The 72,089-nt window shown below is 35.2% G+C and overlaps 1 long non-coding RNA gene across 1 annotated transcript; it reads right to left on the bottom strand.

The window, feature by feature from the left end:
- Positions 1-26,151: 26,151 nt before the first annotated feature.
- LOC105370601 (uncharacterized) lies at positions 26,152-53,217 on the bottom strand. The gene is made up of 5 exons (XR_944092.3): positions 53,028-53,217; positions 48,178-48,283; positions 45,518-45,557; positions 31,209-31,284; positions 26,152-28,364 (listed from the first exon to the last, which is right to left on the bottom strand). It is a non-coding gene; the product is annotated as an uncharacterized LOC105370601 (long non-coding RNA).
- Between the last annotated feature and the right edge of the window lie 18,872 nt (positions 53,218-72,089).

Raw genomic sequence — 72,089 nt, 5'->3', positions numbered from 1 at the left:
TGGCCAATCTAATTTAAATTCATTCCTCTCTTAAAAGAAAACCGATTGTTGTGATCTACACTTAAATGGTAACAATCCTTTATTTAGAAATAGTATATCACAGATGATGTGAACTGTGCAATTATATTCTACATTCATCTTTTGAGATCAGAGGCTGTTATTTCCATTTTAAATATCGGAAAATAAATGAATGACTTGAGATGTTCATTTGGTTAACTAGCAGAAATAAATTCAAACTTAATTCTCTTGACACAAGAGAAAAATTATCTACAATGTTTTGCTACATTCCCTTCCAGAGAAAATAATGGGGGACACTAAGCCATTCACTTTCATGCTTATTGTTCTTTATTTAGCGAATGGTTAGAAAATAAAATCTGGAATTACAGAATGGAATTGTTTTATCTGTCTTGATGGCTAACTAGACAGCAAAGTGACAAAGTGCCCTATGCATCTTGATATAATATAGCCAACAACTCTTAATGAATGAACAGATGATGTTTGTCCTTCAAGAGTTATTTTGTAATTTTTTTGTACCATGCCAATTTATAATTTGGCTCTGCTGTTTGAATTGAGGAAGGAAAAAAAGGAGTAGAAAGAAAAATAATATATAGAATAATTTGAAAACAAACATTATTTCTCGTTTGATGAAAAGTAAGTTCTTTAAGGGAAAAATTGACAATTACATTAGTTAATTATGATTAGTCAATTTTATTATCATGATGCAATAAAAGCGGGTAATATTACAAGCCCATATATTAGCATGATTTAAGAAAAATGGCAATAAGCTTTAAATAATGTCTTTAATTAAAACTATTTAAAATGGCAGTAATACACCCTCTCAAATTTTGTTTTCAAAATAAAGGTGTTAAATTGCTTTAACAACATTTAATATAATTCAAAAACTTCTGTGAACATACTAAATAGCTGTAAAAAGACCATTATTATTTTAACAGAGGTTTTTTAAAAGGAAGAATTGGAAAGAAAAAAAATACAGTAGCTGTAGACAAATACAAGATCCTTCTTTTCTCTTCCCATGCATTTATTACCAAGGGCAAAATGGGGATCCAGAATGATGATTACTTTCATTTTAAATTTTCATTAGGAAGAATAATTTACTCTTCCCACTCTCATTAACAAGCAGAATATATTCCAAGTACCAAGACAGTGAAGAATGTGATCACAGAAAATGGGAAAGCTTAATTCTTTGTGTCTCCAATCCCACCTCTTTTTGGATTATTTAGTAACCTCATACTCTGTTTTCCATCTCAATTGTGCCCTGATTCACTGCTTCTATTTACTTTCCCAGACATATTTTCTTTCTCACAAGTGGAAGCTGATTAGTTTTTGTTACGATTATATGACTTGATCTCTGTGGAGACTTTGGGGGAAGTAGAGAAGTGCATAATAAAATGATATGTTGCTTCTACTGAGATTACAAAATTAAATGTAATGCAAAACTTATGCAAAAACAATGCAATCACTTGAGTGATTTGAAGAAAGATGAGAAATAGCAGCATTGTGGATGGCTATGAAGTTAATCTAAATTAAAATATATACAAAAATTAATTTTGTCCTCTTAGATATCAGAACACTTTTTGCTATTTCCCCTGCTTGTTTTTTCTTAGAATTCTGAATAATGCCCTCACTTTCAAATGCATGTGTTACCAACCAAAACAATCTCCGGGAGAAAATCTGTTAAGCAAATAACTTTTCTCAAATTGTCATAGCTTCCCATTGGGGTGAATGAGTCAGTAAATTTCAGAGGATTGACCACTTTTTATGGATATTAAAATGAATGTTTGATAAGAATATTAGAGTACATTCAATCTTTACTCCCATAGGCATAATCTAATTTGATTGAGTTAAGCCTAAAAGAAATGTAGTCCAAATGAAATTAATACACAAGCTATGAAAATTTGCATCAAAATATTTATAATTAGTTTTAATATAGCACTATTTTAAATACTGAAGACAAAAACTCCATTCAAAGCTTGCCCTTTTTTGGATGCCTTTCTTAGCAAAGTTAACCTGGAAGACAATTTGTTTCATTTTAATCCTTACAATAATTACTGTTATTATATCCAACTTGAAAAGATATACCTTTTCTACTATTTATTCCATGTTGTTTTAAATATTAATTTCTTTTTCTCATGTCTCTAGTTATATTGTAATTTCTTAGAAGGCTGAGAGTTATCCTTACTTTTGTAAACTTCATATCTATCAAACTTTCTTGTTGTGCATACCAGATGTTTAATATATATTTTGTATAAAATCAGTTGAACTGATGAACTCTCCAAATTAAAGTTAACTTCAATGTGCCTAAAAATAATCTGTACAATTTATCAAAATTTTCACTGGTCAGGGACCACCTTAACCTGAAATTCTATTTCAGTAGGTCTGGGTTCAAATTTACAATTCTACAGTTTTGATATGTGTGTGTGGTCAAGGCAACACACATGAAGGAACACTGTATAAAGGGACTAATTTAATCCTCACAACAAACATAGGAGATAGATGTTATCATCTCATTCATAATACTTATGTTAATTACCAATAATAAGGCAGATATTTGAACTTGGTAACAAGTGTAAAAATGGATAACGCAGGAGAATGGCGTGAACCTGGGAGGCAGAGTTTGCAGTGAGCTGAGATCGCACCACTGCACTCCAGCCTGGGCAACAGAGCGAGACTCATCTCAAAAAAAAAAAGAAATAATTTTATCTTCCTGGTTAAATATTTAATCATTTTGAGCTCTCCATTATTGCATTAAAAGGTACATTTTTAATATGAAGCTAATAATATTTTAACCTTTTATTAGGTTTACATGTTATATATCTTTAACTTCTTTATTTTCAGTCTTTTTCTATCCTTCTATATTATATATGCTTTTGGAAAAGACCCATGATTCATTTTTTTCACTAGGCTAACCATATTATCCTTAATTGCATTATTTAATTTTTATATTAATAAAATTACTATTATGTAAATGTGAGTCTTACTATTTGCTCTCATATTCCTCCTGTTTCTTTTCTTTCTTTGTGCCTTTTAAATGATTTATTTTTTACTTTAAAACATTATCTTCTCCTCTCATAATTTGACAGTATTACTTTACTGTATTTTAGGGCTTCCTCTTGAGATTGCTAGCCAAATTCTTGACTTAACAAGTGTAATGTAATTTCAAAAATTCTCCTCTTTCTAGACAACACACAAGTATAGAACATTTAAAATCCATGTGCCTCCTTTTGATATTTGCTGTAGAGAAAAAAGTGACTCATCCTGGATGCTCATCTGTCATTTTGACTTCTGATTAGCTCCAATCCTGTGAATACCTCCTGATTTCTGTTTTATTTAATGTTCTTAGCGTAAGAAAAAAGCAACCTTGATTCTATTGCGCACATTGTAGGCTGTGACACACACAGCATTCTTGCCTGTCTGGAGGGTTGCCTTTAGCTGTCTTGCTAGGGCCCATATACCCTTTCCCTGTGGTATATAAGCCTTGAGTCAGGAGAGTAACAGTGTGGAGACCTACCTGTATTGTGGCCACTCAAGATCACACCTCTATCTTTAAGTTCCCCCAATAAATCAACCATTACAAACAAAGTGGATTTGTCTGCCTTCTTCTTTGGTTTCTCTGCGTCCTCTGCATTTGGGGGTTCCTTTGCATGTGCAACCTTTTCACAGAACATGTGCTGTTGGAATTGTTGTTACATATTTATTAATACTACCGGGACTTGCCAGGATACCTTGTCCAATATAGCAAGCCCTGCTTGTTTAGATATTTTCCCTGAAAATGTTCATTGCCTTGATAGTTTGTCATTGATTTTCTCTGCATCAGGAGCTCTTACTCATAGAAATTCCACAGATGGGCTTTAGAAATTGTATGGACTGGGTATAAAATGAAGATTTAACAAGCTTTATCTTCAGTGCTTAGACTCTTTGTGGGAAACTGGGTTTACCACAAGCATATAAGGAATCCCACCTAATTTTTTGTTTTATTTTTATTGATAAAAATATTTTCATGAGATGTAACAGGTGTGGTGATTTCTGAGTTGCAAGTTTCTTGACAATGGAAGCATGAGGTTTACAGAGGTGAAGAAACAAATTCCCTCATTCAGTCATGACACGGCCATACATGTCAGCTTCGCCTGGTAAAGAAGTGCATGAAGCTGGAAACCATCATTCTCAGCAAATTGACACAAGAACAGAAAACCAAACACTGCATGTTCTCACTCATAAGTGGGAGTTGAACAAAGAGAATACCTGGACACAAGGAGGGGAACATCACACCCTGGGGCCTGTTGTGGGGTGGGGGGTATAGGGGAGGGATAGCATTAGGAGAAATACCTAATGTAGGTGACGGGTTGATGGGTGCAGCAAACCACCATGGCATGTGTATACCTATGAAACAAACCTGCAAGTTCTGCACACGTACCCTAGAACTTAAAGTATAATAAAAAAATTTCTTTTTTTTTTTTTGAGACTGAGTCTCCCTCTGTCGCCCAGGCTGGAGTGCAGTGGTGCGATATCCGCTCACTGCAAGCTCCGCCTTCTCAGTTCACGCCATTCTCCTGCCTCAGCCTCCTGAGTAGCTGGGACTACAGGCACCCGCCACCACGCCCTGCTAATTTTTGTATTTTTAGTAGAGACGGGGTTTCACCGTGTTAGCCAGGATGGTCTCGATCTCCCGACCTCATGATCCACCCGCCTCGGCCTCCCAAAGTGCTGGGATTGCAGGCGTGAGCCACTGTGCCCAGCCCAAAAAAAATTCTTAAAAAGACTGCTTTGTCCTTACTAAAAGAGTCAGCCATACGTAAGACCACTGCTGTGGGCTGAACAAGGTAGACATTATAATTTCAAATTTAAGTCACTCATGTTAAATGACATTTGCATTTTGATTCTTGTATATCATAATGTGTTAGAAAGTATTAATGTATGAATGAGACAAAAAGGTAGCTGCTCATGAAATAAAAGACCTAGAAGTATACATCTTTTCTGGTTGTGAAAGCCACAAGCAGAACTATGCTCTGCACGGCACCAAAGGAGAGAGAGTATCCCTTCCTACATAACAAGAGTTTTAAGTAATTGAAGCATTTAATATGATACATTTTACAACTAAATTTTTTTTTCAGTAGGCACAACATACTACTCTCTTAATATAAAGCATAGTTTAGGGAAAATAATTATCTAGAAAACCCGTACAAGTATACTGGAGAAAACAAATGCAAGGAAGAAGCTAATTTTATATGCCAGTCTTGGTTCCTCTAAGGGTAACCTACAGATCACAGAATTTAAGATTCTGCTTGTTAACATTCTCCCAGAGAGAACAAAAAATGTAATATTACATAGTCAGAATATTGTTCCTTATCCTGTATTCTATCCTCTTGGAATGAAACCTGTTTCTCTCTCCCAGTAATATATAGAATAAATGACACTATCTTCTCATCAAAGAAGATACTCTACTGTTATGCATACACGGTATATTAGTTTTCTTTCAGGCATCACAGTCATAGTCTGTCAAACTGTTACTGAAACAACAGAGGTTCTGTCTAGGTCCTGCTGCTTGACACACAGAGAGCTGATCACTGAGATGCATATTGCCAAGGAAGAAGGCTTTAATCCGGTGGCAGAGAAGGAGATAGGAGCTCAGGGTCAAATCCATCTCCCTGATCACTAAAACTAGGGGTTTATATAGCGGGGGAAGATGTAGCAACATGTGAGAAAACAGGAGCTAGGGAGGGAAAAGGAAGCAATCACAATGCATGAGGTGTCCCCCATCTCATTGTCTGAATGGGATAATCTGGTGAGTTTCAGTTCTTTGATACTTTTTTTGAGAGGTCTGTGGGATCCTTTCCAGAGGAAGAAACTCAGATAAAACAAATATAAGACTAGAAGGATCAACTATGTTTATTCAAAAAACTATGGGACTTTTGGGTTGGTTTCAAAACCCTGCTCATATTCAGATATCCCTCAGAATATTTTCACATTGGCAAAAAAGCAGCTGCCCAGGTTGTATCCCCTATTCTTCAAGGAGTGGATTTTAAGAGCTGAAGGATTTATTTTACAGCCACAGAACTTCACCTAAATTTTCTTTCCTTAGAAAAGTTCAAGTGCCAATGGCTGCTAAAATTAAGGGTAATTTAGTGACTGTAGAATGGGGCTGAATGATTAAAGTTTGATTCATAGAACATTAGTTTAATCATAGCAGGATCAATAGCAAATATAATTTAAATAAAATCCTTCATGATCTCCTAACCTCCATACCAGAAAAATGTACTATAATTGAGGTGATGAACATATGATATATCAAATTACAAAACATAGGAAGAGATAGAATAGAAGGAAGCAGAGAAAGATGTAAATAAGGAAGAATAATGACAAGAAAAACAGTATTTACTTCAGCTTTCCTTTCTGCAAAGCACTTTTCTAAGTCCTTTTTATGCATAATCACATTCAAAATTTATAGCTTCATTCATATACACTTGGAGTTACTGTGAATGATTGTGAGAGCTAATATTATCACCATTTTCCAGATGAGAAGTCTGTGGTTTAGACAGGATATGTGACTTGTTTAGTGTTGTACTTAGAAGAGGATTCAAAACCAGATCTGCCTGCAGAGTGCACAGGATTAACTACTATTTTATACTCTCCCTCCTTTTAAAAATGCTAAGCCAAAAGGCTTGCCTAATTCAGGTTCCAATGAAAATCTACACTTATTTTATAAAATGCATTTTGTACTGGTTATAATAAGAACATTAATTCTAATCCCTTCAGGTCAGAAATCAGGATGAGCAAATTATAAGAGGAACCAAGAATACATTCATTTAAAAAACAAGCCACTTATTTCTCCCATGCAGAAACCTTGTAGGTAAGCTCTTTTCTTGTAACTGTGGTCTGCAGAGCAAACCAGGGCAAACGAGGAAGCAGATTAACTGGGAACACATTTAAAATAATCAATGTCTTCCAGATATATTGCAGTCACTTTAAGGAGTGACTTCAGTTAAAAAAAAAAAAAGAGAGAGAGAGAGAGAATGAGAACTGAATATATATGGCACGATCACCAGTTTTAAACAAAAACAAACCTCAAAACCCATGAAGCAGCCTGCTTTCTTTATTTGGAAAGAAGACTGGAGCTAGCATTATCCCCATAGACAATCATGGCCCACAAAACACAACCAGAAAGAGGAAATTTCTGCTTTTTATATTTTTGTTTCTTAAGCCAGGCTTGTATGTATTATTACATTATGGCTTCTCCACTCCTCTGTCATAACTTCAAGATTTGGGAATCAGTCAACACAATAATTGTAGGTAAAGAATAGGAGATTAGAACACACATTTTCTCCTTTAGAATAAATAAATCTTTACCTGTCACATAAGAAATAAACTTCTTTAACCAGCAAAGAGTGAGTAATGCTTCAAATCTCCCCAAAACCTGTCTTTCTTTTTTTTTTTTTCTTTCTCTTTAGGAACGATATTCTTTCCATTCATACTCCATCCTACTTCTGCCAGACTCTGCCTTTCCCAAGAGCCTCTTTTGTCTGAATTTTTCTCTCTCAGGACACCTTACGATTTTTTCTTTATTTCATAAAGAGTTTTCAGAATAGAGAAGCTTTAATTACAACCCTTTAGAGGGTCACCTGGATTACTTAGAGTTGTTGCCTGGATCCCCTAATTTCTATCCAACCCTGCCTTTGGGGCTAGTGAACTCAAGTGGAAAAAGCAGGTGCTTTTAAATGAATCTATCTTTATAAAAATTCCTCCTATGCCATTAAAAGCTGGTGGTTGTGGGTGAGTTAAACCACCTATCCCCATTTTGAAAATGAAGGGAACGATTTCTGTGAGGTAGAACTACCGGGAGATAACACAGTGGAAGCAGCTGGTATGATCTAGGCACATATTGGAAAAAATTGGGGGAACCCTTGGGAAGAAAGAAAGTTGAAAGCTTCGACACGGGTTTGGGAGCTGTGGAAAAGGTGGCAAAGAAGAGAGATTAGGATTTATTGTTTTTCACAAGAAGAAAATGCAATAACCAGTTGTGAGGGTGAGATCAATTTAGGGATTAGAATATGTTGATTACTGAAGAAAATGTTTTTAGGGCTCTCTCCTCCCAAATAAATATTCTTTGTATCTAATTCCTCAAACTGTAAATTGGCCTTCCTGCCTTAATCAGTCTGGGCTGCTATAACAAATTACTATAGACCGGGGGGCTTATAAATAACTAAAATTTACCTCTCACAGTTCTGGAGCCTGGACGTCTGAGATGAAGGTGCTAGCGGGTTCCAGTGAGGGCCATCTTCTGGGTGGCAGGTGGCTGCTTTCTCTTTGTATCCTGACATGATAGGAAGATGGTAAGAGAACTCTCTGGGGTCCCTTTTATAAGGTCATTAATCCCATTCATGAGGGCTTCACTCTCATGACCTAGTTACTTCCTGAAGGCCTCCTAATACATTAGCTATAAATTAGGTTAAAATTTCAGCATCCGAATCTTAAAACACAAGCCTTAAGTGCATACCATTTTCATAATGCTTTTGTTACCTGCCTCAGCCTCTCAGGAAACTCCTGGGTTAAAGGACAAGCATGAGGACAGGCCAAGTATCACCTCTACTTCCGTTCCCAGGATGCTCTGCTTTTTCCCCAGGAACCTCAAGCAAAGTCACGTCCCATTTTTATAATATTCATAATTTTGTCCCCAGTGAGGGGATATCTAGTGTATGTTTTATGCACCTTATGTAGAAATGAAAGATAAAGTTAGGGGTGCTGGATGTCCCAATATCACCTAACCATCTGGTGACATAGATTCTAGTCAGTGTCAATGCTAGGTTGGTCTCCTTGGATAAGTGACCTGGATTTCTTAGCTTAACACCCTTTGTGAAAGGAGGGATTCATCATTATATTGTCTTCCATTTGTATTTTTTGAGAGAAGTATACGCCCAAGACATATGACAAATTAAAGACAATGGAAGTGGTACTGGTAAAAATAACAATAATAATAATAATTTTAACAAAGACATAAATTATCACTAAGAAACTACTAGCTAACATCTCTGTGACAATTACTTTAAATGCATTGTTTCTTGTAATTCTAATAAAATGTTTGTAAGTTTCAATATTCTTATTTTGCTAATGAGGTGACTAAGGCTTGTATCAGTTAAGTGACAGTCTCAGGCTCACGCAACTACTTGAGCTACTTAAGGTCACTGCTGAGATTCCAGGAAAGGAGTAATTTTTCCAACACGATTCCAGCAAATTGGGCAGAGACACGATTTCTAGAACTAACACCCTAAAAACAGCAGAACGACAAAGGGGTGGAGACTATTCTGACCCTTTTCTCAATGGATTTAGGAATTTTCTTTGGGGGGAGTGGTGTGTGTGTGTTTGTGTATTTGTGTGTATTTGCTATATTTTGGACACTATGTGATCTCATACTTAAATGACTTACAGCAATTCTGTAATACACACATTATCAGTTCCAAATTTGCTGATGTGCCATAAGAAGCTCAAAGAAATTAAACAATTTCTCCAAGATGACTCCCATAATAAGCATAAGAAATGGAATTCAAATTAAGTCCAGATTCCCTGTGCTTTTTCCATGGTTCATGTCTTCTACGGTTGATGGTAATTTTACTCTGTAAAAGTTGAGCTCTAATTAACTATGTTTTATGTTACCTGGGAATTTGTATATATCCATTTTTTTCTTTGAGTATTTTATTTTATTTAATAATTAGTAATAGCCAACCGAAGTTGTGAATGTGAAGGAATTTTGTATTTATTAGATGAACACAGCATTATGCTGACAAAGTTATTATTGTCACTTTGGTGGAAATTTGAGAGGCTTCTGCAGTTCAACCTTTGAACACAGGTTAGTAGTATGCTGATAAATACTTAACAGTTAGATCTCTGGAAGAGCAGGAGCCTTCATTTGCAGCATGTGCCAGTTTTCCTGGTATATATAGCTTCATCATGACCAATTCCAAGCTACCAACATAATGTCACTTAACGTGAAGTCAAGAAGAAATATATACAATGCACTCTGGAGCTGTGGCAAGCCATCTCAGCATACCACTGACAGTCAGGCCAAGAAAGCCACACTTTAATGAATACAAAACAGGTAGGTAATGGAGTTATGAAGTGTTGCTACCTGATTTTACTCAATAGCAAGCTAATATTATTTCAAAAGGAAAAAGCCAAATTTTATCCTGTAAGTCTCTTGGCATTGAACAGCATTGGCATTACGTTGCATTCAGTGTAGTTCTGATTTTGCATCATTCAACCTCAGTTTGTTCTCTCCGTGGCCACATTTCTAAGACATTTTACAATTTCCTTCTCTATAAAATTCAAGAATTGGTACCAGTGCTAAATTGAACTTCTTACAGAAAGGTGAGTCACATTCATCAAAAATGACGGGCTATATTGAGCAGGCAAACTTATTCCTTTCTTTCATTGCTCCAATAAATCATTCATTTATGGAAAAGGACTTTAAGGACACCCTAATAATTTCACTTCCACAACTCCACTAATATCAAATCCTCAACATTAAAGGGCTAGGGGCAACTTTGTGATAAATAACATCTGCAAAGCAAGACATGGTTTCCAAACCACCCATGAAAACACTTGATCGGATCAAGTATCACTGGACAGATTGTTCTGGCTCCACTGAGAAGCCTAATAATTCTGGACTGTCAACCAACCCTAGGAGAACAGTTTAATTGGGTTGGAAATGAGTTTCAGTGATATCATTTTGAGATTATGTCCCACATGTCTTTATTAGGTTCAGGTTTGTGTAAGGCCCTATAGATCATGTGAAATAAAATCACAGTTACATTAGCTTGACAAAATTTACACAAAAACATAATAACAGAACATACCTATCAGAGGGTGACCACAGGTTATTCCAGGAGAAACATTTCTTAAGACCGAGAAGAGTACACAGAAATGACAAGATTTTGTGAACTCCTATAATCTAAGGAGAATTTATGAAGATGACAGCTCCAACTCTGGATTTGAAATTGTACCTAGGCATAGAGAATGAGAAGCATCCCCAAACAAGGTGCTGAGGGGAGACAGATCTGATGATTACATCAAGGGAATACATTGGAACTAGTCTAAGAATCGACTCAGCCATCACTGATGAAAGGAAAGAACTTTTGGGGAAAAAGGGTATGGGATAGAGGTCTCTAACTGAGATGTCTACATGTTGTAGGTTATGCAAAACAACAAAGTAGGCTCAGCATAAGGGGGAAAAAGATCTGAATTGTGCAGAAGTGCCATTTATTTAGTCCCAAATTTCATTGTACATTTAGTTCTTTTTTTAACTGAAAAGTTATCATTCACTTTATCATTTATTCCTGTGTGGTTTATCTTTTTCTGAAAAATATTTTCATAGCTATGATATGCTATGAAAACTTTATAAAGGATGTAATCAGGAAAAGCTACCTACTCATATAGATAATCAATGCCAAAGTACATGCTATAGAGGATATCCTCAGGAATTTTATAATAATTGGTTTTATAATATCATCTTAACTTACTCATTTACACAAAAAATTCTCACAAAGAAATATACCCTCTCCTCATTTCCAGACAATTATGGCCCTCATGTTCTATTTTTGGATCTTTCAAAGTTGATAGATACCTAGGTAAAGAGTAATATGAGAAATATGTAAATATGAGAACTATAGAAGATTTATTTGTGAACTTTATTGAGCTTGCTGACTGTAAAAATGCCAACTTTTATTGAGTGTATTTAATAAATCAGTCATGTGCCAATAAGTTCCTTCTCTCTGGAATGAGTAAAACAGACACCTAAAGGTTTTTTTAAAAAATTAAAAGTTCATATGAGCTTAGTGATAAATATAGGGCAGAAAAGTAACTGAAAAAAAATAAATATTGCCTGGTACTTGAGGATAGTATTTCTGGATATGTGTTTTGATGCTCTAAGAACTCTTTCACAATTAAACATGGTAAAATTGTAACAAATATTGGTTGCGCTCATTGACAGATGATGAATTTGCCATAGATCTTTCCAGTTGTGATCTAGACATGATACACTATGAAAACTCTGCAGAGGATATAATCAGGAAAAGCTACCTACTCACGTAATCAGTGCCCAAGAACATGCTTCACGTCCTCCAAACAGAAGAGCATTTTTACTCTTTGTATTTATAGCTGCTCTAGTGGTATGCCATTTTAGTCTTGATTTTGTAATTTTTTGTCAGTCATATGTACTTTGACATCCCACTCTACTGCTGCTCTTTTCATTTCTCATTTCATTTCTCTTAAAATTGTATTGTGTATTTATTAATATAATCTCTTACAGTCAAAATATTTGTCAATTTTTTTTATAATCAGAGACTTTGTGTCCAGTTTTATTAATCTTTATATACCCCATGTGGTGAAAACGTCCTCTATATTATCCTCTCTTAGGATTTACTATTTTTAACTTTCACATAAAAATCTAAAAACCACCTGAAATTAAGATGCTTATACTATGAATAGAAACAGTTATCTCTCTGTCTTTCTCTCTATGAATAGAAGCAATTATATATTATACTATGAATAAAAACAATTTCTCTCTCTTTCTCTCTCTCTCAGATATACAATTGATGAAGTACAATTTATGGAAATAACTGTCTTTTTGTCACCCTCCTGTTATGCCACCTATATCACTGATCAATATAAGCCTGGGTCTGCTTTTCAGCTCTCTATTTTGTTTTCTTGGATGGTTTGTCTATTCTTGCACAATTAATCACTGTCTTCATTACTGCAATCCTCAAATAAGTCTTGATTCTCCAAAATTTCAGTTTATCTTCAATATTGCATTAGCTATCATTAGATCTTTGAATATTTACAATTTATTATTGGCTTATCAATTTCAACAAAAAAGCTTCTACTTGACTTTTTATTGAGATTGCAGTAAATTTACAGATGAATTGAAGATAATTTGCTTCTTTACATACTGTCTTTCCCTCCATAAATAGTTTTCTATTAATTTAGGTTCATATTGATTCTCCCTCAAGAATGTTTTATAATGTACTCTCTATAGATTTGTCTCTTCCTTTGTTACAGTTTTTCTTAGATATTTGATTCATTTGGATTATTGGACCAGTTCAGATGTATTTAGGACTTAAATGTTAAAGACATTTAACAGTTTTGAAGAAAATTTAGATGAATATCTTTATGACTAATGATCTAGAATGAGTTCTTATACATGACAAATACCATAAAATATCAGTTTAAAATAGAATACTTGAAACATTAAAATAAATTTAATTTATAAAATGATACCAGAAATTCAGTGAAAAATTGATCTACAGTGAGACGTTATTGACAATATTCATAACTCACAAATGTAAATAATTCATGTATCAATCTAAAAGAAAGAAATATCTCAATTTTAAAACGGGCCAAAGTCATATGCAGACATTTAACAGACAATGAAAAACAAATGACTTATACACATATGGCAATGCTAAACCTCATTAATAATAAGTAAAATGCAAATTACAACCAAATCAGATATAATTATGCAGTATTTGATTATCAAACAATAAATGTCTGACAAAACCAAGTGGTGGTGGAGACATATGGCAAGGGGAATATTCATACACCGCTTGTGAAAAGCAAATGATAAATAACTGACAAATCACTTTATAAAACCATTCACATTGTATGTTAAGGAAGAATGTAATTCTGCAATTACACTCTCAAATATATACTTAACATAGCAATTTTTTTTATTTGTTTGTTGTTTAAATTGAAGGTTACTACAGATTATTTTGTGAAATCATTTTGGTGAGTCATACTCAGAATTATTGAAAATGAAATAGGACAGCAAATAAAAGATCCATATTCACCTAACATTTTAAAGGAAAGGGCTTCAGTCATAAACATATTTTTAGGAAGAGGCAATCCACTTTGGGCCCTGGTGTTCCTGAGCATACTTGCTGGAAGTGCCAGGAATTTAGAACTCTCACCACTCTTCTGGGCCATTATTCAAGGTTGTGTTTGCAGGGAACAGTCTTGAGTGATGAGGGAATGTCTCCCCCGAGACAAAGTGCAAGCTTACTACAGAAGCAGAGATCACCTGAGCTCAGTGTTACTCTCTTCTAACACAGCCCACTGTGTATTCAGACATCCATCATGGACTCTTTTGTGTCATGCTTCTGGGATTTGAGGGTATGAGAAATTGACACCAGCAAATGTGAAGCTCTGATTCCTGCTTTTGCCATGAGTAATGAAATCCTTTGTCTCTGACGTGGAAGTTTTGTGTCTTCTACCGGGATCTATGAAATAATAACAGGCTGGGTAATTAGCTTGCAAATAGGACAATATGCTACACCTGCACAGTTCTTCACATTATTTTTCTGGTCACAGTATGAAGTTTTTCTAGTTGTGGGTCACTATCAAAAAGCTTCAAAGACATTTCCCTAGACAACTCTCTTGCACATAAGAACTATGAGACATGTAAAATACAATGTACAATACTGTTGTTTGTAATAACTAAAATAAAACAAAACAAAATCTGAAAACAACACAGATGGTAATCATCAGGAGGATCCATAAATAAATTGTATACCCACCCAGTGCAACACTATACAGCAGTGAAAATAACAAACTATCACCACATGCAACAAACATTTGGATCATGAAACAGTATTGGGCAAAATCAAACCAACAACTGAAGGCTACCAACAGTATGATACCACTTTAAGAACTTTAAAAATGTGGGCAATTAAGCATATTTTGCTTAAGACTGCATGTACGTGAGTTAAAATTGTAATGTAGAAAATAGCAAGAAAATTATAAACATATATTCAGGATAGTGGTTAGTGCTAGAAAACAGTCAGGGTCATGTGATTGGAGTAGGTATTAATATTTAGGTAGCTTAAATGAAGATTGTGTATATAGTTCATTAATTGTTCACAATGTAAAAATACAAAATACATACTTTCATATGTCAAACATTATTTCACTAATCAAATATTATTTGCTAAATTAAACAAAATATGTCCCAAATCCTGAAATACTATGATCCAGAGCTGGAAAAAAAGAATGAAGAAATTATGAACACTAGCAATAACAAAAATTATTATTTCAATCTTTATTATAATTGCCACCAGTGGTGAGTAAAATAATTTAATTTCAAACTGCATTAGTTTTTTCTACATGAAGCACTGATGATGGGGTGTTAAAAAGTATTTTTAAGTAATTGGTTTTATGTTAAATTTCATTTTCTTTTGTGTAAGTGGAAAATTGAAAATAACGCCAGTAAATTCAGATTCTAAAACTGATATTTGTTCATAATTTGGGACTTAATATGAAACACCTCACCATCACTTTTTTCATTGAAAAGAAGCTCAGGCAGTATTATATTTAAGCCTCTACTCATAATTTAAGAAACCAGCCACAAGAATATAGACAAAATGTTTGAGAAGTTGAAAGTTAAATAAATCAGTCTATATATGCATCATGCTGAATGAAATATAAAATAAAATTAAATTCACAGAGAAAGCCCCAGTTTCCAAATGTTGCTAGTTGTCTTCAGCTTCCATACCACAAAGAGAGATTCAAAATTACATTGAGGTATGAAAGCATTCACTTTCTTGACGATGAAGCAAAATTTCTAACTATGGTATCATATGACCAATGAACTGTCTAAAAGGAGAAAGAAAATTTTAAAATCATTATTCAAGCATTACCCTTATTTTACTGCATGCATTTGTTCATAAGAGTTAAAGTAAATGCACAGAACACTATTCATTGTCCATTTATAAAAATAAACAGATAAAGAATAGTAATAAAAGATAAATGATCGTTCTACTTTCTCCATACCATTGTATGCGATTTATTCCTAATTCTGTTTGTACATGTGGTGAGAATCGAGTCTTATTAAATCTATGGCTTCTAGTCTCATGATTACTTCTTCACAATGTATCCCATATGCCATGTGGCATTTGTAATTTTTACTCCATTAAAACTCTTTATTTTTCTGGCTTTTCAATGGTTCCATCACTTTCCAGGGAAGCCAAGTCTACTTTGTTTGCAGAAATGTCACCTCAGCTGAAAACCTCTCTGAACAAAGGTATTTGTGTGGCCAAAACTGCATGGTCATGGCTGGATTCCTGCATCTTTAGGGTCGGCAGCAAACAACCTGCTCACTATCCAGGCTCTTTCCTGGACCTCCGCACTGCAAATTTGGCCAGTCTTTCTTGCTGTGGAGAAAGAAGCAAGCCACAGTTACTTTACAACCAGCAATTACCCTCGGGGTTTCAGAAATGAATTTCCCCTTCTTTTTCGAAGCAAGATTGCCTTACTCTCAATAAGATATGGGGAAATTGTTAAAAAGGGGAGAATGTGAAGCCAGTGGGAATGTGCTGTAGCCCTAAATTAATGCTGGAATTGGCTCCAACCTGCTGAAGGAATTTAAGCATTCTCAAGGCCTGGGCACAATGTAGCAGAAATAGAGCAAAAGCCAAAATAGTAGGATTCCAGATGGTAATGTTGAAATAGCTCCGAATAGAAAAGTCCACCATCTCCGCGCTTGCTCGATTCCTCTTACTAATAAGAGCATTGTACAAATGATTAACCATGTTATTTCTAGAGAAGGAAGAAGCATATAGCATTAAGTAGTGATATAGTACATGCAGACACATTTTCCTAGCTATCACGTGTTAATATTTACAGCCCAGGATGCCCTCCTTTCAAGTAGCAGGTTTGGTAATAATATATACAGTAAGTTAAGCACAGCCTGCATTCTGCCTGTACTCTTTTCTATGGAGAGTATTACTTGGATTTTTCTACCCAACTCTTTTGTCATTTTAATTCCTCCAGGAGGGTACATTCTTAGGGAGATCACAGTAAATACTGTCCTAAATCCCCATGATATTCTGTGTGGCCATAGCTTTCTATCTTCTGACCACCTCTATCACCACTTTTCCAAAACAGAATGACTGTCAGGCTCAGATATCTTACTTTCCTACATTGCCACTGCTCCTCAATGTTGATTTTCCTCTCTATTCTCTTCATTGAAAGAGTAGAGATTAAGAAAGTGGGCTATAGACTGAACTAGGCTGAAGCTCTCAAAAACTGTTTGTCAGCTAAAATGTGAACCCAGGTCAGCTTGTGAAGGTCTCTGAGATCTAACCTCCTCCCCAGAAAAACACTTGCCTCATCCTCTGATTGTGAAGATTAACTGAGCTGATTTGCATAAAACATCAACCAGTGACTGGCACAGAGAACTAAGTTGATTCATGGTATTGATGATGGTGAAAGTGAGAAAGAGGCAGAAGATAGTAATAAGAAATATAAGAAATGTTATTATAAATCAAATGAATTTAAAGGTCTCTCAATATATTTAGATCAATATCAAAATGTTCTTGATAATCAAACAAAATGTTTTTAAGTATCAAAATGTTTTAAAGTCAAGCTCTCTGGATCTCTGCAGCCACACCCTTTGAACACCCAACTTCTCCAAGAGCATAAACTCTAGCCTGATGGAATGTCAAATGTGTTGCATTTTTAACTGAGAGAAGAGCTATGCATAATTGAGATCATATCAGAATGTGTCTTGCCAGGCATGAGAATATCCAGATTATAACCTAGGAAAATGACAAAATACTACTAATTTAACACTAGAAAATGGGAGGGATAAATTTTACAATCAATAAATTATTTTCAAAGATTGTTTTTTAACCACAATGTCTTTTTTTAAAGAAAGTGAACTCGAGAAAAGAAACTACATATAGCATTAGGAGAAATAACTAATGTAGATGATGGGCTGATGGGTTCAGTAAACCAACATGGCACGTGTATACCTATGAAATAAACCTGAACATTCTGCACATGTATCCCAGAACTTAAAATATAATAATAAAAAAGAAACTACACATGTACTGTTGTGAAGCCTCAGAAATATTCCCTTTATGATTTGTATTTGAAACTTTCTAATTAACTAGATACATTGCACCCGCTTTTAGTAAAATATGCCAGTACCTTTGAGAAAATATTTTGTTCTTTTTAAAATATTTTGTGTATTTTAGTATGTCAAAATATGCTCATAATTTTATCTTACCAGCTTTATGAATTGTAACATATTTTTTATCAGATTTTGAAGAATTAGTGTTCACAGCTCCTCATATTTACATAGAGCATTTAAAGAATGTATTTTTATTTGTTTTTCTGATAGAAATATATGTTTTGATAATTTGGAGAATAGAGAATGTACCTTTCCTCTTAGTTTTAAATGGTCCTAGAAACATGAGAGGGAACATGAAGAAAAAGTATAACTGAAAAGTGTAGAAGTCAGTAGTATGATATTTCACAGAAGGAAATTGATCAAGCCAAATCACACAGACCAACAGCTTGGAGTACTACCGCCTTAGCAAATGGGTATTTGATTGAATTCAACAGAGGCCAACTCAAAGTAGAACATCCAGAAAGAGAAAATTTAGCAGAAGGACACCTGGGTATCACAGGAAAGCCATTGCCAGTGGTGTATCTGGGCCTCACCAGAGCCCAGAACAAGGACATGAACATCACTGAGAAGGAAGCAGTTCCTCTTTTCTCTGCCTCTGTGTAAAGAAAACAAATGCTCATCTCTGATTCTCCCTGTGTCATCTTTTGACTTTTTCTCTCATCATACCAATTTTCTCTGCCCTTCTTATATGTGGTCCACTAAAACTATCTCAAAATGGTATCTCCAGTCTTCTTTCTGCTTGAGTACCTGTCACAGTCCAACTAGCCTTTGTACTAATTTGGGAGAGAGAATACAATTAATTCAGTTTTGAAAATATAATAATTTGTACAAGCAGCTGTGACTTCATGGAAGAATAATGTGAAGTATTGGTCTACAAACCCTCATTGCTGTGAGATATGCAATATACAGCATACAAGGTGTGTCTTTTACACATGTGAAGTGAAACGGGCATGATTTCAATTTTGCTACAGAAAAATATTTCTAAAGGAGAATATTGATATAAGCAATGGTATATTATGTAAACAATACTATATGATGTAACAGATAAGCCTTAACATCTCAGTGGCTTAATCAAATAGAATGATACTTCCGATCTGTATAAAGTCCAATTTGTAGATATGCTGGATGTATAGAGAATTTGCTCTCCACATTCAACCGTATCTGCTGGAGGCTCTGCCCTCTTTAACATAGCTTCCAAGATTTGCCTTGGGTTTTGTTCTGCAGACAACAGGAGAAGATCATGGAGAATCACGTATTGGAGTTTGTGATGGATCGGTTCTGTAAGTGAGGTGCATCATTATGATTCAAATTGCATTGACTGAAACTCAGTTACATGTGCACACCTAACTTTAAGGATGGCTGTCTTAGTCTATTTTGTATTGCTATAACAGAATAGAGGAAACTGGGGAATTTATAAATAAGGGAGGTTTATTTAACTTAGGCTAGCAAATTCAAGGGCATGGCTCTTGCTTCTGGTGAGGACTTCTGTGCTATGTCATAGCATAGCAGAGAAGGTTAAAAGAAAAATAAACACATGCAAAAAAAGCAAAACTGAGGGAGGGCTATCCTGGCTTTATAACAGCCCACGCTTGCAGAAGCTAATTCACTCTCGTGAGAACTAATCCAGTCTTTCCATGGCAAGAACTCACTCCCTATCCAGAGAATGACAGTAAGCCATTCTTGAGGATCCACCCTCATGACCCGAACACCCCCGACATGTCCCCAACACAATCACACTCAGGATCAAATTTCAACGTGAGTTTTGGTGGGGACAAGCAAATCATATGCCAACCACAGCAGCTGAAAAATGTAGTATAGTTTTCAGGAAGACATCATTTGGGACATTGATTACCAGTCTGAAAAGTTTGGGCATCATTCTTTTGCTAATGTGGACTTATTACATATTTTTGAGTTAAGAAGGTGAATTAATTTGAAGGATGGTTCAAGTGATGCAATCTCTGTGTGTAGGAAATTGGAAGTGGAAGACAAGTGATTTAAATTGACAAACGTTAGGGCAGAAGGTTGCAATACAAGGTTTTTATGGAAGTAATTTCAACAAATCTGGAAAATAATCTGACACGGAACTAATGTCTCCTTTATTCATCTGTGAATGATTTATTAAATATATACTCTGTGCCAGACCCTGAGCTAGATACTAGGGATAAAATAGTCCATTCTTTATGTACTACATACAGCTGTAGTCTAGTGGGATTGGAGGGTGGAAAGAGACAATAAATTATTACTGTTGTACCTAATGAAATTGTGATAAATATTGCAAAAATGATAGAAATTAATAAATGAATATAGTTGACTAGCCAAGATCTCTCAGAGTAAGTGAAATTTAAGCTCTGTGTGAGTGTGTGGTTTACATGACTTAGAAGATACTCATAGATAATTGAGTAAAAAAGTGTACACAGGAAAGCCAGGTGTGGTGGGAAATATAAGTTTAGGGTTGGAGTCACCAACTGGGGACACCAACTAATACCCAGGTGCATATATATATTAGTTAGCTATAAATGAGGGGCAGGAAATGAAGGTAGAAATGCAAAGAAAGTTGAAATGGTTTCAGACAACTCTGATACAATGTAGACTATTTTAGTGCTTCTTTAGATGAGATCCAAGCCTCACTTGGATACTACACAAAGATATTTCTTACAAAGATTTCTAATGTACAGTTGTCCTTTGCTTTTAAAACGTGTGCTTTTTTCTCTTAATTTTGGTATGCTGCTAAATTGCAATTATATGTTTATATGGCTGAAGTTGTCTCTGGACTATTAGTTCCTTGAGAATGGAGTGTATTTATTTATTTTCCCTCCTTTTTCCTCACAGATTGAGAAACAGAGCAGGAGCTCAATAATTACCTCATGAAAAAGAAAGGATGCAGAAATGAACAATGAATGAGTACTTTTATGTGAACATGCACAAGGTTCTTGGAGTACAGAAAATGATGCAGAAGGCTGGGTGCGGTGGCTCACACCTGTAATCCCACCACTTTGGGAGGCCGAGGTGGGCAGATCACCTGAGGTTAGAAGTTCGAGACTAGCCTGACCAACAGGGTGAAACCCTGTCTCTACTAAAAATACAAAAATTAGCCAGGTGTGGTGGCACACACCTGTAATCCCAGCTACTCAGTCTGAGGCAGGAGAATCACTAGAAACTGGGCGGCGGAGGTTGCAGTGAGCCGAGATCACGCCAATGCATTCCAGCCTGGGCAACAGAGCGAGACTCTGTCTCAGAAAAAAAAAAGGAAAAAAGAAAAGAAAATGATGCAAAAATCTTGGAAGCATGAGAAAGCGTGATGTATGGCAAGAGTAAAGTGTGACATAGAAAGGTGGTGGGAAACAAACCAGAATGGTTGAATCAGGGACATATAATGCAAAGCCCATCATGCCTTATTAAATAACTTAAACTTTCTCCTGGAGGAAATGAGAAGTCATCAAAAATGTTATAATGTTACAAGGACTTAAAAAAATTGTTGGGAATATGAAGGACAACTAGTAAATGGGGGAACAAAAAGCTGTTTCAACATTTCAGATGAAGAATAATGATGATAAACTCAGGTATACCCTGTCCGTGTGAAAACAAAATTTCTGTTTCAAGAGAATTCTTTAGACAATCAGAATCTATAAAGCCAGAGAAATGCCTCCAGAAGGCAAAACCACTAATCATGTCCCTTGTGATATACACTGTAAAGTAGTGAGAGGAAATCCTACAAAGGTTTTCATTGTTGCGTTTGTTTTCCAAACATCCATGAGCAGACTTCCCCATCAGATGTGGCTCTAGGAACTTCAATGATGATAAATCAACATCACAAAAGCAGCTATGGACTATACATAAAAGAATGGGTGTAGCTGAGTTCCAGTTTCAATAAAACTTTATTAACAAAAAGAACTGCTCAGCCAAATTTGATCCATGGGTCATAGTTTGCCAACCCAAGATCTGGTAACTTATTGTAAGAACCAGTGTTTGAGCTATTTAGGTCAACGTTATGAAGAGTAATAAAATCCCCACTAAAGATGTCTCAGCATTCTTTTGCACATCATGCAATTCCATTACTAATAGATTATTATTTGGGCAAGAGAAAAATAATGCAAGTGAGGCACACATTGAAATTTTTAATTTGATATTCCCAAGGTCAGTCACCTTAGGAATCTGATGTTGCTTAACATTGAGTCCCCTCAGATTACACTGATGTGAAATATCTGCTTACAATATCTGCTTAATAACTGCATATTTTTTCAGCCACCGTGTCACTGTTAACATCTCCTTGCCCATCCAAAAACCTAGAAGAGCTGGATTAATTACAGTTCTCCAGAGAAACAGAAACAATAGGATATCTATCTATCTGGAAAGAAATTGGGGAAAGGGGAAAGAGATACATTTTTCTGACATGTGTAACTGTGAAGACTGAGAATTTACACGATTTGTCATCTATAAGCTAAAGATCCACAAAAATGCATGGTGTAATTCAGTTCAAGCTCAAAGGCCTGTGAGGACCAGGGGCACTGATTATGTAAATCTCAGTCCAACCTCAAAATAAGATGAAATGGGGTATCCCAGCTCATGTAGTGAGGCAGAATAAAAGGAGGTGAATCCCTCAGTTCTGTGATTTTTTTGTACTCTTCAGGCCCTCAACAGATTGATTGATGACCCCTGCACTGGGGAGCACCATCTTCTTTACTGAACCACTGATGCAGATGCTAACCTCATTTGGAAACATCCTCACAGACACGCCTAGAGAAAAGGTTTATTTTGGACACCCCATGGTGTGGTCAAGTTGACACATAAAATTAACTATTATAGCAGTTTTTCTACTGACTATATAATTATTTCATGACTAAGGAAACGTCTTCAGGCTTCCCCTTCTTGACTTCTTTCTATTTCCCCTTTTATAAAAACATTTCACTGTGCTTCTTTTCAGCTGAATTTCACCACACTACCAAGACCCTTGACTCTGAAATCTCATATGAGATTTAAGTTTCACTCTATGATGGAATTTTTCCAATAAACTTGTCCTTTGAATCTTTTATTTGAGGACTTTCATTGCTCATCATGGGGCTCAGGTCAAGGTCCCAGAATTTAAGCCTGAACAAATACATGTGCTCTAGAGGATAGTTCAGATATTCATACTAATGTATAGCATTCATTCAGGTAATGATTTATAATAATTATAAGTAAACTATTAGGATTATAACATTCAATTATTATTGTGATTGAATGTTTACTTTGTGTTTAGTATGTGTACATGGGCCCTGTTTCCATTCTTTAATAACAGTCTTTTGGATTGCTTTGCTTATTGTAATCTTCACATTATGTATGTATGCATATGCACATGTACACAAACACATACTTATATGTTAATATAGTTTTATCCCCAAGCACTCCCTACTTACAAAGGAAAACTCATCTTTTATATCTGGATTTGTAAGGAAGCTAAACTATTCACTAAGACATTTTGACTTCTTTCTTATGAATTCTGGAGTTTTCTGGGAGTTCAGTCAATGTTATGTAATGCTTAATTTTTAATCAGTTATTTAGACCCAGGATTGATAGTTTTTAACATCATCAACTAACAGTTCTTCTGGAAGTTTTGTCCATGTTTTCTGCATCTCTTCTTCATCACTCTCTTTCATTATCCTGAAGAGCAAGTATTATTTTTCATTTTATGACAGCTCTGCTACTTCTATCAAAGAAAAATCTTTGTCATTTCTCACTACCTATCTTCTTCTTTGCTGATCTCTTGCTCCCTCTGAATCAAAAACATTCCTTAGATTTATGGACACTCCTTGTACAATGTTCTTTTTACTTTGTTGCTTGGATCTTTACTCACTTTGGTTCGAGTATCTTTAGCTTCATTTTGTTTTTTTTTTCCAGTCTCCCAGTCTTTGAAGTTTCAGTCTGTCTATAAGTCTTTTTTCACTATACACTCTTTATTCACTGGTAGATGAGACTAACCCATTCATTTTTCTTCCTAAGCAGAGAGAATTCTCCTTTGCAATAGATGACGGATTTTGTTCAGTGTATTTTTCTCATATAGTCTTCAAATACTAAATGATTAAATTTTTCACTTACTGAGGGCCTACTATGTTTCAATAGTATTTAAAAATAAGGTTAATTAATCTCACAAAACCATAAAATTGATATAATTTTTCAAATAAGTGAATAGTAGCTCAGATGGATTAAGAAGCCAAATATTCTACAACACGTCCTGGATTCATTCTCAAAATATTTATTTCACTATTTCCATATCCAGGCACTGGGTCAGATGTTGGGAACATAGCAGAGAATAAGACTTTTGAAGTCTGTCCTCTTGTGGGGCGTTATGTAGGACATAGTAAGTAAGTAGACGTGCATTAACATGTAAAGTAATAAGAAGGATTTAAGCATATAAATAAATACATAAACTGATATCCTCAGTGAGGAAAACAATATAGTTGATAACTATAACTGGGTGTGGGGTGGTTGGAATAGCCCTTACGGAAGAGATGACATTTTAGCAGATACCTAAAAGGACAGATGGAGTTAGTTATTAGAAGTGAGTGGGAAAAGGCTGGGTGTGGTGGCTCATGCCTGTAATCATAGCACTTTGGGAGGTCGAGGAGGGTGGATCATAAGGTCAGGCACTCGAGATCAGCCTGGCCAACATAGTGAAACCTCCTCCCTACTAAAAATACAAAAAATTAGCCTGGTGTGGTGTCAGGCACCTGTAATCCCAGATATTCGGGAGAGTGAGGCAGGAGAATGTGTCAAACCTGGGAGGTGGAGGTTGCAGTGAGCCAAGATCACGCCACTGCACTCCAGCCTGGGTGACAGTGTGAGACTCTGTCTCCAAAAAAAAAAAAAAAAAAAAAAAAGAAGAAGTGAGTGGGAAGAGCATTCCAAGCCCAGGAATGTGATGAAGGCAATGATATATGGTAGGAAAAGTTGTATATGTGTTTAAGGAACAGCATATATTCAATATTGTTAGAGTATGAGTGGTATGAGATAAGATAGGAAAAGACCAAACTGTCATGACCCAAAGGGCATAATCTTTCACGTCTTTCAAGTCCATGTTGTTTTCCTGACACAGCAATAAAATAGCCCTAAACACTCCATTGCATTTACTGGTATTTGCTATCATATCAACATTGTCTCAGGTCTCAGTCCTTATCTAAATAGTTCACACCCTTGCTGAACTCATTTCGAATGCTGTATTTATCCTGATGACTTTCCAGTGTTTTCTATAGCATGGACCTTTCCCTTCAACTCCAGAACTGCAACCCCGAGATGTACTAGACATCTTCACTTGAATGTTTAATAAACAGCTCTCAAACACAACTCGACCAAAGTAAACACCAACTGCTGAGTTCCTAACAGGCCTGGGGTTTGCTTTTACCCCACTTATAAGCAAAGAAATTAGCTTGTACTCTTTAATGGATGTTATCAGAAGACACAAAACTCTTGGGTCAGAGATAAAAGACTATTACTATGACACCACAAACAGTATTAGCATCAATATATTAGCATGGTTTTCCCTTGCCTTCCAGTCCTATAATGTTAGGGGGCCAGGATGGATGATACACTTGCAGTGGATTTTCATTGCTGCTGAACAATACCGGCTTTGCATAATCTACTCCTTTTGTAGCTTGCAAGTAGGCAAGGTTGCTCTTTGTCCTTGAAGGAAACAGTATCTCATCTTTCACTATTCTCTCTGCAAACTCATGAGAAATGGCCCAGATAAAAAGCAGTTAAGCCCTTGCATTCTTGGCATACTGGCAAGATAGGGACTATCTCACCCAATACTTCCATAAAATAGGTGTAAGGTGGCTGGTGTCATAGAGGAATGGGGAGAAGGGAATAGATCTACAGGCTGCTACCATAGCCTTTTACAATAAAGGTAGTTTTGTGGCACTTATATTCAGGTAGAAAATATCAGCAGTGAACTAGTCTAGATTCAGGTCCTCATTCTCAACCTCCTGGGTAGGCTGATGGCTGCCTGGGTTGGAAAGGCCTGGGAATCTAAGCCAAAGTTTAGATGCCTCCCAGTTTTATTCTCCCCTGCATATCCCATAGTTGCTAGATTCCCTCTAATGCAGATGTTTCTTTTCTTTTCTTTTATGAAGTTCTTCACCTCACCAAAGAGAAAAAAAATGGACACCATTAACTGGGCCACTATCCCAAGTACCCAGACCTCCCTACCCACACACACCTTGTTTTCTCTTCAGGCAGCCTCTTACAATGGGTGATCTTTCATCTGTGAGCAAAATGGTGGCTCCTCACTGCTGTCCCATTCCAATCAATCACAAAATCAGCTTCTGTACCCTCTCTGCTGGAAAATAAAATTTTACAGGGTCCTCATCTGCTGTTCTTCTTAAGATCATCTTGTGAACAAAGGTATTATTTGTTTTATTAATCCAGTAGAGGGCTTCATACCCATCTCCAGTGTCAAACCGTGAGACAGTGCCCAAGCAAGATGTGGGTGCCAGCATGGGCTAATTCAACTGGGCTATGGGCTGAGTTGTGCAGGTTCCTAGCACTGCCGCAGCACATGGGTCCCCTGGCCAGAGCCTGGTTCAGTTTCTGCTTTCTGTAGCTCCCCCATACTCAAGGGACTCCACATCATTATTATTCCTGACCCCAGCTGGTAAAATGGGCTTGTTCATTTCCTCATGGCCCTGTTTTCCCACCATGCTACAGCTGGCCCACTAATATGCTTGTATTATTTTCTTACATAGTTTGTTTACAGCCCATCTTTTTCCACTAGAATCTAAGTCAGTGGTCCCCAACCCTCAGGTCATGGACCAGTACTGGTCCATGGCCTGTTAGGAACCAAGTAGCCCAGCAGGAGGTGAGTGAGCTTTGCCTCCTGAGCTCCACCTCTTGTCAGATCAGTGGTGGCATTAGATTCTCATAGAAGCATGAATCCTGTTGTGAACTGCACATGCAAAGGATCTAGGTTGCATGCTCCTTATGAGAATCTAATACCTGATGATCTGTCACTGTCTCTCATTCCCCCCAGATGGAACTGTCTAGTTGCAGGAAAACAAGCTCAGGGCTCCCACTGATTCTACATTATGATGAGTTGTATAATTATTTCATTATATATTACAATGCAGTAATAATAGAAATAAAGTGCACAATAAAGGTAATGTGCTTGAATCATCCTGAAACCATTCTCCCACCCGTTTGTAGAAAAATTGTTTTCCACAAAATTGTTCCCTGATGCCGAAAAGGTTGAGGACCACTGATTATTTATTGAAAATAAAATTTTCAATATTATTGCATGGATGAATATATGAAATTATTCATTTGTTCGTCTGCTGCTTGTACCACTAGAATTTAATCTCTGTTAGAATAGGTAGTTGGATGATTTTATTCACTGCTGTACCCCCCATGCCTAAAACAGTTGGTAAATTATAGTTATTCTATAAACATACACTGAATACATTTATTGAATGGCTGAATGAACTAACTCAATAATGTCTCTATAGAATGGTTAATTTTCATTTAGGCATTTTGCTAGTAACTTAAACAATTAAGCTTATTTTGGAAGAGGTGATTCATTTATTGATTCAACAGGATTTATTGAATACTTGTTTTTTGCAGGACCTATATTAAGGGTTCCTCTCTCACAGTTTTTAGTGAAATATACTAAAAAAACTAACTCAAAGAATGCCCACTGAGTGTGGCAGAAACTTCTGGTACTTGACAAAATCCTATATTTCTTTCTTCTTGGGCTGGAAGACTCCACTCTCCAGTTCTCCAGCAGTGATGTGTAGTACTGGAAGTGTTTTGTGACCAGAGGAAGGAGGCTGAGCTGTGGCACTGGAAGTGTTTTCTCAGCAGAGGAAGGAGGCTGAGGTGTGGCACTGGAAGTGTTTTCTCACCAGTCGAAGGAGGCTGAGTTGTGGCACTGGAAGTGTTTTGTCACCAGAGGAAGGAGGCTGAGGTGTGGCACTGGAAGTAGTTTCTCACCAGAGGAAGGAGGGTAAGGTGTGGCTCTGGAAGTATTTTTTCACCAGAGGAAGGAGGCTGAGGTGTAGCACTGGAAGTGTTTTTTCACCAGAGGAGGGAGGCTGAGGTGTGGCACTGGAAGTGTTTTTTACCAGAGGAAAGGCTGAGGTATGGCACTGGAACTGTTTTTTCACCAGAGGAAGGAGGCTGAGGTGTGGCACTGGAAGTGTTTTTTTCACCAGAGGGAGGAGACTGAGGTGTGGCACTGGAAGTGTTTTCTCACCAGAGAAAGGTGAGCTAAGGGATTGTGCCCTGATAACCATGGCCCACAAAATCCTCCCATGTGCAACTGCATGTCCTCTTTTTTTTTTTCACTCTGGCTTCCAGGAAGGCAGCAACCTCCAGGGCAATTTTGTGAGCTTCACCTAGAAGATGAGAGATCCTCAGTAATATTTAGGACCTGAATGAAAAGATGAAGAAGAGATTCTTGGCAAAACTACTTTTCTTAGAACTGACCTTAGAAATTACTTTTGGTTCAAGCACTTAGATATTTTTGCAGCCATTCTGTAAACCAGTTAGTGTACTCTTTCACAGAAACTCTTCTCTAAAATTTTACTCAATTTTTGTTTTTTTTGTCTCTACAGATTATGTTACCCACATATGGGAAGATTTTGTTGCCTCTATCAAATACTAATCCTTACTTCCTGCCTCTCTTCCTCTGATAGCCTTAGGTCGTGTTTCTTAAAGAGGTTTCCACAGTTCTCAACCTTGTGAAAGATTCTACACAGCACCTCTAGCACCTGCATCGAAGACTTTCCATGAGGCATATCCAGGTGTTCTCAAAACCCTGGAAACAAATATACATGAACATTCTCAGTATGTTCTGAGCCTCAGGGGAACACACACAGAGTGGTTTGTGAATGTCAGATGTCAGGAGAAGGTGTCTCATTCTCTTTCCCTTTCCTATTGTTTCTTACTTCAGAATCAAAACAATTTATAAATCTTTTTTCTAATGTTGTATTCTCCCATGAATCCTGCCAGACCTGGTTCTATGTGGGATGCCCTTTTCTTTGGGGCATAACTAGGAATAATTAAATACAACATTCTACTCCAAATCCCCTTTCACTCTGACAATCAAGGCTCTGATCTTTCCCAAGCTTTTTTATATGCTCTCTTTTTTCCTTGCGATAATTTGCTCCTCAGTGCTTCTCACAAATACATTTTTATCCAAATAGCCATGCAAGTTTACCACACACACACACAAAGACACACACACACACACAAATAAATAAATAAAAATAATAAAATAATAAAATAAAAAAAACAGAGGAGATTGACTCTCCAAACCAGAGCTCAAGGCTCAAGCTTAGCCTTGTTATATAACTTAGCTATTGAATTATGGCCAGCACCTTGCTTGTCACTAGACCATATGCCAGCCAAATACTATGGAAAGGAATTTATAGGTAAGGAAATAAAGAGTAAAAGTGTTGAGTTTTCAATATTTGTTTAGGTATGTTGGTTTAGTCATGTGTGTGTGCCTGCGTCTGTGTTTCTTCCATCCTATTTGCAATAATACTATCTACTTCTATTTACTTTGCGGAAATTTTTTAAAACCTATTCACTTAATCATGACTATATAGAAATATACTATTTATGTTTTCACTTTAATAAGGAAGACATGATAAAGTTTCTATTAGGCCCTTTTAGCTATAGATTCAATGTGATACATAGGGAGAGAATATGAATTTTTGAATCAGTTCTGTGGCCTAAGGTGAATTAGTAAATAAGTTAGTAAATAAGATATTTCTGTATAGAGCAGAAGTAGAATCATAAACATGTTCATATAAATTCCCTGTTAATATATAGCCTCTTTCAGAATTTATTTCTCTAATTCTTAAGTAAGACTATTAGTTCATTTTGCATATTACAAGGCTTAAACATAATGTATGCAAAATAAAATCTTATTAAGTACTCCATAAATAAAAATTTACTTTGTAAATAGAGAACAAACTTGGACTCTGTGCTTTGGGGAGATGACTTAGTCCCTCCTAATTGCTAGTTGACACTTCTTTAAAATGAGAAGAACAATAATAACTATCTCATAAAGTTGACATAATACATGCATTCCAATACACCAGTTGAATAGTTATTAAATTAGATAATCATTATTATTACTGGAAATTAGATTATTTTTCCAGACATATGTTAAAAGTCTGTCATCACCTTCAGCCTAAAGCATTTTGTTCTTTTTTCCTTTTCCCTTTTTAAAATAAGCACTAAATATTAAAGTGCCTGAATTCTTTAGTATTTTCATCATTTTTAAAAAATTTTATCTTGAAGTAATTTAGATGTATAGAAATATTGCAAGATAATAGAGTTCCAGTATATCATTTACCCAGATTCCTCTAAAGAGATTACAGAAACATGGTACATTATCAAAACCAGAGAATTAACATTGATATACTTTCATTGACTAAGCTAGAAGCCTGATTTGAATTTCCTGTGTCTTCACACTAGTGTTCTTTCTCTGTATCAACCTGGATCACATATCGCATTTAATAGTCATTTTTTTTTAGTTTCCTCCAGTCTATAAGAGTCTTTCTATCATTTTCTTTGTCTTTCATAACCTTAGCACTTTTGATAACAGTCAGGTATTTTGCATAATGTCATTCATTCCTTTTGTGTTTGTATGACATTTTATCATGATTACATGGAGATTTTTGTGTTTTTTTTTTCAAAAATGCCACTAAAATAATGTTTTACCCTTTTTATTGCATTATATCAGGAGGAATGTCATGTCAATATATCTTAAAACTGGTGATGTTAACTCTAATTAATTCATCACTTTTGTGTCTGCCAAGTTTCTCCACTGAAAAGCTATTGGTTTTCCTTTTGTAATTAATAGGAATCTTGCAGGGAGTTATATCTTGACTATGCAAATAACCTGTGCTCCATTATACTTTTCCTCAATACATTTAGTTTCCATGAATGATTCTTGCCTGCAACTATTATACCATGATGCATGCCCAAGGGTAATTATCTGTTTCTGTCATTCTTTCCACATTGCTTAATTGTGATTGTATTATAAGGAAGAGCTGTTGCTTCTTCCCCACCATTTACTTATTTATTCAGTTGTTTATTCCTATCAGCACAGACTCATAAGTATTTATTTTATGGTTCATATTCCAATACTATCATGATTTATGTTGTTACTTCAAATTCTTCCAGTTGAGATTATTGAAATCTTAAGTTGGTTCCTGTGTCCCTTTTAAATGCCTCCATCATCATTTGAACACTTCTTTACCTTCTTGCACCAGAAGAGGTTCCAACCTTATCTTATGTTTTTCTTCCCAATCCATTTCTTCATAAAAGATCCCATCCTTTTAAAAAAATAGCATTTAGAAATCAAGACCTGGTTATTAAGTGTGCTTATTGCTACTTGGGCAACAATATTGTGATATTGTTATATATAATATGCATCCATACACACTTTTACAGATATATATTAATGTATCCATGCACACATCAATATTTATTTCTCTACCATTTATCTATGGACATATGCAAAATCCATGACTTTATGTGATATAAATTCCAATCCAGCACCATAGAGTTCATTCTAACTTTTCTCCTTTCCACATTGTTACTTCTTTATCTAACATACAGAAACTTGGATCACATTATCCACAATATATTTGAGTATTTGTTCAATTCTAGTATACAAAAAAAAAGCATTTTCAGATTTTGTAATGCCTACATTTGCGAAAAGCAATGTTGCTAACTAGAGTACAATATCTCTTGTTTTCTTTTTTACCTTAACCTTTAATTTTACATTGCAATACTGCCTTCCAAAGTTCCTTAAATAGGTACTTTACTTTTTCACCCTCTTAAGTGGGAGTATGTTACTCATTTGTAATACAGTTCGGTTACTCTTTACTGCTTGTATTCCATGTTGGGTTTCCCTCACTTCCTGAGGGATTTTAAATTTTTAATCTATATTTTGGGTAGGCGAAACAATACTACAAACTTAGTTTCATGTCAATTCAAAAAGTATATTCCAAACAGTGTCACTGTCTTCTCATCTGTGCCACTCCACTCCACTTCTATTGTTTCATCCTCTTCACTCTGTTTTCACCATCTCCCTGTTAGTAATTGATCTTAATAGTTTCTGGTTATCATACCTGTATTTTTTTCTCCATAAATAAAAATATACATGTATATTTTCTTACATTCCTAACTTTCCTACATGAAACATATTATAGAAAACTCTGTTGCTCTTGGGTTTTTTTTTTTTTTTTTTTTTTTGGCTTAGCAATATATTCTGGGAATTATCCAACATTAGTTCATAGAAATCTACTTCTTTTTTTTTTTTTTTCCAAGACAGAGTTTGGCTCTGTTGCCTAGGCTAGAGTGCAGTGGCTCGATCTCCACTCACTGCAAGCTCTGCCTCCCTGGTTCACGCCATTCTCCTGCCTCAGCCTCCTGAGTAGCTGGGACTACAGGCGCCTGCCACCGTGCCCAGCTAATTTTTTGTATTTTTAGTAGAGATGGGGTTTCACCACGTTAGCCAGGATGGTCTTGATCTCCTGACCTCGTGATCCACCCTCCTCGGCCTCCCAAAGTGCTGGGATTACAGGCGTGAGCCACCGCTCCAGGCCAACTTATATTATGGATATTTAGTTTGTATCCAATATTTTACAATGACTAACAATGCTGAAATGAATAACCTGGTTCATATGTATTTTCATAATAATACATTGTGAACCTAAAATCAAAATCCTAATTGATGGTTGAAATCACAAAATTTAAATTCATTGAATTGTAGTTTTTTAAAGAGTCTTATATTTTCTTCTATTTCCTTTAAGAAAAAGGAATATTCTTAGTGTACTTTCATTATTTGAACTAAAGACACCTGCAGAATACTGGCTGTTACTAAAACACTTCAAAGAGGAATCAAAAATCCATTGCTAGTCCTGGTTTCACTAATTACCAGCTATGTGACATTTGGAAATCCATTTACACTTTAGTAACTGTTAATTGGAGGCTTGTCTAGCACATGCACTTTTTTTGAGATACATAGTGAACTGAGAGACCCATAAAGAACAGTTGTTCAGACTGCAGTCAACTGCCTTTCAGGAAACTCCTGGAGAGATGTGGGGGCGGGGGGGTGGCCAGGATCCACATGAGGATTAACCATTTCGTCCTAAAGATGTCTAAGGATATGGATTTAGCACTTTGATTTACATATTTTTTCTCACAGCATTTGCCTCATCTTTGGCTGATTCTGAATATCTGCTTGGAGGAAAAAAAGGTGCTAAAATTAGACGCTTTAATTTATTCTGCTACACACATATGCTCTCTTTCATCTGGCCAACTTGTAATAAGTGGATGTCCTAATCTCATCGTTCATATCTTTTTCATGTTGGCAGAGTTGAAAAAGAAAAAAAGAAGAAAAGCAGAAAGAGGAATTTGTGGAGAAGAAAATACTAAAGTCCTCCGGTCCCCCCAGAAGGAACTTTTTTTGTTAACATGACCTTACATTGTCCCACTGAATAATGCAAAATTTGTTTGGTTGTACCCTGCAGGGCTCCCAGGCCCGGAAGCCAGGGGCAGCAGCGGTACCAAGTTGGCACAAAGTAGCAGAAATGTCATTTTTTAATTATGTGGTTCTGAGGGGAATCTATTATCCACCGCTGAGATGCTGAAATCAGACAATTTATCTCCAAGGCAGCTCTCTCTACCATCTAGAATATATATCTTTTGTCACTGCAGGAAACAGAACGAGAGGATGTTTTTATTTCTGGTGCCTTATGTTTATAAGTTTATTCTTTTAAATTTTGCCAATGAAAAGAAATGACACCCTAACATATTTCTTGGGTCCCCTCTGCCCGCTTCTCCTTTGTGAAGGGTGTTCAAGTAACCCAGGCTCTTTTTTTTCCTGAGTTGGTATCAAATCTTCTAGGTCTCAAGTTCAAGAAGTCTTTGCATAGCCTCCAGATCATGTTCCGAATGCCCATTTCCAAGATAAATAGAAATAATTTGTTGAGAAGTCCCAAGAAAACCAGAGGCATCCACCTAAATTAATATAAATATAAACTGCTCTTTTGCATTTCAAACAAGATGCTGGAAACTATTTGAGTCATATCCATTCTCCCTCTCTATAAGCTATTTTCATTTAAATGTAAACTAATACTTATATCTACCAGCTTGTTCATAATGATTGTGCATTATTTCTGCTTTTTTTTTCCCTTAAGGTATCAAGGCAAATGAAAAAAATTAGCTCATATTTGTCTTCTTCCCCAACCTCTCCCTTCTTTAAAAAATCTGCTAAATTCATTATGTTCTCTACTCTGTGTGCATCAGGGCTCCAAGCAATTCAGATCTATTAACCATCAGGTACAAGCTAAAGTGCTTTTAAAACAAATGCCTGCAGTTTATTTTAAATGAATGTATGCTTTCTATATTCTGCAAAAGCATCAGGAAATTTGATCAAAACTTGGCATGGCTGAATGACAATAGCTGCACTGTCCTCTAGTGGAATATTTTAGGCATAACAAGACAAAGGCAGATAATCTTTTGGTCTTTTTCTTTCATGCGCCTATGTGAGTTTGTGTGTGTGAGTGTGTGTGGTGTGTAGCTTTTCAGAATCAAAGAGAAATGGTATGCCACCTGTTAGGCCTTTGAAGGTTTTTTATTTTATTCTGGAATACAAAATTTTCAAAGATTGTTGATTTCCTAACACCAAAAGCATATATCACTATGATATTTTCAGCTCTATCTCTGGTAACATGAGCAAGAGAAGAATGTGATAATCTTTACTGTAGACTTTATTGCTGTACATGTTAGAATGTAAACATTCCAGTTAGAATTTTAATCCACTTCGAGTATTCTTTCATAAGTATATGCAACTCAGAGAAGAAATATGTTTCAAAGAGTCATTCATACTTACATGTTTGTAAAATCGTTCCAATCAAACAGAAGAAAAATTATATTTAGAAAGATCCACCAATGGGTAATACAGGGTTGCCTCCACTATTTCTATTAGTAGAAATGTTAGATGTATTGAGGGATTTGATTCTGAATCTATCAAAGCAAGCATGTTCTGAAACCTCTTCCAGACTGACCTGTATTATTTGGGATTTTTAATATACAGGATAAACACACACACACACACACTTGGGAGTATGATGGGGAGGAAAGTGGAGCCAGTTGGGTAATTGGAATTTACTTTTTAGCTTCCTCAGGAACATTGAATCATAATATGTATACCTATGTAAATATGTAAACATCACAGAATCTCACCTCCAGACCTATCTTTAATGTATCCGGATCACCCTAATTTGTAGCTTGTTACAAAATCCTTGCCATTCGGCTGAATCAACGATATCTCACTCTTATCAGTTCCCATTTCCTAGACTCTCAGACAGAAAACCAGACACTCAATATGTTTTTCTTACTAACTGGGCAGCAATAAGATCCAGGCCCAGAATGAGACCTCATATGTTCAAATCCTATATCTAGTACCAGTGCTGATATTTCTAGTGAGTTGCATAACTCTCTGAGCTTCATTTCCTTGTCTATGAAAGGGAGATAATAATAATATCTACCTCCTAGAGCTGTGTGTAGATTAAATGAACTAGGACATATGTAAATCAGCATCACATAGGAAAATGCTACTGCAAAAAAGTTATGAGCTATATAAATACCATTCAAACTTTGAAGCATGAATCCAGATGACCATTTACCACTGTCAATAAGGATAAAGTCCCCAAAGTTGATAGCAAAGGAATGAAAGAGAGAGGGGGCAAGAATGGTTGTAGAAATTGAAGTCACCTGTGTGACTAAGAAAAACTAAATTTTCCCGAAATGCTGTTTGTTATTAACAATAGCAAACTGAGTATCACATGTAAGGCTCATGAGGAGTGGCAAGAATTCCTCTAGGAAAATTCTCTGTAATCTGTTAATGGATAGGGAAAGAAGTCCATACCTAAGGGAATTGCCTGGCTCTATCTGAAGCCTCACGAGTTCTATTCTTTGAGTCTTGGAGCAAGCATGTGAAGAGAAAGAGGCCTTTTCTTCTTGGTTTCCTCCAATACATCCAAAGTAAATTAAACACCTCAATTTATTAAGGCATTAATATTAAAAGACCATTTTACAGATGGGAAAAAGAATGATATGCTAAGCCTTGCAGTACTGGCTCTGTCCTTAACTGGTTGGCTACTAGATCTTATGAAAAAAAAAAAAAAAAAAAACCTTAAATTCCCAGGCATTTGATGTCCTGATTTGAGAAAAAAAACATAAATTTCTCAAGATTCTATACATGATTCTATCAGTTGGTTATGTCTTAACTGATTGATATGGTTTGGCTCTTTGTCCCCACCCAAATCTCACCACTAATTGTAATCCCCAAGTGTCGAGGGAAGAATCTGGTGGGAGGTGACTGGATCATGGGTGACGTTTCTCCCATGCTGCTCTCTTGATAGCGAGGGAGTTCTCACAAGATCCAATGGTTTAATAAATGGCAGTTTCTCATAGGCTTTTTGTTCTCTCTTACCTGCTGCCAGGTGAGACGTGCCTGTTTCTCCTTCCACCATAATTTTAAGCTTCCTGAGGTCTCCCCAGCCATGCGGAACTGTGAGTCAATTAAACCTATTTTCTTTATGAATTACCCAGTCTTGGGCAGTTCTTTATAGCAGTGTGAGAACAGACTAAATACACTGATGAAATAAAACCTGATTCAGAAACCTGATTCCATCCAATAATCCAGATACACACACACACACACACACGTGATATGGTTTGGCTATGTCCCAACCCAAATCTCATCCTGAATTGTAGTTTTGATAATCCCCATGTGTCATGGGAGGGACCCAGTGGGAGGTAATTGAATCATGGGGGTGTTCATGATTCAACAACACTGCTGTTCTTATGATAGTGAGTGAGTCCTCATAAGATCTGATGGCTTTATAAGGGGCTTCCCCTTCACTCATTTCTCATTCTTCTCTCTCCTGCCATCATGTGAAGAAGGATGTGTTTGCTTCCCATTCCACCATGATTGTAAGTCTCCAGAGGCCTCCCCAGCCATGCGGAACTGTGAGTCAGTTAAACCTCTCTCCTTTATAAATTACCCAGTCTCAGGCAGTTCTTTATAGCAGTGTGAGAACAGACTAATACAATATGTATGTATGTATGTATGCATGTATTTATGTATGTATGTATGTATATATGTATATAAAACACAACCTTCAAGGGGAAAATAAATAAACTTAGTCTAAAGAAAAACAAACAGTATAATACAAAAATATTCAGGCCATTGTGAATGTCATAAAAGTTAAGATAATAAACTATAAAGTTTTGAGAGATAGTTTTGACAACAGAATTACTACCCTGAAATTAAGCTGTAAATAACCCATTCCACTGAATTTAGTACTAATAACAAAGCTGTTTTCTGTCACCAAAATTCATATTAGGCAAGTCTCTTTGCTCTCAAAATATAAAAAAGTAAATAGAATATAATCAATTTAAATGTTTCAGAGGTACTCAGGTGTTCTTTAAGTATCTCTACAATTGGGTTATTTGTTTAAAATGCTTATGCAAACTTCCTCATGTATTTTGTAGGGAAACACGTGCTCCCAAGCATGCATACACATGCACAGAAACATGTGTAACTGAATGTTTGTCAAGGTTTGATTGTTAGGCTAAGAGATACGGTGCATTGTATTAAATTTTTACTTCGACTCATGTCCAGCAGGAATGCATATTTTTACCCTCTTCATTAATATTCTTAGGGAGAGCCTGGTTTTCTATCTTCTATCCTGTTTGAAAAGTCTTTAACAAAGGATCAAAATATGTAGCTTTTCTTAAATATTGTTGTAGTATTTTTCCTTTCTTTATTCTGTAAGGCAAAAGCCTCAACTTTATACAAATTTGTTTCTCTTATAAAATTTTTGTATTAGATAGAAAAATAAAAGAGGCGATTTTATAGCTCTATACTGCCAAGTGTCAAGTTTTTGTTTTTCTCCACTTGATATAAATTACCTTTCATCTTCACATTTAAAAAAAAATAAGGCTAGAATGAAATTATTATTTTTATTTTGTTTAACAATCCACTCCCTTGCAATAACAAGTCCTGCAGCATTGTTCAGCATAGCTTGGCTTTATTCTATTGCTTTTATTTTATTAAGAATATACCTCTTTCCAGTCCTATGGTATAATCATTTAGCAGTTGCAAAATTTCACCTAAAATATGCCAGCCTGAACAGATCTTCCAAGATTTGTGTGAGTTTAAATAGCATGGCAGCAGGTAGTAGATATTGGTTTTCAAAAATAGAACTATGAAATCAAATTAAAATCTGTTTAGTAAGGAAATATATGACAAATATTTTTATATGGAATATAAAAAATAAAACACAATCAATGAAGCTCCAGGAATGTTTATATTTTCTCTAAAACATATATAGATGACTTCCTTCCTTCCTTCCAGCCTGACTTCCTTCCTTCCTTCCTTTCTTCCTTCCTTCCTGCCTTCCTTCCTCCCTTCCCTCCTTTCACTCCCCTTTCTTTCTTCTTTCTTTCTCTTTCTTTCTCTCCTTCCTTCCTTCTTTCCTTCCTTCCTTCCTTCCTTCTTCCCACCCTCCCTCTCTTCTCTTCTCTTCTCTTCTCTTCTCTTCTCTTCTCTTCTCTTCTCTTCTCTCTTTCACAGCATTTCACTTTGTCACCCAGGTAGGATGGAGTGCAATGGCCCAACCTTGGCTCACTGAAACCGCCACCTCCCAGGCTCAAGTGATCCTCCCACCTCAGCACCCTCAAGATGGGGACTACCAACCCCCAAGTTGGGACTACGCACCACCACGCCCGGCTAAATTTTCTGTTTTCTGGTAGATAGGGAGTTTTCACCATGGTGCTCAGGCTGGTCTCGAACTCCTGAGCTCAAGCCATCCACCGACCTTGGCCTCCCAAAGTGCTAGGATTATAGGCATGAGCCATTGTGCCTGACCAGAAGTATATATAGACTTTCAATAAATGATTGTGAAAATGAAAATTAATCAGTTGTGTTGTTTGTAGACATGTTATAAAAGCTTCCATTCTCCAAGATGGTTACCTTTTCCATTCTTATTAAAAAGTATAACTTTCATTCTTTTGACTGATTTTAAATAGTTTTAAAGGGCCATGAGTTGTAATTTATTTATACTAAAATCTAGGAGAGAGAGAGAGAGAAATCAAGGGGGGGGGGGCTGTTTATTGAAAACAGAAATATTGCATATCTACATTGTCATTTTAAATAAAATTTCATGATATTTTTCTGCTGCCATAACTATTTCAACTAAGTGTATGATTTCAGTAGCATTATGACAAAACATAATAATTGTGTTTAATTAATTAAACCCTTAATTACAATATGTGTGTCAACATCATTCTTGATTTCTTTAGCAGTTTATTTAATCATGAGCTATATACTTCTTTGACTGATTTTTCTGTTCCTAGATTGTATTTTGCTTTTGTGATTTTTCTTTGCATAATAATTCCACATATTTTCCCATTAAAATTAAAGAATTAAAACTTAGTCACATAAGGTCATATGCAATTTACAGGGACAAAGAACAATAAGAAAATTTTAAAAAGCAGAAGATAATACAATGTAAGCAGCCTGTACTAGGCAATTGAAACATTTTCTTTTAAAGAAATATTGCTTTGTCTTCTTCACTACAGTTCCCTTGAGAGTGAGTGGTGTGTTAAGTAGAATATGGAGAGAAGGAAAATAAAAATTATAGAGCATTACAACCATAGAGAGTGTAGACAAGCAAAATGAACCTGATCCATACAAAATGCTTTTGTGAGAATTAAAGGATCACAAGCTCTCCCTGGCTTAGCTGGTCCCAGCTGCACATTCAGCCATTAAGTAATGACTGGAGATGCAATGAGAAAAGGAAATCTATCCTGAAGGTTTTACTGCAATGATTGATTTTGGTTTTTGCAACCAAAATTCAAAAGGTTTGGTAAGAATTGATCTTAGGCAAGCATTTCCTTTTTATCCTGCTGAATAAATACCAATTTTGGAATGTACTGAAGAATTTTGAAACGTTCAGCTCAAATCATGCAGCAAAATACATTTTGAATGAGATCATCCCTGAAAAAGCTAATGTAAGTCCAGAAGAGGTTAGAATTTGAAATACAGAATATTGTATTTTGAATCTCCAAAACCATGTTGGGTCATGTAGAGATTACTGAACTCTCTCTCTTTTCTGTTAGTGAACTGTTCATTCTCTGGGGGAAAAAAAAAAGAAAGAAGAAAGACTGTGTTCCAGACTGTATTATAAATTCATTAAATGTTGCTTAAGAGAAATTATAATAAATTAGAATATGAACCTGCACATGTCAGTCAGTGAGGATGATTTTAAAAAGGGAGCACAGCAATACATTCCATTGAGGACTAAAGTAGACGGATAATAGACGTGACCCAGTAGGGTACTTTTTCTATATTCTGGCACTCTTAATAATAAACCGATTCATGTAATTCATCCAATCTTTTATCAAACAATCATTTAACCTCTACTATGTGTCCTATGCACAGTAGATATAGCAGGGAAAAAGAAGACAAAGTGTTTGCCTTCATAAATTTATATTGCAGTGGGAAAAAGTAGAAAAGTTACATGAATTTAAAAATATATATTTTTTTATTTCCAGCTACAAAGAAATGAAACACATGAATGAAACAGCAAGTGACCAGTGACTAGATGGGTAGAGGACAACATTAGTGTGGTTATAGAAAATGTTGCTAAAGAAGTAAAACTTGAGCTGAGATCTAATTGATGAAAAGAAAACACCCATGCCACGATGCAAAATACGTGGCTTCTTAGAGGTGAAAGAAGAACCAACAAGTTCAAAAGCCCTTCAATAATAATACCTCTGCCACATTCAAGGGAAGAAAATAAAGAAAGAAAAGGAAAAAAAGAATGAGGAAAAGAAGGAAAGGAGGGAGGGAGGAAGAGAGAGAGGGAGGAAAGAAGGAAGGAAGGAAGGAAGGAAGGAAGGAAGGAAGGAAGGAAGGAAGGAAGGAAGGAAGGAAAAGAAAGAAAAAAGAGAGAGAAAGAAACAAAGAAGGATAGGAGAGGAGAGGCAGGGAGAGGAGGGGAGGAAAGCGAGAGGAAGGGAGGAAGGGGAGGGGAGAGGAGGAAGGGATGAAAGAGGGAAGGAAGGAAGGAAGGAAGGAAGGAGAGAAGGCCCAGTTTCTAGAACCAAGACCATGTGGATGAATTGTACGGACTCAGATCAGAGACTGGAAAGGGCAGATCACATAGGTTTTGTGGGTCATTGTAAAGTTTCAGGGTTTAGTTCACAGCATAATCGGAAGCCATTAGAAAGTTTTAAGCAAGGGAGTGCTAAGATTTGATTAGGATATGAAAAGATCATTTGGACGTAATTTGGAGAATTAATAGAAGATGCATGGCAAAAGAGGTAGGAGTGAAGATGAGGAGTTAACATTTATTCAAACAAGAAAAAAATAGGAAAATTTATTCCTAGCGTCCCCTGTCTTACTATACAATAGAGTTTGTGAATGAAAATTATTTCAAGAAATCCAGGGCAGTGTTTGCTACACAGCAAGAGTAGAGTTACCATGAGAATTAAGCTCCAGAATTCCCCATTTGCACAGTTCCTTCTAAGATTCTGAAGATTCTGAGGATGCAGAAATTGTGTATTCACAATTTTGTGTTCTTATTTAATTTTATGTAAAAGGGATTAGCAAAGTGGACAAGCTGCAGGCTCATTGACTTGGATCAGCCTTAATGTTAGGCCTGCTATCCAAAACCAAGATATTTTTGTCCTACAACATGCTCATTATACACTTTGAATCATATGTTATAGCCAATATCTTTTTCCTAGCTAGTTGTTTTCCTCAATTGTATCTTCAAGGGTATGTGCTCCTTGAAATAATATTCTGTGTACGTTTTCTAATTTGTTAGCTCACACAGAGGTCTAACTCAAAGTGTGTCTATTTAAATGAATAAAAGATTATCAACTGAGGTGTATGGCTGAAACTTCAAGGACAGGTCATAGGTTAGGTTACAAAACAAGTCTTAAAACATTCAAAAAACTTGAGATAATATAAGCATCTTTTCAGACCACAATGGAATAAAACTATAAATTAATAATGAGGAATTTTTGAACTACAAAAATACATGGAAATTAAATAATATACTCCTGAACGACCAGTGAGTCAATGAAGAAATTAAGAAGGAATTGAAAAAATTATTGAAACAAATGATAATGGAAACAAAACATACCTAAATCTATGGGATACAGCAAAACTAGTACTATGAGGGAAGTTTATATGTGCATACATCAAAAAAGAAGAGACACTTAAAAAAAATCTAATGATGCATCTTAAAGAACTAGAAAAGCAAGAGAAAACCAAACCCAAAATAAGTAGAAAATAAATAATAAAAATCAGAGCAAAAAAGAAATTAAATTGAGATGAAGAAAACAATAAAAAAGATCAATGAAAGAGAAGTTAGTTTTTTAAAAAGTTAAACAAAATTGACAAACCTTTTGTCAGACTAAGAAAAAAGAGAAGATACAAATAAATCAGAAATGAAAAAGGAGACATTATAACTAATACTGCAGTAATTCACATGATTATTAGCGGTCACTATGAGCAACTACATGCCAATAAATTGGAAAATCTAGAAGAAATGAACAAATTCCTAAATACATACAACCTACCAAAATTGAACCCTGAAGACATCCAAAACCTGAATTGATCAGTAACAAGTAGCAAGATGGAAGCCATAATAAAAAGTCTCCCAATAAAGGGCTCAGGACCTGGTGGCTTCCCTGTAAAAGCCAGGGACATGGTGGCTTCCCTGAATTCTACCAAACATATAAAGAAGAACTAATACTAATCCTATTCAAACTATTCCAAAAAACAGAGGAGAAGGGAATACTTGAATACTTCTAAACTCATTCTATGAGGCCAGTATTACCCTGATATAAATACCAAACAAAGACACATCAAAAAAAAGAAAACTACAGGCCAATATCTTTGTTAAATAGTGATGCACCAAAATGATGGGAGTCATTAGAGAGGGTTCTCTGCTTCCCTGCAAAAGGCCTTTTCTAGCATTTTTATTATCATTATCACCACCCTTTATATATGGATGGAAATTTGTGATTGGCAGCACGTTTCAGAAGTAAATTAAGTAATTTGTTTCTCAACAAATCTGTAATGCAGAGATAACTTCTCCATTAGTCACTGAAGTCTATTTTTGGAAAACTGGTGATGAAATCTTCAATAAATTAGCATATAAAGTATGGCTTTCAGCAGGGCTGGTGGCTCATGCCTATAATCCCAGCACTTTGGGAGGCCAAAGCTGGAGGATTGCTTGAGGCCAGGAGTTCAAAGAGTTTACCCAATTAGCTAGTTATTATCTTCTGTTACTGTAGAAACCAATGGTCTCCTTTGAATCAGAGAAAATAGATTATAATAGCAATTAATGCCTGAAGCTAGTTATTCCTAGAAGAGCTAGCCCTTGGCTGTTGCAGCCTGATGGGTCCCTGGGCCTGTTAATTAATAGCTAGTCATTAACTACACTGTGTTTTGCCATCGAAGAGTTTCATGCTTCCTTTTCTGACTTATTTTGAACATAAATACGACTTGCCTTGTAACAAACACTACTTGAAAACATTGTCACATGGGATTTATTTCTTTACATAAGAATTTTTAAAAACTAAGGCAAACCTTACACATTTAAACCACAGGTATAAATGGAAGAAATACAGATTTCCAGAATCAAGATAAAAGAAAATAAACCCACAGTGATCCGGTTGTTTTGCTAATGCATATCATGATGCTACCAGGCCACACTGACCTTTATGTGCTCTGATCTGCAGTTGTTCCATGAAAAGGTCAAATCATGGCCCTGTTATAAACCAACTGCACACCGCTGGAAACATAGGACAGGGGTTGACAATCTAAGAGTACCAGATGCATTCCCCCACATGGTTTAGCTCAGCGAGGGGAGAAATTCCTCCTACTTAATAAAGTTAAATCTTCCTCCTTAGCTATTGTCCCTCTTGGGAAAATGTAATATTGATTGGCAGCTTGGGAAGGATTTTGATTTTATGCATTATACAGAATGCTGGAGATTAAATAGGCAGACAACCTCCCTGGGCTGTGAGAGAAGGCTAGACTGTGTGCTTATTGGTATTTTCACAGGTAGTTTCAAGTTGACTTTGGAAAAAAAAAATGGCTGTCTATTTCAGGTTTCATATTAAGCAAAGGATTGCTCTGAAAAACATTTAGTCCCTACCCTTACCAAAACCAAACAAACAAAAAAGAAAAAGAAAATAAAAGATTAAAACTGTTTATTTTGCTGTTTTCAGTAGAAAACACAGATAAATAGCCATAAAAGTATAGCTACAATTCTTAGCACCAACTATACATCAGCATAATCTGGGGAGTATTTTATTAAAAGTATGAATTCCAAGGCACCAATTCTGGCTGATGCTGAAGTACATCCTTGAGTAGCAACCATTGAATTGTAAAATGAGGAACAGAAAACTAAAGCTTGCCAATAAGTACAATTGCCATGACTACAGAATTTATTGCAGGATGCTATGTAATTGTAATAATGAGTTTTTAAAAAGTAGAAAAGACACTGACAATAAAGATTCTAGTTAAAAATAAATATATAATTTCAAAAATGCAGCATTGAATGCTAAGCCACCAAAAGGGATAACACAGGCAGGCAGAGGGAGAGAAAGAGAAAGAAACAGACTGAAAGATCAGTCTGTACTTGTGATAGTCAGATGTTTGTGTCAACTTGTTTAGGCTACAGGTTTCCAGTTATCCAATCAAACACTAATATAGGGGTCGCTGTGAAGATGTTTTGTAGATGTGATTGATGTACATAATTAGTTAACTTTAAGTAAAGTAGCTTACTCCAGAAAATCTAAGTGGGCCTGATTCAATCAGTTGAAAGGTTTTGAGAGCAGAAATGAGATTTTTCAGAAAAAGGAATTCCACTTACAGACTGTAGCATCAGCCTGTTATTCCTGCCAGCCTGCCCTGTGGTTTTTGGAACTGCCTATGATCTCATAACCCAATATCTTGTAGTAAATCTCTTAATATATATCTCTTACTTGTGTTTTTCTGGATGAACTTTGATACACAAATGCAAGACTATTCACTCATCCCTACTCACAGGAAAAATTCTCTGGTTTTAAAGAAATCAGTTTCCATCACGACTCTATTTGGTATTAGGGCCCCTGAAATCCTGTGGAACCTGGCATTGTGCAAATCTGCATTGCTCAGTCCTCCTGGAAGTGTATTTTATATAACTGCCTGTAGAAAATAAAGAGAAAATATTCCTCACCTAGAAGGAAGAATCTCATCATTCTCAACTGATCAACTCCTTGTCTTAATAATGTTAAAAATCAAAAATTACTTTTAAGTAAAATGATAAATGAATATATAGGATCCCTTACTACTAAGTCAATCAAGTTGCTGGTTTTCAGAGAATACAATCTAAGGGTACAGTGTTTTATCAAGGCTAATTTTTTTCGGGTTGTTCCACATGTGACAGGAAGTTGCTAAAGTCTCAGCGTAACACCCACCTGTTCTGTGGGGCTTCCCCAAATGTCACAGTCGGTCCAACTGTGGATTAAAAATATTTTAAAAATAATTACATTTTAAAATACCATAAAAAATAATAAAATAAAAAATAATATAACAACAGTGTACGTAGCATTTACAGTGTACAAAGTATTATAAGTAATCTAGAGATGATTTAAAGTTTATGGAAGGATGTGTGTAGGTTATATGCAAATGCTACACCATTTTATATAAGGAATTTAAGCATTCTTGGATTTTGGTATCCCTGGGGAGATCCTGGAACCAATTCCCCAAGGATACAGAGGGACAACTTTACTCTGTTTCTATGGCTTTCCACATTCCTAACTTTCTCCCTACATTCCTTTTCATATTTAAAAATGTGGCACTAGCAGGTGATATTGGACATTATTGATTTTCTCGTAATTTGCATGTGCATTCTCTAATGTTTCTTAACCGTATGAATCATGTGCTATAGCCTCTCACAGCTCATGTATCACACACGCAGCTCTATGCATTGTTTAAAAAAAACTGCTAATAAAGTTATATTTACATTAGAATATTTGATGACATCAATGATATCCATATATAACGTATAGGCTAAGATAAACCTTTTAAATTCAGCAAGTAATTTCTAGATATTCAGAAGAGTCTCAACAATTATTTGTATCATGTATAAAATCCTATAGTAGTAATTCAATCTTTTATAATTGTTTTCTGCTCCATTTTCAGTAATAGAGGTTTGGGCAGATCTTTTTCTTTCTGGACAAACGGTTTTTATTAAAGATTTCCCTTCAGGAGAAAGCAGTACTCTAATTTAACAGACAGGGATCACAGTAAGTTGTTCCCTAAATGCATGGTCATTTAATGTGAACATTTATATTCACTCATTAAGAAATGGTATTGAACATCTATGAGGTTTAAGATATTGTTCTAGGAATTCTACACAGGCAAAACCCACTGCCCTTACAGAGCTTATATTACAATGAGGAAATAGGACGCAGACTATAAAATAAAGGAGTAAATCTTACAGGCATTAGAAGGCACTAATGTTGTGGGGGTAAAGCAAGGGAGGAGAATAGGAAGTGCAGGGGGCAGGAGCAGGGTAGGAATAGGCTGGTAGTGTGCAATCTGAACGACAGTAGTGAAAGTAGAGGCTGAGTTTCCACTGAAAAAGTGATGTTTGACCAAAGACATAAAGGAAATGAAGATGTGAACTATGTAAAAATCTGCCAGAAGAGAATTCCTGTCAGAGGAAACAGCCTAGGGCAGAAAGTGTCAGAAGCATTTGGAGAATAGCATGGCTGGGGAAGTCAGTGGTGGGGAAGAGTAACAGAAAGTAAAGCTAGAGAGCTAAGTGGTGCTACAATCATGTAAGGCATCATTGTAGGTCAAGGTCAGAACCTTGCCTTCAACCATAAATGTGATGCAGAACCGTCAGTGAGATTTGAGCTGAGCACTGGTCAAGGTCAGATTTAGAGTTCAGAAATCTAGTGTTGGTGACTGTATTTGGAATTGATGATGAGAGAGCAAGGGTGAAAGAAGAGAGACAAGTTGAGAACCCATTGCCATAATCCAGAGGATAGGTTGTGCACAGATGACCGTACAAGTGAAAGTGGTGAGAGATAGCGAGGTGTGTGTTAAAAGTAAAGCCTTTAGGATTTTCTCAAAGACCGACAATGTGCTGTAAAAGAAAATGAGTCAAGGAAGGCATGAAATTATATTTTCAAAACATACTGTTACATAAAGTGATATGTTTTGAAGACTGAAGTCACCTGTATTGTTGATGCACTAAACTCAAGTTGTTATCAGGAAAATTTTCTCGTTAGTAACACAAATCTGCTAATGAGTTTCAAAATCTATTAAAGAGTGTCATAAAACTAAACTTACGTTAACACCTGCCAAAGAAATTTGCTGTTAACAAAAAAGCTGTGAAATAAACTTTAAAAAAAATCTCAATCCATTCTGTTTATTAAATAGGCTAAAAAGCAGCCATACATTGGAGCTAGCTTGAATCAGCTGGGGAGAGCCGACAGCCTGCAGTTCTCTCCAATTCAGTGTATAGTGACATCACCTGATAGCTTAAAATTGGCTTTGCTGGAAATATTCACATCAATGGAAATTGTCAAATACTACAAACCCAGGTTTGTTTGTTTTTTAGTCTTTCCAGTGAACTGGTGGTTAATCATTCACCAACACAACAATGCTAGCAATAAGAACAAAAGCAATTGAATTTTAATATTCAATTAAAAGGAATTTTAAAGAACTGTGTTCACTCCTTTTTTTTCTAAAGTTATAGATCACTTATTTGTGTTGCATGAGGCCTTTTACTAATAAAAATAAATCAGTTATTTCGAGCCATTTTCATTAATATTTTCAGACTATTCTGGCGAACAGCAGTTAAAAAAGATGGGTGAGAAGTAACAAATAACATTATCTTTAAAATCTGAAAAACCTCAGTATTTTCTATTCTGTGAACTCTTGTTATAAGTTGTATTAAAACACAGTTGTTTCATCTTTAAGATAGGGAGAGCACCCCCTTTAGAGCACTATTGTGGAAATTTAGTAAATTGGTAAATTTTCTGTCTCATAGTAGGCACTCAGCACATGACTGTTCCTTTCCTCTCTTTTCTTTGAAAACCCTCCTCCCCCTCCAACTACTCACCTCCTTGATTAGCAGGGCTTGACTTCAGAATAATTGAACTAGTCTCCTCATTAGAAATGGTTTCCTCTTTTGGTTTTTCTTGTTTTCCATATATTTTTGAAACAAACTGTATTGAGGTATATTTGACATATATATAATCAACTGCACCATTTAACATGTAGAACTAAAGTTTGATAGGCATGCACACCTACAGAACCCCAGCCACAATCATGACAAACAACACTGGCATCACTCCCAAATTTCCTCTTTTAGTAGTCATTCCTTCTCTCTACCGCCAGTCCCCAGACAATAACTCGTCTGCTTTCTATCAATCACCATACAAATTTTCCAGTTTCTAAAATTTTATGTAAGGGGAATAATTAAGCATCTACTCTTTTGTATCTGATTTCTTTTGCTTATTATAATATTTTTAATATTCATCAATATATGAGATTTCCCATTTTTTCACCATCTCCTTAACACTTGGTATTTTAAGTCTTTCTAATTTTAACCATTCTAATGCTTTAAAGGTTCTTTTTTCCCCGTTAACTAATGATGTTGAACATCTTTGGACATGTGTAATGGATATTCCTGATTTTTTAAAAGAGTTGCCCTTTGATTTTATCTTTTGTATGTTTTTACTTGTTTTTACTTTTATTATATCCTTTGACTTATTTAAAGATTAATTTTCTCATTAGTTTTCTAGTTTCCTAAAGAGGGAAACTGAATCATTACATTTAGTAGTTTCTTATTTTCTAATATGTATGTATTATACCGGTTGGGTATGTAGTCTCTATAAATGTCAGGAGGTTAAAAGATGGTTAATAGTATCATTATTTTGGCTAGTTTTTTTCTCTTTTTTTTTTAACGAAATACTGAGAAAGGTGTATTAATGTTTCCAAATATAATTATTAGGTTTCTGATTTCCCCTTTTAGTTCTGAATATCTGTTATTAGGCACATCCCATATGTAATTTTATTTTCCTGATTTATTGGCACTTTTATTACTATTAAGTGTTCATCCTTGTCTTAGTAATTTTCCTGTCTCACAGTCTATTTTTTCTGATATGAGAGGACTTCAAAAAGTTTGTAGAAAAATAGAATTATTAATATTAAAAGATATAAATAAAAATATATATTTATTTCTCAATATAAGCTCCATCCAGTTCAAGACACTTTTGTAGGCAATGATATAAGCCATTTAGTCCATCCCTAAGGAACTGAGGGTCCTGGGAATTTAACCATGTAAATTTAGTCTTTTTTTACATTATTAACTGAAGAAAATGGATGCCCTTTATAATTATTTTTTAAGATTAGGAAACATAAAGAAGTCAGAAGGTAAGCCGGGTGCAGTAGCTCACGCCTGTAATCCCAGCACTTTGGGAGACCAAGGCAGGTGGATCACGAGGTCAGGAGTTCGAGACCAGCCTGACCAACATGGTGACACCCCATCTCTACTAAAAATACAAAAATTAGCCGGGCATGGTGGTGCATGCCTGTAATCCCAGCTACTCAGGAGGCTGAGGCAGTAGAATCGTTTGCACCCGGGAGGCGGAGGTTGCAGTGAGCCGACATCGCGCCACTGCACTCCAGCCTGGGCGACAAAGCAAGACTCTGTCTCAAAAAAAAAAAAAAAAAAAAAAGTCAGAAGGAGCCAAATCAGGACTGTAAGATGGAAAACTAATGATTTATCATAGAAACTCTCACGAAGTTGCCCTTGTGTAACGAGAGGAATGAGCAGGAGCAGTGGTGGCAAAGGACTCTCTAGTGACCCTTTACTGGGCATTTTTCTGCCAAAGCTTAACTGACTTTCTTGAAATTCTCCCATCGTAAGCAGATGTTATTATTCTTTAGCCTTCCAGAAAGTTAATAACCGCAATGCTTTGAGCATCCCAAAAATCTGTCACTGTGACCTTTGCTCTTGAGGGATCCACTTTTTCCTTGACTGGACCACGTTCCTCTCTTGGTAGCCCTTGCTTTGATTGTGCTCAGGATTATACATACTGGTAACGCCATGTTTTATCTCCTGTTAGGAGTCTTTGAAAACAATGCTTCAGGTTATTGACCCCACTTTTAAAATTCCCTTTGGAAGCTCTGCTCTGGTTTTCAGCTAACCTGGGTGCAACAGTATTGGCATCCATTGAGTGAAAAGTTTGCTTAACTTTAATACTTGGGTTAGAATTGTGTAAACTGAGACAATTGAGATGTCTATGGTGTTGGCTATCATTTCTGCTGTTAATTATCAGCATCTTTCAATTAGGGCACAAGCAAGAGTAATACTTTTCTCATTAATTGATGTGGATTGTGTGCCACTGAAGGCTTCATCTTCAACATCATCTCTTCCCTTTTTAAAATGAGTTATTCACTTGCAAACTGCTCATTTCTTTGGAGCATTGTCCCCATAAACTTTTGGTAAAGCATCAGTGATTTCATCACTCTTCTACCCAAGTTTCAGTGTAAATTTGATGTTTATTATTGTTTTAATTTTAGTAGAGTTCATGTTGCTCTGATAGGAGCTTTTTTCAAACTGATGTTTTGTCCTTTTAGTGCCTCAAAAGAGATCCTGTTCAGACATGTTATAATAAGTTAGTACAAGTTCATTCTAGTGCAAGCAATATTTTAAAATCTGTGCATAGTTTTCTCAAAATATGCATTTTCCATGAACATTTCGAAGACACCCTTGTATAAATATGACCCTTTCAAGTTTCTTTAGCTTACTACCTACATATTATTTTTTTCTTGCTGTTACTTTCTATTCGTGTTTTGCATCTAAAGCATATCTCATTTAAAATATGGAGTTGGCTCTTGGTTTTGAGAACAATCTGAAAACCAATGCTTTTTAATTAGGTGTTATTCTACTTATCATTAACAAAAGTATTGTTTGATTTGCCACTTCAATATTTGTTTTCCATTTTTTTCTCATTTTCTTTGTTCATCTTTTTTTCTGTCTTATTTTCTGTTAATCAGGTTTTTTTAGTATTCAATTTTCCTTCTTATTTTTGCTTTCTAGCTATGTTTGTTTTCATAATTTAGGGTTTAGAATTACAGTGTGTGTTTTAAGAGTCCAGGAATCAAATTGTTTATCCTTAACTTATCCCAATCAACTTAAAGTTAGTATTGAGTTTACTTCTAGTAACATATAGAAACTTTAAGGCAGCATATTTCAATTTATTACTCTATGCTGTACTTTGTGTTACTATTATTACATATATGTTATTAATCTCTTAATATCTTATAATTCTGCTTTTAGCAGATTTTTTTAGGAAATTAAGAAATGGTAAACACTGTGTAACAAAATATTGTTTACCCACATATTTACTGCTTCCTGTGCTTATGATTGCTTTCTGAAATCCAAGGTGCCTTCTGGTATGACACCCTCCTTTTAGCATTTCTTGGAGTGCCTTTCTGCTGACTCCAGATTCTCTCAGTTTTTGTTCATCTGAAACTTGTCAGATACAGAGTTCTCTGTTGACATTCCTGTTTTTATCTGAATCATTTGAACATATTGTTCTAATATTCTGATCTTCATAGTTTTCCTCTTATTTGTAACTGTTCAAGAGTAAATGCTCCTCTAGCTTCTGTCACCTTTTAGCTACTTTTCAGTTCCCTGAAGTAATTGGCTTTCAAAATTGATACTGTTTTTATAATTTTTATGTGTAAAAGGGTTTAAACAACCACTTCACTCTGCCACCATTAAAAAATCAGATGATTTCATCTTGAATCATCTTTTAAATTTTGTGCCAACATATAGATGATACCATAAATGTTAAAAACAAAGGTGTATGAATTTTGAGAAAATGCAGTATAATGAATTTCATTTAAATTTTAGATGTAAAAATAATCTGCTTCACAATACATTTCTTAAAACTTAGACAAAACCTTAAAACTATGGTAACATTCTCTACTGCCTTTACTTTTATTTTAAAAGGCAAGATATATTTATTCTATATGTGCTTTTCAAGCTATGTATATATTTCATTGAAGAGGGATAGGAAGTGGGAAGAGCAGATGAAGTTTTTGGCAGAGATAAAAGTCTGCCTGTGGAAACATTTGTTGAAGCTATTTTAAACTCCTCCTTCCTATGGGATTAGAATGGTCTTGCTGCTAGGTTTAAAGTTCAAAAGTCATAACTGAATTGATAACTTGGCAAACCTTGCATTTACCTTTTTGGATATTGAAGTGCTCATCTATTGACAAAATGGCATTTTATGAGTTTGATGAGGGTATGAGTGAAATGAAGTTTGAATAGAGGTGACAATGGAAAAAAGTAAAGGTGATTTATATCCATAGAAGTTTTGAAATACTCCGATTAAAGGCCTTACTCTCAGTGCATCAAAACAAAGCCTGGTACTAGTAAAAGCTATTATTCTGAAGTTACTGTAATTTTCTTTTTTGTTGGGGGGAGAAAGGAAAATAATAATGTTATCTCAGAGAACCAAATGGTAAAAGAAAACAAAGTCTAAAGATAAATACTAAAAAATGCTTAAAGCCAAATGTCTTCACACCTAATAAAATAAGTCAAGTTGCATTCTGGTTTTTCTACCTTGTGAACATCTAGCTGATCTTGTAAAATTCGAACTACATATTATGGAAGTATTGATAGGAAAACTACATGGAAAAGAATTGATTTCCTCTTCTACTCCTCCTCCTACTTCTTTTTCTTCTTCTTGAAGTAAGGTTTTGGAGAAAATCCTTAACATCTAATTTGTTACTTTAAAACATTTCTCTCTAAATTTTATTTTTTAAAAAAAAATCATACAGAACACTGAGGTATAATCTAAATTATGGATCAAGGTATTTCAATTTAACACTTGCACTGTGGCATTTGGTCAACGTAAGTACAGATTCCAATGGGCCCTTTTATGTACTTACCCCTTGAGTAGGCTCCATGCTGCTGCTCTCTCAGTGTGGCTGCTCTCATAGATGGCATTGATAGGCCAGGGTGAATACAGAAGGCTCAGCCAGTATGTTTGGTGGCCTCGGAACCAAGCAAGAAACATTCATGGACAGGGCCTCTGGGTCCAGGTCCTTTGAAGCAGCAATCCACCTTTTCAGAAAATACCTACAGGAGAGTTTGAGGATAATAATGAACAGCTTTCTGGTTGTTAGAGAAGTGATATAGAAATATGAGAAGACAGAAAACCAATAATTTCAGATTGGTTTAGGAGAAATTGAAATGCACTGATGATTTTAAATAGAAGATAGATAGATAGATAGATAGATAGATAGATAGATAGATAGATAGATAGATAGATAGATGGTTATGGTGTGTGCATGTGTGTATGTAAACATATATTTCTTAGTTTTGCTAACTGTAAGAGCTTAGAGGAAAAAAGCCAGACCTCGGTTGTTAAAATACTCTTAGAAAAATTGATCATTTCAGTACTAGAGCAGGGAAAATTCAAAGACGAACCTAGAATACCATGTGCTAACAAAATGCTGAAATAAGGATTAGGAAGTCTCAGAAGAATGAAGGAGGTTTCCTGAAAGTTCTAATGCTGGACAATCTGTGACCTTTGAACATCAAAACAAATATTAGTAGTAATAGACTATTGACATGGTGTATACTTACATAAAGAAACAGAATAATAACATAGAGGAGGGGAAGAAAATATTTGCCTTACAGTAGAATGCTAACTAATCAATATAGAAGGCATTAAGGAATTAGAACAACATTATTAGCCAATTGTCATAAATAATTTATTTAGGCAACCATCATCAATGAATACTAAATCCAGTGAATGAATTACCAAAGCTCAGGCTATTTAGCATGGTCTCAAAGAATCCCCCACAAAAATTCAGAGGCACAACAACAGCCTGATGAAATTGTATGAACTTTGTGTGGAAGATGTTGACATATTTCTTCTAAAATGAAAATTAAACTGCTGCATCTTGCACAGGCAGCCATTAAAAAAGTCATATGCTTGGTGATACTTTTTGAATTTTAGACACACCATAGGCAATACATCCTTTAGTTCTGGAAAGCTTTCTTAAATTATTTGTTTAATAATCCACCTCCCCACCGCCCGCACCGCCCGTTCACCTATTCAATAACTTGAGATTGTTCATTAATTAGATGTTAGATCTTAAAGTTAAATATTAGACTTTCATTAATTTTCCTCTTTTAAATGGAGCATCTTCATCCTAGCATGCCATTCCTCAGTTCTGAGTTCCAATAGTATAACAGAAAGTAAACCTCCAGTCTTCTCTCCAATTTGGAGAGGAGTGAGGTGCCCAGCTACACCCATAGGAGTCCTATAAGGTTAATTGTATTTTATGTATACTTTTAAATTATTATTGAAAATTACAAATCTATAGTAGAGAGGATAATATATTAATCCCCAAGTATTTATTACAAGGCTTTAGTAATTCAAATTATGAACAATCTTATCTAAAAGCCAACAAACTTCCTTTTTTTCCATAATATAATTTAGAAGCAAACCCCAGGCATCATATTTTATATTTAAATATTTTGATATAACCTCTAGAAGATAAAAGTTATTTTTAATATAATAGAAATGTTATTATCACAACTGTGCAATGAAGTGACAACTCAACACGCTTGGCTTGCTGAAACCCCACACATTCTCAAGAAAGATCTGTCTTTAGGAATGGTTCTTGGCTGGATTCTAGAAGATGCATGCTAAGCCCTTGGAATATTCTTCTTAAGACAAGGATTTTTGTATGCTTCAGGCTTTGGGCCATGTAGTAACAGTTTGATCAGATAATTTATACTAACACTATGATTTATGTGAACACCTGTTTTTGGAGGTTGAGTAGCTTAGATCAGTTTTCATGTCAGAATAGCTTAGGTCATGCATACATGACAGATGCCCAACCAAAACTCTGGATACCAAGGCTCAGGAAGGCTTCTTTGAGTCATAAGACTTTGCACATACTGTCACATGTAATTACTGGGAGAATTAAGTGTGTTCTTAAGACTGCACGAGGATAAAACTCCTGGAAGTGTGTGCCTGGCTTCTTTTAACTTTTCCCCATAAGCTGATTTTACATTGTATCATTTCACTATGATAAATTATAACGGTAAATATAATAACTCTTCTGAGTCTTGTGAGATATTTTTTGTAAATCATTGAGTCTGGCAGTGCTCTTGGAGACCCCAAACAAAACTAACAAAACTCATAAAGATGTCAATTTTTTTAATACAGTGAATGACCCATTTCCCAGATTTTATGTGTGTCTGTGTGTGTGTCTGTGAGTGTGTGTGCATTGTGTGTGTGTTTAAATGATGATCCAAATAAGATCTAGGTGGATGTTCTTCTTAACAGTCTCACATTTCTCAATGAACATGTTTCATTTTTTTCCTATCAACTTACTTGATGAGCAAATTAGTTGATTTGTCTCCTACTATGATTTCTGATGCTTTAGATTTCAATTCTGATGCTTCAGGTTTCAGTTAAATCCATATGATGTCATTTAAAATATGTCCCTCTCTTCTGTACTGTTTCCATTATGTATTTTCTTTTCCATAATTTAGCTGGAAAACTTTCATAAAGAAAAAAAATTATCATCAACTATTTGCTGACCCTGAGGCATAGTTTGTATAGGAAATAATGGAATGTTTAATATTCCCTTATTTATTAGTTTTCAAAATAGTGAGTTGTTTCCCAAACATCCTCAAAGTTTAATCAAAGAGAATACTTTTAAAATCATTGTTTGATGTTGTTTAGTATTATTATAAAAGCAAAAAAAATTACCATATTTGATGTGTTTAAACTTATTCTAGCTGTAATTCTTTTTTATTAATAATAATAATTGTACATATTTATGGGGTACATGTAGTAATTTGAGGCAAGTATACAACATATAATGATTAAATCAAGAGTAATTAGGATAAATATCAGTATCTGTCAGTAATATTGCTTCAAATATTTGCCACTCCTTTGTATTGGGAATATTTCAAATATTATTATTTAGCTATTTTGAAATGTACAATAAATTATTGCTAACTACGGTCACTCAACTGCACTAGCAAAGACTAGAACTTACTTTTTCTATCTAACTGTATTTTTGTGTTGATTACCCAGCTTCATTTTATCCCCCCTTCCTCAGTACTTCACAGCCTCTGGTAACCATCATCTTACTCTCTACCACCATGAGAGCAACATCTGAGCTTTCACATCTGAGTGAGAATGTGTGATATTTGTTATTAATGTGCATGGTTTATTTCACTAAACATAGTGTCCTCTAATTTCATCCATGTTGCTGCAAATGACAAAATTTCATTTTTTATGGCTGAATAATATTCCATTATGTATATTACAAAATCTGTTTATCAATTGATAAACAGTTTGATTCCGTATCTTGGCTACTGTGAATGATGCTGCAATAAACAAGCACACGTATTCAACATATACTAATTGCTTTTCTTTTGGTTATATACCTAGTGGTGGAATTCTGGATTATATTGTAGTTCTACTTTCATTTATTTATTTTTAATGTCTTTTGTAGAAACAGGGACTCACTCTGTCATCCAGGCTGGTGTGCTGTCATGTGATCATAACTCACTGCATCCTCAAACTCCTGGGCTCAAGCCTTCCTCCTGCCTTAGTCTTCTGAGCAGCAGGAACTACAGTTGTGCAACACTACACCTGTCTGATAGTTCCATTTTTAGTTTTTTGAGGAAGCTCGAAATTGTTTTTCACAGTAACTATACTAATTTATTATACATTGTCAGTCATAAAATACTAGTGTTTCCCTTTCTCTGCACCCTCACCAGCATTTGCTACTTTTGGACTTTTTTATAACATCCATTTTAATTGGGGCAAGATGCTATCTCATTGCGGTTTCGATTTGCATTGCACTGATATGTTAATGTGATGTGTTTTGTTTATTGATTTGTATATGTTGAACCATCCTTGCATCCCTGGGATGAATCCTACTTGATCATAATGAATGATTTTTAATGTGTTGTTGAATTCGGTGTGCTGGTATTTTGTGTATAATTTTTCATCTATGCTCATCGTAAATACTACCCTGTAGCTTTTGTCGTTGCTGAGTTCCTGCCTGGTTTGGGTATTATGATAACCCTGACCTTGTGTAATTAATTAGGAAGTATTCTCTCCTCTTCAGTTTTTTGGACAAGTGTGAGAAGAAATGGTATTAGTATTTTTTTAATGTTTGATAGAATTAAGCAGTAAAGCCATCAGGTCTTGTGCTTTTCTTTAATGGGAAACTTTTTATTAGTGCTTCAATCTCATTACTCATTATTGGTCTGTTAAGGTTTTCTGTTTCTTCTTGGTACAATTTTGGTAGGTCGTGTGAGTCCAGAAATGTATCCATTTCTTCTAGGTTTTATGATTTGTAGGCATTTTTTTTTTATATTTGTGATAATCTTTTGTAATTCTGTGGCATCACTTTTAAATCTCCTTTTGGTCTCTGATTTTATTTATTTGGGTCTTTTCTCTTTTTCTGAATCTGGTAAATTGTTTGCCAATTTTGTTTTTTTAAAAAAACAACTTTTTTGTTTTGTTGATCTTTTGCATTTTTGGTCTCAATTTCATTTATTTCTGCTCTGATTTTTATTATTTCTTTCCTTCTACTAATTTTGGTTTGGCTTGTTTTTGCTTTCTAGTTTTGTGAGGTACATCATTAGGTTTTTTATTTGAAGTCTTTCTACTTTTTTATGTAGGTGCTTATAGTTACCAACTTCTCATTTAGAACTGCTTTTGCTGTATCCCATTGGTTTTGGTAAGAGTGTTTCCATTTTCATTTGTCTCAGGGAATTTTTAAATTTTGTTTTTAATTTTTTCTTTGACTTACTCATTGTTCAGGAACATACTGTTTAATTTCCATAAATTTGTATGGTTTCCAATGTTCCTTCTGTTGTGATTTCAAACTTTATTCCATTGTGGTCAGAGAATATACTTGATATGATTTCCATTTTTAAAAATTTGTTCAGACTTGTTTTGTAACCTAACATATGTTCTATTTTGGAGAATGTTTTATAAGCTGTTGTGAAAATTGTGTATTGGGCAGCTGTTGGATGGAATGTTATATAAATATCTGTTAGGTTCATTTGGTCTAGAGAGAAGTTTAAATTCAATTTTAAATAAAAATTCTGCTGAATAATCTGTTCATTGCTTAAAGTGGGGTGTTGAACTTTTCTACCATTATTATATTACAGCCAATTTCTCCTTTTAGGTCTGTTAATATTTGTTTTATGTATTTGCATATTCTTGTGTTTGGATGCATATATATTTACAATTGTTATATCTTCTTTCTCTATCGACCTCTTTATCATTGCATAATGGTCTTCTGTGCCTTTTTGTTTTTAACTATTCTTGACTTAAAGTCTATCTTGTCTAAGTATAGCTACTCTTACTTTTCTTTGTCTTTGATTTTCCTGGCATATATTTTTCCACCTCTTATTTTCGGTGTGTGAGTATCTTTATAAATGAAGTGAGTCTCTTGTACACAGTATATACTTGAGTCTTTCTAAAATCCATTTAGCCACTCTATCACTTTTAATTGTAGAGTTGAATTCATTTATATTCAAGGTTATTATTGCTAGATAAAGGTTTACTGTTTATATTTTGTTATTTGTTTTCTGGTTATTTTGCAAATCATTTCTTCCTTTTTACCTCTCTTGTGGTTAAGTGATTTTGTCTATTAGCATGTTTGCATTCTATGCTATTTATTTTTAGTATATCTATTACAGGTTTTTGCTTTGTGGTTACCATGAGAATTACAAAAAAAAATCTTATAATTAGTTTTTAAACTGATAATGACTTAACTTTAATCACAAATAAAAGCAACGAAAAGAAATTCTTCAGGTTAGCACCACATTTTTTTCTTTTTGATGTTTCATTTTATACCTTTTTATATGACTTATCTCTTAACCAATTGTTGTAGTTACTATTCTTTTGAATAGTTTTATCTTTTATTCTTTATACTTAAATGCAAGTGATTTATTTACACCAATTAAGGTATTAAACTATTCTGAATTTGTTTTATTTTTTCACCAGTGAGTTTAATACCTTTAGATGTTTCTTTGTTACATGTTAGTGTCCATTATTATTTCTCTCAGATTAAATAACTCCTTTTAATACTTTTTTGTAATACAGGCCTACTGTTGATAAATTCCCTCAGCTTTTGTTTATCTGAGAAAGGAAAGTCTTTATTTCTCTTTTTTATTTGAGCATTAGCTTTGCTGTGTACAATATCCTTGATTGGCACTTTTTTTTTCTTTCTTTAGCACTTTGCATATAGCATCCCACTTTCTTCTGACACACAAGGTTTCTACTGAGTAATTTGTTGAAAGCCCTATTTGGGCTGCGATGAATGTGATATGTTTCTTTCCTCTAGATGCCTTGAGAATTCTTATTTTTTTAAACTAATTTGATTATGACGTGTTTGGGAAATTCCTCTTTGGGTTGAATTTCATGGGTGTCCTCTGAGGCTCCTGTGTTTGAATGCTGTCATCTTTCTCCAGATTTGGAAAATTTTCAGTCACTATTTATCTTAAAATTGCTTTCAAGGCCTTTTTCTCTCTCACCTCCTTCAGGAATTCATAGTAGGTGGATATTAATTTATTGATGTGTCCTATAATCCTCATAGGCCTTCTTCACTCTTTTTTATTCTTTTCTTTTTTTTCTCCTCTGATTGGGTAATTTCATATGTTCTGTCATTAAGCTTGCTTATTCTTTTGCTGTTTGATCAAGTTTGATGTTGAAAATTTCTAATGAGTTTGTGTCCAGTTATTAAATTACTCATTTCTAGGATTTCCTTTTTTAATTGTTTCTATTTCTTTCTCAATTATCTTTTGTTTCTGTATTGTTTTCCAAATTTTATTTAGTTTTTTATACGTATTTTCTTGTGATTCTCTGAACTTCTTCTGAATTATCTGTCAGACATTTCAGAGATCCTGAATTCTGGATTCATTGCTGGAGCATTGTTTTTTTTTTTTTTTCTTTCTTTCTTTCTTTTTTTTTTTTTTTTGGTTATGTTAAATTTCTCTGAGTTTTCAAGATTCTTGCATCTTTACAATGATGCCTATGTATTTGAGGAGACAGCCACCTCTTCTAATTTTTGCAAGTGAGCTTTAGTGGTGTTAGATCTTTACCACTTAGTATCAGAACTTAAATGCTGTCTCGTTGCTTCCCTTTCTTGGGATTACTTATAGTAAGCACCAGAAGTAAAACACTGAATTGGAATGAGCTCATTGACCTGCCATTAATTATTCTTGTTATTAATTCAATTGTTTTTGTCACTCTGTTTGATGTTAGTTTTCTCACCAAATGTATAAAAATCATTGCTCTCCACTCATATCTCATCATGAAGAATTTAAAAGTTTCTTGCAAGCTCAGATTGTGGTGGGATGTACTTGGAGCATGATAAGCTTCCTGCAATGGGAAGAGGAAGTAAGCCAGGCTTTTGCTGGTCTAACAGTGAATATTGGGAACTTAATGTCAATTGGTTCATAAACGATGTGGCTTATACTCTTCAGCTTGCTGAAATACCATGTCATCCCTATGCCTCTTCTTACCAGCCTAGTATTCTCAACTCAGAACAAATTTCTATAAGGAAAAAAACTCAGATTTTCTATGATGATTGGAGAATAGAATGGCTTAAGCTGCCACTAGATCAGTGGGCGTGCCAGAAGTCAAACTGCTCCACAGAGTTTCAATCAAGGTATATTCTTAAGTTTATTTCATTCTTCTACAGCAACAGGTTGTCCAATCCTGAGCATCTCTTATGTCATACATGGTGATTCAGCTTGTTTCTTATAACTATCCCTTTTAGTAAGCATTTATGTTTCAGCTGTCCTTGTTCTACTGAAGACAGTGTTTTTCAACTTTCAAGATATTGTTCACAGTTACTCTCTTATGATGTCATCTCTCATTTTCTTTGTCCTCCTTTGTTTATTACCAACCATTCTTTCAAGTTTATTTTATTGGGTTAAACCTAATGTATGCATTTTGTCTGTTGAAATGGATATATCAAATAAAAACAAAGGCAAAATTTACAAAAATATTTTTATTATTTGTTTACAAGCTAATGTAATTTTTGATGCATCAAGTTAAAATAGTACTTGAATGTTTTGGTTATTGTTTAATTTACTTAACTGCTTACAGCACCAATTTTAGAAAGAGTTCTCTCTTACTATAGGAAAGTATCTTTGTAAATGCTTTGCTGAGCAAATCTGTAGTTGTAGTATTATCAGTATTTTCTCTTCTAACTTAATTTGAAGAAAAATTATTTAATAATCACTTTCTTTAATTTCCTTAAGTAATATATGCAAAAGAGTCTGGAACTTGTCTTCACAGAGCTCTTTCTCTTTTTTTTTTTTTGTAATTCCATCCTTGTTTCAATGGTTATTGCATTATTCTTTCAATGTTTCTGTACACATATCATGACACAAAAATATGCTGGGCACTAAGTAAATATACCAAATATATAGTGATGAGCTCTTGACTTTCAAAAAACTTACCATGACATTGAATAGATATACATAAATTGTCCTAGTTTGTTTAAACTGCTGTAACAAAATATCATAGACTTGGTAACTCATAAACAGAAATTTACTTGTCACAGTTTTGGAGGCTGGAAAGTCCAAGATAAAGGCACCAGCAAGTTTTGTTTCTGGTGAAGGCCCCTTTCCTGTTTTGGTTTAAAGATGGTACCTTCTTGCTGTTTCCTCACATGAAAAGTTCAAGCTAGTTCTCTGGAGTCTCTTTTATAAGGGCGTTAATCCCATTCATAATCGTCCTACACACATGACCTAATCGCCTCCCAAAGGTTCCATCTTTTAATACCATCATATTAGGTTTCAATACGTAAATTCTGGGGGGACACAAACTTTCAGATCATAGCACTTATATACAAACATTGAAGACTCTATACATATGTACCACAAAATAACCATTAAAATGTTCTCATACAGTATATAATTTGTTACATTAATAGAAACAAAAATAAATATAATTTTACAAGGTAAATTATTTGGGGCTAAAACTGCCCAAAAATGTCTTACCATAGGTAAGGACTTTTAGAGGGATCTGGAATCATTTGAGTAACATTCAAAGAAGACGACTTAAAAGGTGAAATATAGAAACAAAGTTGTAAGTATAGGAATCAAAAGACCTGTTTTAGGCTACATTAATTCTTTAACTCAACAAATAGTTGTTAACTTCTTGCATCATTCCTTTCACTCTTCTAGGTGAGGATATAGATAACCTTTATGGAAGGCAATCAACTTAACTAAATTAGAAGCTCTTTTGAGATTTATAAAGAATAGGAGTGGATAATGCAAGTTGAGGGCAATACTAGGATCTAAAGCTGCTGAAGTCTTGTTCTTCTTTCCACCATTCCAGTATTTCTGTTTTGTTTTATATATAACATATTGTTTATGAAAGTCTCACATCTATGTCTTCACTACTTTTAATATTAATGCACCTGTTTTACCCTTATAGTCTATCATCTTATATTTTTTCCCATAATTTACTTCGCTTCTTCACATATCTCATCTATTCTTATTTATATGAAGTAAATGTGATGTGTATCTTGTTGTATAAAAAAGTACAATTGCTCTAATGCTAAACATTACTATAAGCCAGGTCTTCATAACTTTTTATTTTCAGTCTTGGTAGAGTTCCTCTCCAATTTGGAGGATAATTTAGCTTTTGGCTGTCGGATTGTGAATAGTTGAGATGGTTGTTTCAATTTTGCTTTTAAAAATATTTATCTCTGGTAGAAATTCACTAGCTGCTGCAACTACAGATCAGACACCCTAAGAAATTTTTACTTTTGGCCTGGGAATATGACTTGTACTAGTTACAGTAATATTACTGAGTGGTGCTGTCAGCAGCATTGGAAGATTGTTTACTCAATTGGAAGTGATGAGGAAGGTCAAAGTTAAATACATTTGAATGCTCTCAGGCACACTATTACGTACAGTTTTGCATTTTTTGAAATAGGAATCTTTTGTGTTAACAGGTAAACTGATTGAAGCACTGTAGGAAGAGCTCTACAATCTACAGATTAACAACATCTACTATCTTCCACTTCAACACACTGATGATAAATTCCTGCTAGCCTCATCAACATCCCTTAGCAACAAAACACAAAAGCTCAAAGGAGATGAGAAGAGGCACTCTATATAAGATGATCTCTAGATATGTGGATACACACACAAAAAGAATGGCAGCATTGAGATTTTTTTGCCATTTTTATTTATATTCTTTTTTTCACTCGATAAAGATGTTTTAAAAGACATATTTCCATGATAACACCACAGTATTTCCTTTGAAAAAAATCACTTGCTTTGACTTTTTGTTTAATTATTGGGGTTTGTAAATGTGTTTAAATATTTGTTATGTTGTTTTTCTTGCGCCTGGCTTGGACTAATTAAAAAAAATTATGGATTTTGAGGAATAACTTCCCCTCCCTTCTGCTCTTCTTTCCTCCAAGATAATGCTTGTGTTAGACAATTTTCACCACGTGTATCAGCCTATCTCTTCATCTGTGCCATTGTTAGCACTTCCTCTCACTTTCCTCTGAATCACATTTAACATCTGCCCTTTGATGATTAGATGTAGCTATTAGCCTCTCATGGGTGTCCACTTCACCAGCCTCCCTGGCACTGAGCTCACATTGCAACTGGCATTAATATTGATGATATTAGTGCTTCCAACCTCTGTCTCCCATCACAGCAGTCTGTCCTCATTTCCATCTCCTTTCCTTGTAGCAATGATTGCCACCATGACTACTCATCAGCCCTCTTTGGTCATTAAGCTGCAAATGTGCAGCATGGCACCTGCAGCTAAATCTGTGTCTATTACCTGATGGCTTTACATAAGCCAGGATTCAATCACTTAGCTCATGGAAGTCTTACCTACTATAAGTAATTTCAGCTTTGGTGTGGAATTAACTGTAGTAGTAGGCAGAGCATTCCAAATATTTGAATTAGAAGATGGGGCATATTGCATAATTATTACAACCATTGTCTCTGAAGACAGACATGTTTTCATTCCAGAATCTGCTATGAAGCCTTGGAAACTCACACACCTCTATATAACTCAGTTTCTTATAAGAGGAATAAGAGCCCCTACCTCACAGGTTCTGCTGTTCAAATTAAAACAGGCAAAGCCCACAGAATTAAATGTGGGTAACACAGCTGCTTGGTAATGGATTTTGGCCAAAATGATATTCATTCTTGGACTGAGGAGAATATATCTTTATAAATATGTGTACTATTGATCTGTATCTTCCACATTATATCCACTACACACTCATTTTATTCTCTGCAAGCTATTCAACATATTAAATTTATTAAGCATAGTTGGAAAGCCTAATTATTTTTGATAGAAAAATTCTATCCCTACTGACATTTCATATTTGTTTAAATTCTGGCCCTTGTCATTTACTGCAATAATTGATACAACAACTGTCACATCCCCATGCCCTGCATCCACTCTTGATATTGTTACCAGCGCGAGCCACAAATCAGAACACATCAGTGTCCTCCATTACAGCCTTTCTTTGTTAGCTCCCTGTAGCTTTTAGGATAAATCCAATCTCTTTAATATGGTACATGATGTGTTCCCTGAGGTGTTCCTCACCAATTTTCTCTCCTTCACATCCACATTCAACCCAGGCAAAAGTATCTGAAGTTGGCAGAATCTCTCAGGTTCTCTCTAAGCCCTGAGCTTTTGTAGTCATGGCTCTCTGTAACACCGTAGGAATAACTGTTACTCAAGCAATGTAGATATTACCTACCCTGGGAAATTTTCTCTGACCCATCCACACCCCATAACTAATACCCCCCAGAGCCCTCTCACCTTACCCATAACACTTCCTATGTTGGACGTATTGTCTGAATCCTGTAAAGACTGCCTTTGAGGTCTATGATGGTGAAATATTTCTCTTTATAGTTCCAGAAATTAGTGTAAGATGGCATTTAAAATTATCTCTTAATATTTTTAATTAATAAAACATAGTGTGTACAGGTTATTTTATTTTATAAAAATTTTTTTTAGAAAAGACCTTTATTGAGTGAATTTATAGTGCAGTATAGGCGTTAAGCCTATAGAAAATCAACTGATACGGAAAAAATACTCTTTTTATTGACTTTAATTTTAAACAGAGTATGATTTATCAATTTTAAAGTTCGAAAACTCTTTCAAGTTGCTGATTTTGCAATTTTTTTAAAGACTTTTTGGTTTGTACCTTATTAGCAAGTTTTGCAATTATGTCTCACTCATTAAACTAATATTGATGTCTGAAAAATTAAGATATTAGTATTGTAGTTCCCCAGTGAGAAACAACAGAAAGAGCATTACTCAAATAACAGTAGAGGGCATAAATTTCAATGTATTGTGCCTGAAGCAGGTGTTGAAATATATGCTTCTTGCAGCCAAGAAACTGTTTTTATCTATTGCTGGAATGTGTTTTATGCTAGTAGCAATTTATATCACATTGTTTTGCGAAAGTCATTAAGATAAAAAAGGCAGCAAGAAATAATGTGTCATAACAATCTACAATAACTTTTTATGTGTCAATAAAGGTAAACTTCGATGCTCGCCAGTGTGAATGCATAAAAAATACCTTTAATGTGAAGTGCGTTTGGTTTTTCTCATGCATTATAATGTTTATAATCTCAAATTAGACACTGTCTTGTTTTGACTGACTTGACTACCAACTTTCTGTCTTATTTGTCCTCTTATAATAGAAAAACTGATAAATACATATTATATAAATCAAGATGCCAATATTTCAATTACTTTTAGTTTAATCATTACCTTGCTGGGCGTAGTGGCTCATGCCTGTAATCCTAGCACTTTGGGAGGCCCAGGTGGGTAGATTGCTTGAGTCCAGGAGTTTCAGACCAGCCTGGGCAACATGATGAAACCCTATCTCTCCAAAACACACAAAAAAATTAGCTGGGTGTAGTGGCGCATGCCTGTAGTCCCAGCTACTTTGGAGGCTGAGGTGGAAGAAATCACCTGAGCTTGGAGAGGTTGAGGCTTCAGGGAGCTGTGATCATGCCACAGTACTTCATCCTGGGTAACAGTAAGATCCTGCAAAAAGAAAAAAAAAAAGTTCAATCATTACCTATTTAGAAAGTGGCTGAGCTCTACTTCAAATTTAAAGCTCTTTTTGGAAAGTTATATTGGAGCAGAGAAAGAAAGAACAGTGAGTGTGGGTTAGTGCTTCCACTAACCAATTATAAAGCAACTCCCAGATATAATGTTTCTCTTTTGGAGCAACCACTATTTTATTTAGATGTTGCAAATTCCCTTCCTAATACAGGATGTGTCTAAGGGAGGTTTAAATTATAGTCATGTTTTAAAAATTATTTAAATCGAGAAATGGAAGTTGTATATATTTGTGGCATACAAGATAATGTTTTGAAATATATGTACTTTGCGGAATGACTAAATTATGCTAATTAACATGTGTTACCTCGCATACCGTATTTTTTGTGATGAGAAAAAATTCTGTTCTTTTAGCATTTTTTAAATATACAATGCATTGTTACTTACTATAGTCATTACGTTGTACAACACATCTCTTGAACTCATTCCTCTTGTCTGAACGAAATTTTTTTACCTTTGACCAACATTTCTGGAGTCCTCCCCCCCGACTTCCTGCCCCTAATAACCAACTCTCTATTCTCTGCTTCTATGAATTTGATTTTTTTGGTTTCCACATATAAGTGAAATCATAAGATGTTTTACTTTCTGTGCCTGTGTTATTTCATTTAACATAATGTTCACCAGTTTTATCCATGTTGTCACAAATGACAGGATTCCTTTTTTAAGTCTGAATAGTATTCAATTTTGTGTGTGTATACATACATATGTTTATATACACAAATGTAAGTATGTGTATATATCACATTTTTCTTATTCATCATCTGTTAATGGACACTTAAGTTGACTTTAACGATATTCTATAATTGTATTACTTGAGACATATTTATGCCAGGTAACAAGAGCTCTTTTGAGCTCATTAAAACAAAACAAAACAAAATGATAGTACAGAGAATTCATTCTCCTCAGTTCCAAAGATCTATATTGCTCTAAGGGCCTCAAGAATACCCCTCTGTCTCTGCATTTTGGTATTTCCTATGTTATCCTCTTTAATAGGAAAAGAATAAGAAAAATATATAGATTAAGCAACAGCCTCGATAATAGCTTATAGGTAGTGATCACTTATAATGTATCATTTAATATACCAAGTAACATAGGTACCCTTATTAATGTGCTTGCAAGCATTATGTGGCTGATTGTTGCCCTAATTTTATATCTGAGTAAATTAAAGTTTAGCTTAGTAACATTTGTAAGGCAATAGTTAATTTACTTTACAATGTAGGAGATGCTTATCAACACTTTACAAATTTAAATTTCCATGCTTTAGGACAGAAGAGAGATCAATGCTGACATCTCTGATTTCCAAATTAAATTTCTGGAGGAGGTACTTCAGTGTATTGGACTCTGGTCAAGAATCATCTCTGCACTCAGTAACTAGTGTCTTATTACCCTGTCTCTGTATTATCTCATTCTAGTATTCCAGAAATAAGTTTTTAAAATTTTACATCCCAGATGACTTGGAGACTCTGTAAATTTTCTATTCTCTTTGTCTACTTATAATCAATTTGAAAGACATTTTATTATATCTATTTATAATGTATTCATTCTCTCTTCAGCTTTTTTCAAAGCAGTTAACTTTTACACTGAATTCTTAATTTTAATTACTATAATTTTTATTTCTCAAAGTTTTCCTTTTAGAATCAATAGTTCTAAAAGTAGTTCTTTTTCTTATCTGTCTGGCCATTTTGTGCAGCATTTTATATTTTGTCATTTTTTATTACTTTTTTAAAACACATTAAACATTCTTATTTTTATATTCTGTATTTGATCCTTCCAACACATCACAGTGGTAGAGATATAATTGTTCATTACTAATTACTCTCTATAGCGACTTGTTTTCTTTGATGTAGTATTAGTTAATTTCAGACTCAGGTTCCATGGAAATTTATCTTTAAGTATTCCACTCCTTTGACCCTTGCTATTAGGTGTTTCCTACAGAAAGATTGTAAGCTTGGACTGTACCATGTTCTTTGGGGACATTGACAATCCTAAATCAACTTTAAATTAATCTTGGATAGTTGAGCTGTACAAGCAATATGAATTCTGCCTTCAAAATCCTTATGAGAAGGAGTTTATAATAGGAATTCTCAAGAAAGCCACCCTCCTCCCTGACATAGAACAGAGTAATGAACATTTTCTACAGGCTTTCTGTCAAGGTGGGGCATGAGGATTTCACACCATTTAAAGATAAGGCTTTATCTTTAAACAGGGATGTCTGTCCAAACTTCCTGCCTTAAAAGAGGCCTGAGCTTTGTCTCTCTTTCTGTGTACACAGTTCATGAAACCTAAAACATTGACCACCAGGAACTGACAGTGCCTCTCTGGACAACCCCTCACATTAGTGCCCACTGATCTCCCTGGTTTCTTGGTATCTAGTCAAGTTAGTGTCCAAGCTTTCAGTTACACTCATCATTTTAGGTATTTTGTATAGAGTACAGGAGTGCCAGTAAGTGTCTTCCACATTGCCCACTTTGCAATAAACATGGAAAATGTTTTTACCACTTTGTCCAGTCATTAACTTCAATTCAGAGAACTGAACAACAGTTAAAGTGCAAGGATGCTCACCACAGTCTTGTTTATGAGACAACCATGTGGGAAAAAAATAGGGGCGATATAGGTAAAAAATGGTGGCTCAGACAAGTAATAGAATTTCAATCTGCTTTTTTTTTTTTTTTTTTTTTTTTGAGACGGAGTCTCCCTCTGTTGCCAGGCTGGAGTGCAGTGGTGCCATCTCAGCTCACTGCAACCTCTGCCTTCCAGGTTCAAGCGATTCTCCTGCCTCAGCCTCCTGAGTAGCTGAGATTACAGGTGCGCGCCATTGCGCCCAGCTAATTTTTGTGTTTTTAGTAGAGATGGGGTTTCACCATGTTGGCCAGGATGGTCTCTATCTCTTGACCTCGTGATTCACCTGCCTCAGCCTCCCAAAGTGCTGGGATTACACGCATGAGCCACTGCGCCCAGCCTCAATCTGCTTTTTAAAATAATGTTTACTAAGGATATTTACCTATAGAAGCAAATCTCATAATATAAAAAGAAAAAAGTAACTTATAAATTTATGTTTTATCCTAATGTAGAACACACACACGCATACACACAGGAAACACACTAAGATGTAAATAGCAATTTTGTTTGGATGATGAGAATATCATTGTTTTAATTATATCTGTGACTCTTTCAATATGTGTGAAATTATGAAGGTTATTTAACTTCTCTCAGGCTCACAATTTTGCTAGTAATCTCAGGATAATTATACTAACATTGAAAGTCTTCTTTCTGAGTATAAACTGAGATCACATATATATTACTTTAGTAACTAAAGTTCAGTAAAATTAGGATGATCATTTTATATATTCCTGTATTTTAAAACTTCTTATAAAGAATTTTAAAATGTTAATTATATTTATAATAATAAACAGTAATGTTAATATTAAGAGGAAAAACAAAAAAATCCCTTTATAATACTAAAATATACTGAAAGTATCAAATTAATTGTTGTCATCAAAAGGCTTTTCAATGTCAGTCTTATTACCTGGGTCAATGTGAAGAAACCTATTTGAATATGATCTTAAAAAAGAATCATGTTAGTGTGGCAGAAGGACATATCAGTTTTAGACCATTTTGAATGCAGACTCTAGCCCTGCATTTTGAATGCTACTCTTACATCTGAAAGTGTGTTTTGCACTTGTAATCTCTAGAAACTAATGATCACTGAGGAAACAACTAAACAGCAAATTGCTATTGATTATTTTTGATTTGTATGACTTAAATAACAGAGGTCATCACTTTATTTTGTTTCTTCCATTATTATCCATCTCATTTTTATCAGCTATGTTAAAGCTTCATTGACAATTTCACCTTTAATATAGATAATATATATTAAAAATAATATAATGGCCCAACTAATTGGCTTTCAATGCACTCTGTTTATGAGATAATATTGCTGATGCCCTGCTTTCTTTTTACCCTTTTTATGTAACACACGATACCAGTCTATTTTTCACTCTGATTTTTACTTCTGAAAAGATCAGCAGAATGTTGTGAGTTAGAACAGCCTTTTATACTGATTCTTCTCAAAATAGAAACACAAATATTGCCAAAGTACCCTAAAGGGTACAGTTCAGGCTACCTCCTTATGCAATAAAATACAGAAATTTTGCCTGTTTCTAAAACCCGACACTATGTATGCCACACTTTTACCTTTGTCCAACAACTTCACTGCAACTGAAAACGCACATTCTTATAACAGAAAAAAATATCAAGTTTTCCGACTGGAGTTCTGAACTCTAGAAATAACCCAGAGGAATCATCAGATAGAGAAAATAACACCTGTATTATTGAAAAGCTAGTTGGAGATGCAGTGTATTTGAAAGAAAAAAATAAGTTTCCAAATTTTTCACAGCTTATCTTCTTTATGGCTCTTTAAAAGGTCACTTATGGGCCGGGCGCGATGGCTCACGCCTGTAATCCCAGCACTTTGGGAGGCCGAGGCGGGTGGATCATGAGGTCAGGAGATCGAGACCATCCTGGCTAACAAGGTGAAACCCCGTCTCTACTAAAAATACAAAAAAAATTAGCCGGGCGCGGTGGCGGGCGCCTGTAGTCCCAGCTACTCGGGAGGCTGAGGCGGGAGAATGGCGTGAACCCGGGAAGCGGAGCTTGCAGTGAGCCGAGATTGCGCCACTGCAGTCCGCAGTCCCGCCTGGGCGACAGAGCAAGACTCCGTCTCAAAAAAAAAAAAAAAAAAAAAAAGGTCACTGATGAAAAAGTTTGAATTTCTAGAGCAGACACAGTTCATAGTCACTGAAGTTGTGACCTCTCTTGACAGAGAAGAAAGAGAGTAATACTCAATTTACCCAGCTCAGGACTCTTATTAGATTAACTCAATCAGTCCAGAAATGTGTATTAGAGGCTGGCCTCCATTATCAGGTAACCCTGTTCACCTCCACACAGGAGGTATACCAGAAGCCTGGAGTACTGAGAATGCTCTCTCTCCTCATGCCAAAGAGAGGCGTAAGAAATGCACTTTGTCTTCTAATTCTAATACTGATGCCGTCTCTGGACATCTGGAAAGGAGGCATGTTTACCAATGACAACTCATTTGTACTAATTTGCCTGATTCAATAAGACATCCAGTAACCATTCCAGGAGAAATTTCAGATTGAAAATTAAGTCAAACATTTTCTTGTCTTATGGAAGAGGGGTAAACATTTACTGCTACAATCTATTCTCAAGATTTGTTCATAGATGTGTCCAAGTCTTAGAACACAATCTAGCAAATAATAATAACAAACATTGCATACAAACATGAATGTGTAAGAAAGCTTATCTCTTTCCTGAAGACATGTATACTGAATTGGACGTGGAATACCGTGAAGAAAAAAGGTCACAGACAGAACTTTTTTCTTGTGTTGTTGGAAACATGAACTTCCTAACAGTAGAAAACATAAATTAAAAATAGCTTTGTCTGATTTTTGAGCCTATGAAATACATGAAATGAACAAATTAGCTTGACACTGCCACCTGGGGACCTAACATTAAGAAGTGTGACAAGGTGCATATAAGACAGTCCAGTAGAAAAGTAAAGAAGAGAAATTGGGTTTGAAGCTCATCTCTGTCATCATCTAGTGTTGTAACTTTGAAAAATATCTTCACGAATATGTGACTTAAGTCTAGTCTGTAAAATTACTCCTGGAAAGGACCTTTTTTTTTTTTTTAAAGAACGTCCTACCCATGCCTTCACTCCCCAAACTACTTGTAGTGTGTGCGGTTACAAGCAATAGGAGCTGAGTCTAGCCAAAGTGAGGAATGAAGACGAAGG

Source organism: Homo sapiens, chromosome 14, assembly GCF_000001405.40.
Source record: "Homo sapiens chromosome 14, GRCh38.p14 Primary Assembly".
NCBI lineage: Eukaryota > Metazoa > Chordata > Mammalia > Primates > Hominidae > Homo > Homo sapiens.
The sequence above is the reverse complement of the archived record's forward strand: the minus strand, read 5'-3'. Positions and strand labels throughout refer to the sequence as shown.